This window comes from Gymnoscopelus microlampas, assembly GCF_963454915.1.
Source record: "Gymnoscopelus microlampas genome assembly, chromosome: 20".
NCBI classification, from domain to species: domain Eukaryota; kingdom Metazoa; phylum Chordata; class Actinopteri; order Myctophiformes; family Myctophidae; genus Gymnoscopelus; species Gymnoscopelus microlampas.
In genome coordinates, this window is record NC_139957.1 from 996,579 (window position 1) to 1,068,667 (window position 72,089).

The window sequence follows — 72,089 nt, forward strand, 5'->3', positions numbered from 1 at the left end:
TGAGTTGTACCTGTTCAAAGTTGGCATATTTCAATTGAGTGCTACAGCGCCACCCTTTGGCCAATGTTTGTGAGTTTCGGGTTTTTGCCGTTTGGCATAGCCCTCTACCATATTGCCGAATTTCATAAAAAGTGACCACGCGGTTAGGCCAGAACTGGCAAAACCGGCGGAAGAATAATGAACTCTTACAGATGTAATAAGGCTTCGAGCCTATTGGCCTCGAAACCTTAATAATCAAATTAATTATATTACTGAAATAGTGTGTGACCATGAATCATAATTGTTTCACAATGACTCATGTGATGTCATTGTCACTCTGTTAACACTATAGTTCATATTGTTGTTAGATGTTTGATAATATATAACAGATTTTTTTTTTATATTATAAAAAATGTCTATATATATATATATATATATATATATATATATATATATATATATATATATATATAAATTATTAGTTACGGGTTTAAAAGAGCCTCTTCACTGAATGTAAGTCAATGAGGAGCATATTTTAAATGATCAATTTCTAGTCAATGGAGAAATTATTTTTTATTTCTTGTCCACCTTTGGAGTTACATCATGATGGCAAGGTAACTACACAACCCAAACCTCTACCAAAGTGGTCTTGCAAATGTGGGGTTATTGCGTGTCCCCTGGATTTGGCTTAAGTCCAGGCTTAGTTTATTCACCTTTTGAGGAACAGGCCCCTGGTTCAACACACGCCTGCCCCACGTGAGGAAAAGTGTGTCGATCAGCAATTGGAAAAAAATAAAAATTTCCCCCTGGGAGATATGAAGTCACCATCGACCACGATGAACTGCCATGAGCAAGCAAGCAAGTAAATGTGTGCGCATGTGCGTGCGTGCTTGTGTGGGTGCGTGCGTGGCTGCGTGCGCGTGCGAGTGTGATGTCCATTGTAAAATCACTCTGGTGAAAGGAGCTATATACTGTAAATGAACCATTTACCATATTATTTTTCTTAATTTATTTGTTTTCCTTCTATGATACAGCAAATTTGCATTGATTCTGAGATCATTTACAAATAAAATGTGCAAGTTATTTCATTTAGTTAAAAATACCTGAGTCTTGCAGTAAATATACACGTTTATAGCAAAATGATAGAATATGGTACAGGTAAGGGAAAAAGAAAATGATAAATGCTTCTAATATCATTATTTAATAATCATTTTAAGAAAAGATTGTTAAAAAAAAAAATGTTTATGTACCTTTAAGGACAGTGCGAGTGAATGGAGTATAAATTAAGCTACATCCAAGACAAATAGGAAAGCAAGACCCACTATCTCCGGTTTGCATCCTGTATCAGCGTGACATACTGTAGGTGGCCGCCTCTTTAGGAGACTGGAAGTAGGTTGGAGTCTATTCATTCCAATGGGAGAGTGAACATGAACAATTCTCTAAACATTAGACCCAATTTTCCAACATTCTGACACTAAAATGGCCTTTTTCAGAGAGACAAATCAGGAGAAAATCTACTTTGTTATCAACCTTGTTCTGTACCAGCAACATACTCTCGCGAGATCTAGCAAAAGTAAACATAGAACGTTTGCGTCAGATGGCGGCCACTTACGAGACCATTTGTATCAGTATGTCATTTGTGTATCATTTTGCCTCTATAGTGGCAAAAATTGGGATGGTGGATCTCCTAAATACCCACCATCTTTGGCTTAACCACTTGAACCCTAGCCTCCACTTTGTGGGCTTGTCGTAGATGAATATTTGGTCTATGATGGGAAAATATCAGAATTCTATTTCTCCCCTGAGCAGGTAGATGGTGCTGTATTTTCAGCCGTAACTATTTCAGCACTAGGCTCAATTCACAGCAGCCATATTATGAAGACATTCACAGGTGTTACCAATGATACTAATGAAGGCTCTGTTCCATTTAGTCTAGCACAGTGGTCCCATGACCCCCATAACTCTGAGAGTGTACAAATTACGGGTCCATTTGGTTCCATTTGTACACTCTCAGAGTTACACACCTGTAAGGGGCCATTTGGAAGCCCATGAGGGTCCCTGGACCCCAACTGTAGACCCACTGGTGTTTCCAGTGGGCCAACATGCACAATATTAGCACCCTGACTCTGTTTGACCAGAATGGAACAGAGCCTTCATTAGTATCATTGGTAACACCTGTGAATGTCTTCATAATAATGGCTGCTGTGAATAGAGCCTATTGCATGAGGGACCCGAGTTTCAAGGACATGGAAGTTACAGAGAGCACCTTGAAGTTGGTAATCACTTAAACCATACATACGTTAACTAACTACTTAGTTGCATAGATGCAGCCATGACCAGCCATGATGTAAGGCTTGGAAACAGTGGCACGGACGAAAAAGGCATGAGGCAGAGCTGGAGGTGGCAGAATTAAGGATGCTATACGATTGACAAGGATTGACAGGATCAGAAATGACTATGGTACTTTAGAGCAGGGGTTCTCAAACAATGGGTCGGGACCCTCAGGGGGGTCCCCAAACGGATTTTGGAGGGTCCCCAGATGATTTGCTTAATTGGCAGCGTTGTTTTCTCACTCAACAGTAAACAAACCAACATACCGTGTAAGTGTATACAGGGGTATCTGCACATTGCTAAAGTGACAATGTAAGGACTTTTTAAGACCTTTTCAATAACTCAAAAAAGAAAAAAAAGAAAAGTAAGACCATTACTGCGTCAAAAGTAATCAACAAACTGTACAATAAAAAAATCAAACATTGTCAAACATTGTCAAATTGTCAAATATTACCCAGGAAAAAGAAGTTGAAAATGAAAATAGACGCTCTACATGCTCCCAACGCGAGGCGTGTAATTCATAGGCTAGTTGCATCCAACGCATCATGATGCGACGTGTTGTGACAGAAGAAAAAAAAACTTTTCTGGTGGGGGTCCGCGGGCAAATACATATTAATTTGTGGGCTTGACACGTTTGAGAACCAACGGCCTACATGTCCAGAATAGTTCATATGGTTACAGCTGATGTTCTCAGGGCCAGGCCACGTTGTTGTCCAACCAAATTTTGATCTCCTCCTCGTTCCTGGTGACCCATTGGATGTTGTTCCTCACTGTCTCCAGAGCCTGCTGTCTGGGCATCTCTCCTGCTCCGGCGTCGGGGGTTAACTTGAAGAAATGCTCCATCTGAAGAACACAAGCACACACTAGTACACAGATACTGTATATTGTATGTCAAGCTCTATCTAAAAACAAGCACCCACCAAAGCAACCAATGCATGTCAAACTCTTTGTGTTTACACCATATACAGGAAAACTATCTACTTGAGAAAGGACAGACGTTCAATAGGCTCTATGCACAGCAGCCATATTGGAAAGAAATTGGGCCTCTTCTTACTTCCTTCACAGGTGTTACCAATGATACTAATGAAGGCTCTGTTCCATTCTGGTCAGGGTGCTGATATCGTGCATTTTAGTCCATTTTGGTTCCCAAATGACCCATTATGGTGGCTTTGTAACTCTGAGAGTGTACAAATGGAACCAAATGGACCCATAAGGGTCTCAGAGTTATGGGGGTCCGTGAAAATAAGACAACCACTATGCCACACTAAATGGAATAGAGCCTTAATTACACCTGTGTTACACCTGTGAAGGAAGTAAGAAGAGGCCCAATTTCTTCCCAATATGGCTGCTGTGCATAGAGCCTATTAAATGGTGAATACCTCTGCACAATTGTTTACAAGTTGTAATGAGTCGTGCCCGACCCATTCATTTAAAAAATGGCCCCAGCCCTGCCTGAATTAACAGGCCTAGCTCAGCCGTGTCCTTCCGTGCTTGCAGGGTTCTACGATCTACTTAAACCCTCTATACTTGGTTAACTTGAATGGGGTCGCCTCTATAGTTGGCAGTGTTGGGCGAGTTAGTTACTTAGTTACTTAGTTACTTTAATAGTTACTACATGTGTGGAGGGATATCTTGTAGGGTAAGTAGGCAGACTTATGACCTTTTCATTTCTGTCGGGTTGTGCTCCCACATTATTGAGGGTGCGTTCGGAAATATAGCACTGAGCGCACTGGCAAACTAATAGGCGAGTGCGCTCCTGGTGTGCAGTTCCGAACGCATCCTTTCTGACAAGGACCACTGAAATGAATTGAATGACTGACAACAGGAAGTGATGCCCATAATTCACAGACTCTTGTTTCCCCAGTAAGCTCTCTGGGAAACTTGTGGATACAATTATAGCCACATCCCAATACTCAATCTTCCATCCTTGCGTCCTCCACTCGTGTTGTTTCCTTGCGCCTTAAGGCCCCTAGATGTTCCAGTTTTAGCCATCCACCCCACTGTGTGAAATACTACAAAATGACGTCACTGAGATAAGCGTCTCACCGGTCACCTCAGCACACCTAGATGTGTTTTACTCTCCGAACTAGCTCTTGCCAACTCTCCCACGTTGTTGGTCGCTTAAGACAGTGTGATTCATTCATTCAGACCAGAACGATTGGGAGCAGACTTGGGCAGAGGACATTATACAAATAATTTGTCCCCCTCTAGTGACCATGCATAAACACAAACTGTCAAATAATAGTAACACATCCTACCTATGTGACAAAATATCAAAATGTCCGATATCCAGGTATTAAAATGTCCATGTTAGATGTAAACATACCTGCTCTGCTCTGGACAGCGCAAGCTACACAGCTGTGATTAATCTGATCAGATTACTGAGTGGGGGAGGGGAATCTGTGGAGAGTATAAACTGAATTCCAATCCACCACTCTTCACATCTCCTCGCGGAAGACTTCCGTATCACGTGTACACGATTTTTAGTTTTTTTTTCCATCTCCCGTGTCTATTCTTATATGTTGTACTATTCTATACAGTACCTGCATATTATTCTATATGCATGTATATTTTCATCCACGGCTCTATAGTTCCAGACAGTGATCCAGCTGTATGAGACGTCATAACTGATCTCGGAATTTGCAGTCGCTTTAAAATGACGCTAGAGTGCATTCCGGTCCTGTGAGGCCAACGGGTCGACCAGTCCGCCCTCGCATTTAATCCTCTCCTCCTCGCAGGGGCGGGGCTTAGGCGCGAGTGGAGGACACGAGGAGAGTGACTGAGTGTGAATGTTTGGGGTTTTGGAATTCAGCTATAGGGATGTATCTAATGTCAGCATTGTTGAAGTGGAGCTGACCTTCCACAGCTGCAGCTCCGTGTTGTAGGAGGTGCTGATGCGACCCAGTAGACGACCCAGGTTTCTGTCAGTGATGGTGTACCTGCAACGTAACACACAACACATGTTTTATTCGGTTATGTGTACCTGCAACGTAACACACAAAATATGTTTTATTCAGTTATGTGTACATTAGTGATGCGCGGGTCGGGTTTTTTCATGACCCGCCCCGCCCCGCGACGGAACCCAACCCGCCTCAACCCGCCCCGCGAACCCATATATAAATCTATGGCTCAACCCACCCCGCGACACGCGATTTTTTTTTTTTCTGTAAAATCATGGTTAGAAAATAATCCCCAAGTGTATTCAAACTGTTTTATTGTTATTATTCTTATTCATATTAGGAATAAAGAAGAAAAAAAGAGCATGTGATTTATTTATTTTTTTGCATGTGAGAGCGGCTGACCCGCTCACCCGCAGCCCGCATAATTTCCTCTGAAATTCTGACTCGACCCACCCGCGCCGCGGGTTGACCCGCGGGTTACGGGTCAACCCGCGCATCACTAGTGTACATGCAACGTAACACACAAAACATGTTTTATTCAGTCACGTGTGTACATGCAACGTAACACACAACACATGTTTTACTTTGAGCATTTTCCTTTTTCTGATTTCACACATGTCCGATCAAAAGTCAATCCCAATAGGCTCTATTCACAGCAGCCATATTATGAAGACATTCACAGGTGTTAGTACCAATGATACTAATGAAGGCTCTGTTCCATTCTGGTCAAACAGAGTCAGGGTGCTGATATTGTGCACGCTGGCTCACTGGAAACACTCTGTTACACCAGTGGGTCTACAGTTGGGGTCAGTGGCGCGGGAAGGAGGGGGGCTACGGGGGCTGCAGCCCCCCTGGTGATGGGAAGGGTTTTTTTTTTATGAGAACGAGAATTAAATAACGTAACCCTAACCTAACCCTAACCCTAAACCTAAAACCGAAATAAAGTAAAGGAAAAAAAGTGCCAAAACGCACCCAAACCCGCACATTTTTCGACCCGAAACCGTCAAGCGGATTCCCCCCGACGCTCAGCCCCCCTGGCTATTAAGTACCTCCCGCGCGCCTGGTTGGGGTCCAGGGACCCTCATGGGCTTCCAAATGGCCCCTTACAGTTACGGGTCCATTTGGTTCCATTTGTACACTCTCAGAGTTATGGGGGTCGTGGAAACCACTGTGCTACACTAAATGGAACAGAGCCTTCATTAGTATCATTGGTAACATCTGTGAAAGAAGTGATAATATGGCTGCTGTGCATAGAGCCAATACCGTACAGGGCCGGTGCGAGCCAATGTTGCGCACCGGGCAAAATAATCACAACCCCCCCAAGCAAGTGTCTAGCAGATATATCCTTGTTTCATAACCATACATATAAACCCACGTGACCCATCAACATGTGACCCAGGACAAACAAACCTGTCCACCAGGTAGTTCCAGTTGAGTGTGGTCCAGTCCCAGGCCATCTCCTTCCCCAGGGGGTTCTGGGAAACGTAGTTCACCACGGTAAACAGGTCCTGACTCCTCACTATGCTATCATTTTTAGATGCCTCCAGTAACCTGCAGGACAATCAAACCTTTAAAGCCATGTGTGTAATCTCCATTTGTATTAGTCTTTTTGGCAATACTTCTGGTAGCTCCATTAGTACTGCGTTTCCCAGAATTCAACTTGAACTAAAACCACGGAAGTACTGTAAGAAAAAAAATGAAATGCTGCAGGGTCTTAGTGCCGAGGATATTTTGGAAAGCAGCAACTACATTTTCAGAAACGGCATGTATGTACATTTCTGGTACATTTCCGGTGCCTGTGTCATTTCAACACTCGCAAATAACGTTTAATAGAGAAGCTGTCGAAAAAACATGCATGTGGTTATTGTGAAAAATATACCAGTGAAATATTATAATATCCCTATTCTGGACATGTCATAACAGGAGAAACATTTGGCAAAAAATAGCTGGTCAACAAGCTCACAAGGTGTCACATTGTGAAACATTCTGAGCTTTTAGATATGGAATGCATGGAATGCATATATAAATATATTTAAAAATATTGTTTTAATATTAACCTTAGAATGTATTAATTTATTTTTATTAGCACATGCATTCCATAATTAGGGCTAGACCACACATGGACAAATTACATCATCAACTTGCAACGGGCGTTGTCCCCCTTCAGTACAAGATTTATAAATATAAATATGTATCTATTTATAAAATAAATAAAATGTTTATGGTGTTTATAATTTTGAGTTTTAGTTATAGAGGGCAATTATAATGTATATAAGGCATATAAGGCTTATTAGCCAGGGATCCTTTTAAGATAAAAAACAAATCTATATCAGATAAATAAATGGTTTGGGGTTTCATATCTTATCATGCCCCTTTAAGATACTTAAAAAAATCTATATCAGATAAATAAATGGTTTTGGGTTTCATATCTTATCATGCCCCTTTAAGTACAAATGTTGTACTTCTTTCTCCACTGGTGAAAGCCTTAAACAAGTAAACAAACAAACAAACAAGCAAACAAACAAACAAACAAACAAACAAACAAACAAACAAACAAACAAACAACATAGTGAACATGTAATAGTGTATTGTGTTTACTTGTAGAGCAGGTGGACGTTCTCCACAGAAGCCAGTCCAGACAGCAGTTTGTCCTTCTCCTGGGCCAGTGTAGCAGCTTTGTATTTGTCAAACAGAACGTTCCATTTCTCCTCACTACCCGAGTTCTTCATGCCGTAACGATAAACCAGCAGCCTCAGGTTGACCGCCACATTGCTGCAAGAGACAAAAGACCCCAGTAACATTTATACGGTAGGTGCGATAAACAACGTTCAACTTAGCCTGGTTCCAGACCATAGACCCCGCCCACTCTCTGAGTGGACTGCCTCTCTTGGTCTAGTGTTGTAATGTGAAACTAGGATTTATACGGTACAAAAATGTATTGTCCAATGAGAGTCGGAGGTGGGGGTGGGTCTAACGACAAGCCAATCAGCGCCACGGGCCGTCCTCAAGCTGTGCGATGACGTCAGATGTAGGCGGATCCGTAGCTCTCCAGTGATTGGTTTAGGGAAGTTCTAATCCCCTCCCCCTTGTAATCGCCAACACTGGAGCCAATCAGACTGAAGCTCCACGCAGCTTCTATTTGATAACCAGGCCACTTTCAACTGCTAAATGTCACACTAACAACATCTGTTGCATGAGGTCAATTGTTTCCATGATTTACGTCTATGAGGCAGCAATCATGTAGTTTCAATTTAATTCAAAATTCCCAGTTTCTCCAAGAATTTTCCAAATGTTTCAAAAATAGCCGCTCTACAAGCCCACAAGGCGGCTTGTTGTGACGCCTTGTGAGCTTGTAAATCGGCAATTATTTCATCATAAAACAGGGTTAAAGTGGTTGAACAGATTCTTTATGCCATATTAACTAATTTAGCTGGGGACCCCCTGGAACCCCCCTGGGGTTCCCTGGACCCCACTTTGAAGGACCACAGTTGTATAGCAGCAATACCTCAGTTTTCCTTCGATCCACTGGTCAAAGATGAAAGAAGCATTATTCAGGACGTCTGTGTCTCCCATTCCACAGGCGATCCCCAGAACTGTCTCCCTGAGTAGCCTGACACAGAAATACACATCCATCACTCACACCCAATGTTAATGTTAATGCACATTGATGTAGTGTTTGTTCAGTAACAGTGTTAAATAGCTCTATATTGTGATAGTAATCATTGCTATAGAGTGTTTGTTCAGTAACAGTGTTAAATATTGTGATAAATCATTACTATAGAGTGTTTGTTCAGTAACAGTGTTAAATAGCTCTATATTGTGATATTAATCATTGCTATAGAGTGTTTGTTCAGTAACAGTGTTAAATAGCTCTATATTGTGATAGTAATCATTACTATAGAGTGTTTGTTCAGTAACAGTGTTAAATAGCTCTGAATTGGGACAGAAGTCATTGCTATTGAGTGTTTGTTCAGTAACAGTGTTAAATAGCTCTATAGTGTGATAGTAATCATTGTTTATTCAGTAACAGGGGTCGCCCCGTCTCTCTAGCTCTTCAGAAAACAGAAAATGAATTTTCAGGCCGGGATAACAATTGTATCCAATCAGGATAGGATACAGGATAAACAAGTGAAATTGGAGGTGATGAAACAAAGAAATGAGCAGACAACATTGAAACTGGAACATTATCAAATTGAAGCTGATAAATGGGTAGGCCTACTGTCTCCTCCTGATCTGTTGAAATTTGCAAACCCACCTGACAGTGTAAGAAAAAAAAAGCAGGTGCGTTTCCTCTGGATGCCTTTTTGTTTAGGCAGTGGGTGCTCAGCTATAAATATAACTTGGTTCAAATACCACCAAAGTGGAAAAAGCGGCACTCCAAAATAAGGGATGCAAGACTGGCTCAGATGTGCATTCTTATTTATTGAGAACACTGTCTAAACATACACATACTGTAGTCTGTGATTTCTTCATGATCTGTGATTTTGTGCACTGATATTGTTGGACTGCTGTATTGATTGTGATTGTGATATGGTGTAACTGATCAACTGATTGCCAAGCAAGGACCTCCCCCCTACACAGGTGGGGATGATGATGATGTGTATGCTTAAAGACGCACTGAAGTGACATTTTCGGTCATTTTATTTTGAAGGTTCAGCCCGAAACGTCGGCTCCACGACTCTAAACCAATCAGAAGGTCCCATCCCTTCAGGCTATGGGACGTTGGATCTCAATCACTTCAGCCGTGCTGGCACACGGCTAGTGTTTGTTTACAAGTGAGAGAGAGACGGCCAGTGAAGCACGTTTGCTACTACCTGGCTTATTTCTAACCTATAATGTTTTCAGATACATATTTTAGTGTGCAGATGAAGTTTAAAATGAGTAATACACTCATCTTCAATGAGATTCAAAACGGAGTATCTCTGTAATTAAAATCAGCTGTGTTTGAAGAACGTGCAGCTATGGGAATCAAACAGGTGCATGTAATCAAGATTAATTTATATTCATGAAGGCTGTATTATGTCATCACGCAGCACGTTTTCGTTTACAGGAAGTAATTAAGATTGGCTTTATAGGGACTTTAGATGTAATAATACACAAAAATGGGTTTTTTTCATTTTTTTTGGCATCTATTGTTAGGTATAACCATATGATGACCACGGATATGCTCTAAAAGTGTGAAAAACATATTTTTCATTTCACTACACCTTTAAAAGAGGGGCCTACACCCCCATTATCACTTTTCAAATCTGCTCTGATTACTCAGAGCAGATTTAAAAAGTGATAATGGGGCTGAGGCCAAAACTTGTCAAGCGTCCTCAATAAATAAGAATGTATTATCTGAGGCAATCTTGCTTCCTTTATTTTGGACCTTTATTTTTCCACTTCTGTGGCATTTGAAGCGCCTGACAACGTATTTTCTGTTTCTTAAAGAGAGACATGCAGGGAGACCGCTGTTACACTGTCATGCTAGGCCCCCTCCTGTTTTTATCATATTCATTTATTTTAAATGTTCTGCTCTACACTAAATATCTTCGCCGGAAATAGCAGAACGCGTCGCGTTGTGAGCTTGTAGATCTGCTATTTTCGCCGAATGTTTGCCCCAGAATGGGGAGGCTATAGGGTTGATCATTGTCAGTGTTATCGTGGGTGTGTTCTCACCTGTCCGTCTGGGATCCTACATCCTCCCATCCCAGTCTCTTGGAGATGTCACTCACATACCTACGAAACAGCGTCTGCACACCAGCAAACGGATGACACGAGAACATGTTTTACATGCAAAACAATAGCAGTGGCTACCACACGCACACACTTCAATCTCAGATAGGCTCTATGCACAGCACAGCAGCCACATTCATATTGCGAAGACTCACAGGTGTTACCAATGATGCTAATGAAGGCTCTGTTCCATTCTGGTCAAACAGAGTCAGGGCGCTGATAGTGTGCATGTTGGCTCACTGGAAACACCCTGCTACACCAAGTGGCTCCAAAATGTGGGTCCAGGGACCCTCATGGTTCCTTAAGGGGTTTCCAAATGGCCCCTTGAGAGTGTGTAATTCTGAGAGTGTACAAATGGAACGGGTCCATTTGGTTCCATTTGTACACTCTCAGAGTTATGGGGGTCGTAGAAATTGAAAAATCTGAGAACCACTGTGCTACACTAAATGGAACAGAGCCTTCATTAGTATCATTCCTGTGAATATCTTCACAATATGGCTGCTGTGCATAGAGCCTATTGATGGTTTTCCAAGCTGATAAAAACTACAGCCTTTCTCCTCCTGGAAAGTTAGCATGCTGAAATATTATGCCACCAATGTTATGAATTATGACCTTTTTCTCTCATCTGCGAAAGCATAATTGATACCCTTGATACCATGACCATCAACTACTTTATCAGATAGACTGATGTCTGTGCTGTGCACAATGATACGACATACAGGTTCTACTCCTATTCATTCTGTTCTTGTCCTTGTCTCATATCTTCTGATGTCCAATACTGAATATATATTCTCTATGTGTGTAATAAACTTCAGAACTTGTCGTGTGATACTGCGACTTAACTGAAACGTCACTCACCACCCTTAGTTAAAGGACGACTTCACCACTTTTCAACCTATCTTCATATAATTGGTCCTCACAAATGCTCATGATAAAATGGTACCATTTTCTTCTACTCGGTCTGTGTCTCAGAGGAGGGCTGTGGACAGTTCAGAAACCGTCTACCAGTGACATCATCGATGAGGAATCCAAGCTAATAGAAACTGCAGGCGTTCTATTCCTGGAAAGTTGCAATGCAATAATAGAAGCCATTGTTCTCGCCTTAATAAAAATCTAAAAATAAACTTGAAAAAAAAAAATCCTGCCTAATGATGATGTCACTGGTAGACGGTTTCTGGACTGTCCACAGCCCTCCTACGAGACACAGACCAAGTAGAAAAAAATGGTACCATTTTATCATGAGTATTAGTGAGGACCAATTATATGAAGATAGGTTGAAAAGTGGTGAAGTCGTCCTTTAACACATTTAGACCTGGAACACCTACGTTGTTATCAACACAGGGAACACCTTTGTGTAACATTAGCTGTTGCTAATGTTACACGCTTTTAGAATCGGCCTCAGGTCTAAATGGGTTAGAAGGAGACTCTTTTAGGGACTACATGCGGTCGGTCAACCAAAATCAACCAACTAGAAAAAGTGCTCCTCGGAGCACAGGTCTCCGACAGGTCAGGTACGTTATTGTGGCCTCCTGATGGCGCTATAATAGGCCAATGTGAAAATGGTGCCATTTCTTCTTAGGCATTTCACGGCGATCGGACACTGCATTCATGATTTGAGGCATGTTGTTCCAAAAATGTGTTTTGCTAAATTAGACCTGCTGGTGGCGCTTTAACAAGCCAATGTGAAAAGGGTGGCATTTCTTCCTTGGCCTAGTGGGAATGCGCGTGTGAGATTTCACGGAAATCGGAAAGCGTTCATGATTTGAGGCATTTGGTTCAAAACGGACCAATCCTGCAAACTTTAAGCCAACCTTAGCCAATGAGGATGGAATCTGGAAAATCGGACAGATCCGGGTTGATCACATGGCTATAGAGATACTGTGTACCGATTTCATTGACGTTTGGATAAAATCTGTAGGAGTATTGTAAAAAAAAAAAAAGGGTTTCGCACACATCAGCCTCCTGGTAGCGCTATAACAGGCCCATGTGAAACATTTGGGGCAGAGGTTCTGAATTGGCATCGAGGGAGTGTGTGTGCACAGTTTCGCAGCGACTGGGCCAACGGTGCCGGAGATTAGCTGCTAACGGACGGACAGGACACACGGACAAACGGACACACGGACGGACAGGGTGCAAAACATACTCTCTCGCCATGCCTTTACGCCTGGCGGAGACAAAAATAAAGAAAGTTTGTATTCTTAAATTACCAAACCTTTCTACTGACAATATGTCACTGGCAGGCAATGCCCATGTGTGAGTGTCTCAAAGCAGTGGTTCTCAGAGTGGGGTCCGGGGATCCCCAGTGCCCTTAACAGGGTTCATATAGCATCACAGTCAGTTCAAGGGGTCCCCTGGCACAAAATATGTTCAGATTGGGGTCTGCGGCCAACTACATATTAATATGGGGGTCCTTGACATGAAAACGTTTGAGAAGCAATGTCTCAAAGAATAGAAGTAGATTCATTCAGATCTGACCTGAAACCTGGGGTAGACCAGGGTGTCAGACAACATGTTTTTAACATATATCTGACCTGAAACCAGGGGCGCTGGCATTGAAAATCACATAGGGGGACATTAATGTGTCGTGGCCAGAAGGTGACGTCAGGAAGTCCGCTGTCAGATTAGAGAGCTCCAGAATAGACTAGTGTACAAAATAATGTAACCAAATAGACGCATTTGTGTTATGTGTAATGTGTTGTTAGAAGACAATTGTAAACAGCTCTCTGGATAAAGACCACATTGTAAATATAGGAAAGTCATTTTGTGTCTTTCTATTTAAGGGAAATTTCTATTACAGATATCTAATCTTCAATGCACAATATTGATCAATTTATATTCACATTTAGATATTCTGTTCAATTGATTGATTGATTTGTTTTTTTACTGACATTTGATCAAAAAAAGCATACACGTGACCATATATTTTTACATATCTGATGTGATGACAGAATGATCTGTCATCTCGCAGTGCCACCTCGCGGTGTCAGAGAGCATGTCCTTAACGTATATCTGACCTGAAACTTGGGGTAGAGTGGGGTGTCAGAGAGCATGTCCTTAACGTATATCTGACCTGAAACTTGGGGTAGAGTGGGGTGTCAGACAACATGTCCTTAACGTAGGCGATGGAGGAGCTGAGTCGACTCCATGCGATGTACTCTGTCTCACTGGCCAGGTACCGAGTCAGGTTGAAGGCTGTTCCATAATCTACTACATCTGCCCTGCATGATGGACACAACATTAAAGGTATAGGGTAAGGCGATATTTTTTGGTCAAAACATTTTTATTTTTTTTAAAGGTTAAAGCACAAGTGACTAGTATATTCTGTTAGTAATCATTGCTATAGAGTGTTTGATCAGTAACAGCCCCCCCCCCATCCCTCCAGCTCTTTAATAAACAGAAAATACTTTTCCAGGCCGGTTGCAAATGTTCAACCAATCAGGAGAGAGTACCCATTTATGATCTTCAAAGTTATATTGTTACAGTCTGTCTCATTTCTTTGTGTCATCATGCACTTCCAATTCCACTTGTTCATCCTGTATAATGTATGAGTTCTCTCTCCTGATTGGATACAATTGGTATCCCGACCTGAAAATGCATTGTCTGTTTAATAGAGAGCTGGAGAGACGGAGAGACCACTGTGACTGAACAAACGCTCTATCGATTGACTATCAGAATATACAGTAGTTATTTGACATTTATTTTAACAAATGGATATCACTTACCCTACTTTAACATAATCAACATTAACATCATTAACATCAAACATTTAACATAATCTGCAACAGTATGTGTCCTGATGGACACATGTCGAACATCAAACACAACTTTACAGTCACTGACATGCAGAGGTGGGCAGTGCAGCCAAAACCTGTACTCAATTAAAAGTATCGGGCCTCATTCACAAAGCTGTAGTAGATTTCTACTATATTTTGGTGTAGTTTTGTGACTATAAGTAAAGACCCATATGCGATTCATGAAAGGCCTTAATTTGTGCACATCACAGGTGTATCAGATGAATAGGCTCTATGCACAGCAGCCATATTGGAAAGAAATTGGGCCTCTTCCTTTACTTCCTTCACAGTCTTACCAATGCTACTAATGAAGGCTCTGTTCCATTAGCACAGTGGTTCTCTAACCTTTTAATTTCAAGGACCATAACTCTCAGAGTGTACAAATGGAACCAAACTCGGAACTCTCAGAGTCACACACCAATAAGGGGCCATTTGGAACCCACTCAAGGAAGACCCCACTTTGCGACCCACTGGTGTAGAGTGTTTCCAGTGAGCCAACATGCACAATATCAGTTAGTAGCATTGGTAACACCTGTGAAGGTAGTAAGGCTGCTGTGCATAGAGCCCATTCCACTTGTCTATAAATCAAATTATATTACCGTATATACGTTACATTACATTAAAGGACGACTTCACCCATTTTCAATCAATTTTTTCAAACTTTGTTCTACTCGGTCTGTGTCTCAGAGGAGGGCTGTGGACATTTCAGAAAACCGCCTACCAGTGACATCATCATTAGGCAGGTTTTTTTTTTAAACACAATTTAATATTTTTTATTTGATTTCTTATTAATCTGAGAACAATGGCTTCCATTATAGAATGCTAACTTTCCAGTAATAGAAAGCCTGCGGTTTCTATTAGCTTGGATTCCTCATCGATGATGTCACTGGTAGGCAGGTTTCTGGACTGCCCACAGCCCTCCTCTGAGACACAGGCCGAGTAGGAAAAAAATGGTGCCATATCATCATGAGCATTAGTGAGGACTAATTATATGAAGATAGGTTGAAAATGGGTGAAGTCGTCCTTAAATGTGCAATTAATGTAATTAATGGAGTTGCGTGTGGAGTTATTTCATATGATCTGATTTAATATTTAAAATGAATTATTATTTCATAATCTGAACATACTTGAAATTCCTAAAAATAAAAGCAAATAAATAAAAGTGACAATGTAAGCCAAATCATTTGAGCAATGTTACTTTTACTTTATATTTGACACAAAGGTAAAAGAGTGAAAGATGAAAAATGTATTCACAAATAATACTTAAATACAAGTCTACAATTTTAGTAAGTAATTACAATTTATTTTAAAAAAGTTACGTAAGTGAAAGTAACTGAATAAACGTCATTACTACCCACCTCTGCTGACGTGTCATCTTTAACATATATATTGGGGTTATGATGATCTTACCTGGCTTGAGCTGTTACGCGACTTCAGGGGTCTTCAACAGGGGGTCTGGGACCCCTAGGGGGTCCTCAGAGTTACTACAGGGGGGCCGCCAAATCTTTGTGTGATATGATTTTTTCTTTTTTTTTACCTTAACCACTTGAACCCTAGCATCCCTTTTTCTGAGGAGAACTTTAGCCAAAAAATAGCAGATCTACAAGCTCTCAACGCCTCGTGCTGCGAGGCGTTGAGAGCTTGTAGATCTGCTAGATCTGCTATTTTTGGCAAAGAAGTTATAGGTGTAGAGGGAATAAAGAACAGACTAAGTAAAAAAAACATTAATCTGAAACACAATTTTATACAATATAGAGTAGGGGGTGCCTGCTTCATCTTTCTCTCAGCTAGGGGGTCCTTGGCCTGAAAACGTTGAAGACCCCTGCACTACATATACATATAGATACACATGTACAGTATACCAGGGTCATGACCTTACCTGGCTAGGGCGAACACATCGTCAATGAAACTGGTTCGATCAGCTGCATCAAATTCCTGGTGAGATCAAATGAGGGATGAGCATCACTACAGTACATTTTAGTTATGTAGTCACAAGCTCTTGTTATTACTTTGCATTGGTTAATATGCTTTAGTAGAGGACAAAATGGACACGCACGCACGCACGCACGCACGCACGCACGCACGCACGCACGCACGCACGCACACACACACACACACACACACACACACACACACACACACACACACACACACACACACACACACACACACACACACACACACACACACTTATCGGTTTGTAACACTGAGAGTGTACGAATAGAACATTTGTACCATTTGTAATAATCCAATGTTCTTTCTTTTTTCATTATAACTTTTTACTCCTCCCACTTTCTCAATTAAACTCCTCCGGCCCAACACTCCCTGTTTTTCAGCAGGGAGTGTTGGACGGGAGGAGTATTATATTAGTCTGGATTAGTATAGATATTAGTCTGGTCCCTCTCAACGATAGATTTTTTTCCAAGGGGCGTTTACAAAAAGATCCAAACGGACTCTATAGACCACCGAAGTCTGACGTAATTTACACATCCTAGGTTTGTCTACCTGGTTCGCGGTTTTCCACCCCCATTCTGAATCCCATAGACGTCTTTAATATCGCGTCAAATAAGAACTGTGTTCCAAAAATAAAGAAATGACCCCGGCGGTTTGACTCTTATGGATATGAAGCATCAACTGACGGTGAGAAAACGATAATGTTACTTCCGCCGAATTAGTTACATTTTCGCTAGAAACAGACTGTGTCAAATATAAGTGACTGACTATCATAAACGATACAGAACCTCCTCCCTGACAATTATGCCGAGACAGTTTGTTTATTTTTGGACCACAATTCTTATATGAGACGATTCTATGATGACCCAATGTTATTCTCCATAGCGGAATGACTTTACGAACCTGGGGATGAACGAGTGACGTCAGGACTTCGGTGGTCTATTGGTTAGACCTAAAACCAATTAGAGCAGTGCTTCCTGCTACGTCACACACAAGCGCCGGTGCTGAAATAGTAAACAACGAAAGCTAGCTCCACTCGTATTTAGTCTGGTAACCAGATGAAACTATTCTTGACACATCTTTCTTTCCAACAAAAGCTTTAAGGGCAATTGTTTGTTCGTCTGTTAGAAAAGAAATATTTTCTAACGCGTTTACTACCGATGCAATGGCGGCGTCCATCTTTGTTGTGAAAAACTGAAAATGAGTCTCACGTCATTGCTCCAAATAAGGTAATAAGCCCGCCCACATTTGGATACTGGGCCCTGATTGGTCCCTCACGACTTCGGAGGGAGAGAAATGAAATCTCTATTGGGGGGGTTGGGGGGAGGGCAGACCTAATCTGCCGAGGGCTAAAGTGCGATGCAATTTTGCAAAGGCAGATTTGTCTGGAACCAGGCTACACTGGTGGGTGAGTCAGTGGGATACAACATCAGTGACAACCCACAATATGTGTGTGGGGAGAAATGAATTGGCATAACGACTAAATTGGGGAGATAAAGGGGTAAAAAGCCAAACATAATTGTAATGTTTATTGCTCATTGTATATTGAATTTCATATATATATTTTTCCAATATGCTCCAATGATTTGATAGTATTCCATTTCATCCACGAGGGGGCGCTTTGTATTTCATCATGCTAGAAACACCACAGAATGATGTTACTACAGTATATGTCAGGGGTCTTCAACGTTTTCAGGCCAAGGACCCCCTAGCTGAGAGAGAGATGAAGCAGGGACCCCCTACTCTATATTGTATAAAATTGTGTTTCAGATTCAACTTTTTTTTGTTTACGTGGTCTGCTCTTTTTTTTTTTGCCTCTTAGGCCTACGCCTCTTAGTTCTCCTCAGAAAAGGGATGCTATAGGGTTCAAAGTGGTTAAGGTAAAAAAAAAAATCATATCACACAAAGATTTGGCGGACCCCCTGTAGTAACTCTGAGGACCCCCTAGGGGTCCCGGACCCCCTGTTGAAGACCCCTGGTACAGTATATGTGATGTCATTTTGTCAGTGAAAGACGTTTACTCATGACTTTGATGTGACAGTTACACAAACTGTCTCTGGAGTTAAAGAACTGCTGTGGGATTCATTCAAGAACTTAAAAATAAGAAGAAGAAATTGTATCATTACCGTGTGGTTGTCGATCAGCTGTTGGCTGATGGCGCTCCACGTGGGCTCATCGGTGGTGACTCTGTAGAATCCAATGTGATCATTGTTGATCTTCAGCAGGCCATCGCTGCGAGGATCGTAGTTTGGAACCACAAGCTCTGAAAATGCAAGTCGTATCGGTCAGATTGGCAGGTCTGGACAACAACCAATCCAACGGCAGGCATGGCACTCCCATCGATCGGTTCGTCAGGAGCGGCGTGCATGCCGGGATACGTGAAATACAGACGGACGTGCAGACATACAAAGATTGTGCGCATTTATTGCTTACACACTCGGAACAATGGAAATATGCTTTTAGAATGTTTGTGTCATCCTTTTGACTTTCCTGCGTGTATTGTTCTGTACACATTGACAATCAATCAATCAATCAATCAATCAATCAATCAATCAATCAATCAATCAATCAATCAATCAGTCAGTCAGTCAGTCAGTCAGTCAGTCAGTCAGTCCATCCGTGATCATAAAGAATAGCATCGTTGCTGTCCGGCAGAAACCAACTCCATTTTTTCCCCCACGCTTTTGCGTTTTTTTTCTCCATAAACCAGAGATATCTTTAAAAAGTATCCTGACAGACAAAGACCAGACGCAGAATTATTGGAATTACTAGAATTAAATTTGACCAAAAACGATTTTTCATTTGATGGGAAAACCTTCCTTCAAATCAGTGGAACAGCCATGGGAAAGAAATTCGCGCCATCATACGCAAATATCTATTTGGCTTTATGGGAAGAAACAACACTTAAAAAGTGCAGATTCAAACCCACACATTATTTTAGGTTTCTAGATGATATTTTTGGAGTATTTGAGCACTCCGCAGAGGAATTTGAGCAATTCATACAAGTCTTAAACACACATCATGCCTCAATAACAGTGAAATATGTCACAAACAAAGAACACATTGACTTCTTGGATGTCACAGTCTTCAAAGGGAAAGATTTCAACACCACCGGCAAACTGGACTTAAAGGTGTTCTTTAAGGAGACTGATACACATGCACTGCTCCACAAGACATCCTTCCATCCAACCCATTGTTTCGCAGGAATAGTCAAGTCACAACTCCTACGTTTCAAGAGAATCTGCACACAAAAAGCAGATTTTGAAAATACCTGCAAAACTCTATTCACAGCATTAAGGAAACGTGGATATACAAGAACATTCCTCAGGAAATCACACAACACATTCCAGGAAGTGAAAGTAAGGAATGAGAAACCGACACTAGCCTTAGTAACCACATTTTCTAGCCAAAGTGTATTGGCAAACAGAGCCATCAAGAGCAATTTTGAAAACAGGGGAGGAAACCTCCTACAGAACTTTAAGATAATTTCGGCCTATAGGAAAAACAAAAATCTGAAAGACTACTTGATCCACAGCAAATTGAAGCCATGGAACCAAGTAGCACGGGCAAGGCCTAACTACTTTAGCCCGAAACAAACGGTTAAAAACAGGACAAACAAAAACATTATTAGCCTAAGACAGAACATCACATACAACACCAGAAATTGTGTTTATCTGATTACTTGCCAAGTGTGTGGATTACAGTATGTAGGAGAGACAAGCAACTCCATAGCAATTAGAATAAGCCAACACAGGTACACCATTAATAATGAAAAAGATACCCATTTATTAATTGTTCAACACTTTATGACACATGGGATTGATGCTATAAAAGTATGCGGCCTGGAATACAATGACCGCTGGACAATTGGGCAGAGAAGATTCCATGAAAAAGAATGGATTACAAGACTTAGCACAAAATATCCAGGAGGCCTAAACTTCTAAACTGCCCAAAATAACTGAAACTATCCACATATTCTTACTAAACTAAACAATAGAGTTGATCACCTACATCAACCACAGAGTTGAGGGGGAGATCTCATTGTTGAGCTAATGAGAATATCAATGAAGGCACATTGATACCAAGAGCCATCAACATTTGGACCATCAACAGGGAGCTAATTGTCTTCCAAATTGGAGGTGTGAACATCAGAACTGTGGATATGCTAACTTGTTTCCAAAACTGTATCCCTTCAGTATCTACCCCATAGTCCTAAAATATAGTGTAAACACATCCTTAAATGGAATTAGGAAATAGTTTTAATCCGAGGGTATGTGGTTACCCTGACTCAGAGATTAGACGCCTCTGCCCTGCACAGTCTAATAGAAAGCACAAAGTTTAAAAAAATAAGTCTGCCTCATCCAGGCAGTTGGCCAGGAGCCACTTTGAGTGGTAGTTGGGACAAACGCAGTCAGTGGAGCAAACGCAGTCCGCACCAAAAATATTTACGATTCTGTCCCTATCGGTACATAACTCGGACGGCGCTGATTCGACTAGCAGACCATCGGCTGGTCGACGCGGGCACTCGCGCCTGGAGGCGCTCGGGCGCGTCTCCTCAGCCTCAAGGTCTGCTGAGTCGGCGCGCCTCCGTCATGGCCCAAAACTCATAATTATAAATTATAGTGAAAACACATCCTTAAATGGAATTAAGAAATGGTTTTACCTTTAATCTAGGTAAACTTAATTAATTGCAAAACATGACACCCCTTATTCAAAACAGATGGCGAATGCATTCTTCTCTTTATAGGGCCTACACGGGTAATAAAATTGCCTGTGAGACCTTTATGAATTGAACTTCACAGTCAGCAGTCAGTCAGTCCGTCCGTGATCATAAAGAATAGCATCGTTGCTGTCCGGCAGAAACCAACTCTAACACTTTCCCCCACGCTTTTGCGTTTTTTTTCTCCATAAATCAGGGCCATAAATCAGCACACATTGTCTGTGTGTTGGTAAAAAAATATTGAACCAATAAAAAGCATTAAAAAGCGCTTCTGACAAAACCAGCTAACTCCATTGGATCCTCAAACGTTCTGCTAAAGTTGGAGGATCCGGTGGAGCTGGTTTTGCTGACCCCGGCCCAGACTCCACCCCCTTTTTGACCTCCAACCTCATTGTGAACATTTTGGAGTTAGCTGTTTCTGACAGCAGAGATATAGTAGTACCTTCAATGCTCTTGTCGAACATAACAGACATGTTTTTGTCACTGGTTACCGAGTGCCACTTCACTGGGATGGTCCACTTGTAGCTGCAACACGCACGCACGCACGCACACACACACACACACACACACACACACACACACACACACACACACACACACACACACACACACACACACACACACACACACACACACACACACACACACACACACACACACACAATCAATGTTTGTCAACTATTTGCATACCAATCCAATCCCAAGAATTGTATTGAATAATTCAGTGGCACATCATGTACAAGCATAATGTGTGTACATAATGCAAACATGTAAATAATGTATATCATTGTTGTCAGGCAGTAACCTTCTATCTCTATATCTACACTCTTTTTTTTTAAATATATATTTTGGGGGCTTTTTGGCCTTTATTTATAGTTTTCAGTAGAGACAGACAGACAGACAGACAGACAGACAGACAGACAGACAGGAAAGAGGGCGAGAGAGAGAGATGGGGAGAGACACCTACGCCAGCCGCCCAGGGCAGGCCTATATACACTTTTAATGTTTTCTGTTTGTTACCGCTTCTGGGTCCTATTTCGTTGAATGACAGTTCTGTGCAAAAGTGCTTAACCCATTAAGACCGGGACGCATCTGTCCTTTTAGATTTAACCATTATCTTATACTTTGGCTATTAAAAAATAGCAGATATTTAGAGCTTGTAGATCTGCTATTTTTTGAAAAATTCTGAAAATGTGTGCAAATCTTTGAATATGTATATTTTTTAAAGCGAACATTTGTAACTCAAATCTTTGCCTCTGGGGATTCTACAAATGTACAACAAAAACCCAATAATTTTCATGATTTTTCAAAAATATCAGATCTACAAGCCCATAGCCGCGCCATGAGCTTGTATATCTGCTATTTTTAAATAGCCAAAGGATAAGATAATGGTGGTGGTGGTTACACAGATGCGTTCCTGGTTTTAATGGGTTAAGTGTGTGTGTGTGTGTGTGTGTGTGTGTGTGTGTGTGTGTGTGTGTGTGTGTGTGTGTGTGTGCGTGTGTGTGTGTGTGTGTGTGTGTGTGCGCGCGCGCGCGCGCGTGCGTGCGTGCGTGCGTGCGTGCGTGCGTGCGTGCGTGCGTGCGTGCGTGCGTGTGCGTGTGTGCGTGTGTGTCTAATAAATAAAAGTATTGACAAGAGCTTACTAATAAGAGCACTTACATAACGTACTGTAGCACTGAATAAAAATGGACAATCTGTATTCTGCTAAGAATGGTTCATTTGGTTCCATTTGTACACGATCAGAGTTAACCCATTAAGACCTGAGGCGATTCTTAAAAAAAATCTAAATCCTAACAGTTTTTGGAAAAAAATCTTAAAGGAGGAGTTCACCCAAAAAATGACTTATTATCTATCAATTGCACACCCTATGAAGCCTTGAATCCATGGATTCTTTTTTGTTTTTGTCGCATTCCTAAACTAATAATTTGATTCCCGTCTCCTACCGGCTAATGTATCCGGTAGGAGACACAAAGTAGATTATTTGTGTCTCCTACCGGAAATACACATCAAATTATTGTCTTAGGAAAACAAAAATAAATGAAATCAAGGCTTCATGGGGTGTGTAATTGATAGAAAATAAGTAACTTTTTGGGTGAACTCCTCCCTTAAAAATTATTTTTCAAGATCAGATCTACAAGCTCATAGCGCGGCACTCGGTGCCGCGCTATGAGCTTGTATATCTGCTATTTTTGAATAGCCAAAGAAATCTAAAGTGACACAGATAAATTCCAGGTCTTAATGGGTTAAATAAACCCTGAGGATTTTAGATTGGGGTCCCACAAAAAAGGTATCAAATGGGGGTCTGTGGTCTAATGCGTATCAAACTGGGGGTCCTTGAAATGAAAAAGGTTTCGAATTATGTCCCTGACCTGACCTGAATCAAGGTTATAGTTTAGCATTTTTCATGAGTTTTTGTTGTTCACTTCGTTTTGACTTTTTGTTTTAAATTTTCGACTTTGGCTAAAATGGCTTTGCTAGTTAAGTTGGCTTAGTTTAGCTTATACAGTCCCTGAAGAAGACCTTTTGTCAGCTCAAAATGTTGGTTTCTTGATGAATAGGCTCTATGCACAGCAACCAAATTGGCCGGAAATTGGGCCTCTTCCTTACTTCCTTCACAGGTGTTACCAATGATACTAATGAAGGCACTGTTCCATTTCGTGTAGCACAGTGGTTCTCACACCTTTTAGTTTCTAGGACCCCCATAACTCTGAGAGTGTACAAATGGAACCAAATGGACCCGTGTCCATTTGGTTCCATTTGTACACTGTCAGAGTTACACACCCGCAAGGGGCCATTTGGAACCCCCTCAAGTGTTTCCAGTGAGCCAACATGCACAATGTCAGCACAGACTCTATTTGACCAGAATGGAACAGAACCTTCATTAGTATCATTGGTAACACCTGTGAAGGAAATAAGAGGAGGCCCAACTTCTTTCCAATATGGCTGCTGTGCATATAGCCTATTACTATTTTGCATCGTGGCTACGAGCCATGCGGCCTCTTCTTTTATGTTTTCATTATTTTGTTATTTCATTATTTTGTTATTTTGTTATTTTGTTATTTTGTTAGTTTTAGTTAATAGTTGGCACCATAATGACATGATACTACAGTCCTGACCTGAAGGGTGAAGAGGGCTGGCTGGCATCAGCGTTGGGGTCCAGGAGAAACCGCTTCTGGGTCAGCGTGGCAGCGGATCCCGAAACAGACACGTCCAGTACAGGATACCCCATCTGTTTTGTCCATGTGTTCATCACCTCTGGTACTGGTAGACCACTCACCTGGATACGCATGCACGCACGCACGCACGCACGCACGCACGCACGCACGTAGGCACGCACACACACACACACACACACACACACACACACACACACACACACACACGTAAGTGATTGTAAGTGATTTTCTATTGTTACATGGAGTGTTAATTAGCTTTATATTGTGATAGTACTCATTGCTATAGAGTGTTTGATCAATAACAGGGATCTCCCTGTCTCTCCAGCTCTTCAATAAGCAGCAAATGCATTTTATGGTCAGGATACCAATTCTACAGTATCTAATCAGGAAAGAGGACTCATAGGATACAGCTGTATGACCCTAGTCTACACTGTACAATCCTCAGTGTTTATTTAAATCTGAGAGTTACAGAGCTGGAACTGGAACGATTGAAGCTCATAATTGGCAACCCACCTGAAAATGTATTTTCTGTTTATTACAGAGCTGGAGAGACAGGGAGACCCCTGTTACTGAACAAATTTACTCTATAGCAATGATTACTATCACAATATAGAGCTTTTATATTTTAGCATAAAATGCTTTGTTTCAACCAAGAATATCACTAAAACAAAAATATTTTGTAAAAAAGTGTTTGTTCAGTAACAGGGGTCTCCCGTCTCTCCAGCGCTTTAATAAAAAGAAAATACATTTTCAGATGGGTTGCCAAATTTCAGCCAATCAGGAAAAGAGTACCAATTTTTGTCTGCTCACTTCTTTGTGTCATCACTTCCAATTTCTCTTGTTTAATCTGTATCCTTTGCGAGTTCTCCCTCCTGATTGGATAGGTATCCTGACCTGAAAACGCATGTTCTGTTTACCAAAGAGCTGGAGAAACGGCCAAACGGGGAAACTCCGTTTTAATGAACACTCTATAGCAATGATTACTATCAGAACATAAGGAAATGTTGCTCTTATTTTAACAAAAAAATGATCACCTTTAAAGTGTGAACTACTCCTACCTTTAAAGGAGCAGTTCCCCCATTCTCAACCTACAGTATGTTCATATAATTGGTTCCTCCTGACGATTGACAATGTCACTGTTATGCAAGATGGTGCATCTTACAATGAGCATTAGTGAGGACCAATTATATGAAGATACGGTTGAAAGTGGATGCAGTACTCCTTTAAGTGCAGCATTTGAGTGATCGTGTGTAGTTACTTCCCACCACAGGGGATTCGTAGACAGCGGCTTAGCATAATAAGTGGTTCTTCACAATAATAAGATGTGGTTGAACCTACATTGGCCAGACTGGCCCAGAAGTTGTCTGTTTTGGCGTTCTTGAAGTGAAAGTCCTTCAGGTATTTCTGTTGAGAGAAGGCTGTACAGTAAATACGTATCTGGACATTTACACATTTATTTCATCAGTACTGTATTGTGTGATGTTTAAACTAACTATGTTACAACTAGAACTGTCACAGTACAGACTTATAACCTACTTCAGCGGTTCTCAAACTTTTTAATTTCAAGAATCCCCAGTTATATGCATTAGACCACGGACCCCCATTACTCTGAAAGTGTACACATGGAACAGAGTTACAGACCCGTAAGGGTCCATTTGGTTCCATGTGTACACTCTCAGAGTTACAGACCTGTAAGGGTCCATTTGGTTCCATTTGTACACTCTCAAGAGTCCTAACTATCAATCATTTTGCTGGAACCCCCCCCCCCAAGGGTCCTGTTCATTTGTCCTCTACTAGGCATATTAACCAATGAAAAACATTAACAAGTTCTTGTGACTAAATAATAACTTCATTATTAGATCCATTGAAACACAGGTTATTTTTTTCCATACGTAAGGTTTCCACCCTACAGTGACCGCAATGTACATGTGAATAGTATAAACAATACACTCAGGCCTTCATCAGTGTTGATGAAGGCCTGAGTAGCCGAAACGTGTCCTTTTGTGTGAGACTGCTGCAGAAACAATTACCTTGTGAGTGCAGACTGTTTCTTAAGACTGGCCTACATTGTTCTCACAGCGTCACCTTGCTAAACTAATGGCCTAAGTCATTTTTTGAGGAAAACAATTTTTTTGCCTAAGTCAGCTCCTCATGACACTGGCCACCTCTGGTAAAATCGCCCATCTCCTAATTGAAAAGGATCATGCTGTTCACTCCCCTTTTAGTATAATGGCCTATAGACCCCTTAACAGACGACGTCACACTGATAAGAACCAGTATGCGTGTAGTCTCGCGTAGCCAGACCCCACAGAAAATGAAAAACAGCGACCTCTGCTTTTCTGATATTCTGTGGAGTCTGGCAGGAGTATAATGTTAGACTAGAGCGCAGGGAAACACCGGTTTCATGTCTGCCTATAGCGCATCACTTCCGGTTGGTGCGACCATGTTTTCATTCCCACTAACAATATTTCTACACGGAACACTAACACCACTTCTCCCAGAGAACATGGATGGTTTTGGTTATAAGCCCACTTGTTTCTATGATGAAAGAGTAATTTAAAATGTGAATATCTTTCCGTGGTTTTGTCCGCTCCGAGGACGCTATTGTTAAATTAGTTTCGGCTAGTTTCGAGGGGGGGAGGGTGGATCATGGTGGATGGACACGTGAATCCCGCCCACTACATTTGATTGGGTAAAGCGCGGCCCACTTCCTGATCTGAAGGCACGCCCACTTGTATCCAATGCGCACTGGTTAGGACGAACCGCTCCGACAGATTCCACCGCAGGTCGGAATCTGTTCTTGAGAGATTAGTATGCGTGCAACCAGTATGCGCTAAATGAAACCCATTCTATCAGGTCTCGCCAGGACGTGCCACACTAGCCAACACACAAGAGGGGGTTGGGGTGTGCTGAAACTAGCGCACCCCGAAACAACAGGTTGGAAATTGATTGGGTGAAACAATCACCTGCGCATCCAGTCTCAATGTTAGTAAACAATTAATTGGTCTGTACTCCCTAGTGTGACTTAGGCCAAAATAGACAATTTTTTTGGCCTAAGTCACATGGTTTTGTGACTTAGGCCAAATTATTTACTGATTTAGGCCATTTTTGTTTTGCCTAAGTCAGATTTAATCCTATTTAAACCTATTCTACCTAACCCCTAAATCTCTTATGTTACATAACTGACAGACAGTGTTATTTCTATTTCAATTGTCAAAATGTCTTAAAAACATTTTGGTTGAAATGATTAAGAAATATCATTGTGTTGATTAAGAAATATCATTGTGTTGTCATTGTTTTGTTTTGGATCAGTTTTTTATTTTTCCTGAAAAACTTTTTAAAAAATGACATAGGCCATTAGTTTAGCAAGGCGACGCTATACTTTATACACTGTGGACATATAGATATACCTGCTTTATACACTGTGGACATGTAGATATACCTGCTTTATACACTGTGGACATGTACATAATACCTGCTTTATACACTGTGGACTGTTATAAAGACCAATACACACTTACACCCCCAATACTCTAGGTAAAAGGGTACCAGAGTTAAGGAGTGTAGTGTATTAGTGAGGATGAACTTACTCGACATCCGTCTCTGAAGGTTTCTCTCCCCAACCAGTCCTCTACCATCCTGAGAATGGACGCTCCCTGTGGACATGGACATATACCTGTTATTAATACTGTGGACATGGACATATACCTGTTATTAACACTGTGGACATGGACATATACCTGTTATTAACACTGTGGACATGGACATATACCTGTTATTAACACTGTGGACATGTACATATACCTGCATATTCTTCTAAACGTATGTTCTACATTGCAGTTGAAGAAATAGCAGATTGAGGCCTTTGCTTTTATGAAATATCCGAGACCATTAGGTTCTTTTTTTGGAAGATGCTTCCAAATTCAAACACTCGTTAAAGGTAGGGTAAGTGATATTTTTTGTTTTTGTTTTTTGTTAAAAGGTTAAAGCACTATTGTAGTAATCATTGCTATAAAGTGTTTGTTGAGTAACAGGGGTCTCCCGTCTCTCCAGCGTTTGATAAAAAGAAAATACATGTTCAGGTAGCTGACAAAATGTCAGCCAATCAAGAAAGAGTACCCATTTATCAGCTTTATTTGTATAGTGTTCCGGTTCTGTGATTAGATAAAATTGGTATCCCGACCTGAAAAAGCATTTTCTGCTTAATAAAGAGCTGGAGAGACATGGAGAGTCCTGTTAATGAGCAAACACTCTATAGCAATGAGTACCAGATCAGAATTATAGTATCAGAATATAGAGCTATTTTTTATTTTAACCAAAGAAGATCACTTACCCTACCTTTGATCTAACCTATACTATTGCTAGTTTGAACACTTCAATTACTCTTTCACCTTAAAATAACTAATAACCGAAAATAGCCAATCTACAAGCTCACAACGCGTCGCTTTCCGGTGATTCCTTGGAAGACTTCTGTGGAATTCAAATGACTGAAATCAGTGGCGGCGAATGAGTACTTGAATCCATGTGAGATGGTGTGTTTTTTGGGGTGAAAGGGTACCTTGCTGTATGAGATGGCGTCGAACACAGAGGTGATCTCGGCGGGCGTTGACACGTTCACGATGATTGGATGAGAGGACAGGAGAGCATCGTTGGTCATCACAGGAAGAACATCACTGATGATCATGATGTCACGCTGTTATGATGACACAACACACACACACACACACACACACACACACACACACACACACACACACACACACACACACACACACACACACACACACACACACACACACACACAATTTCACACTGATAAGACGTCATTAAATGGCTTTTTTGCTCATTTCAATTTGAAGCGTGTTGTGCCTCAACCAATCAAAGTCTCAGCCCGTCGCCTCGGGCTATGGGATCGCTAGCATCTCACTGCTGCCAGAGAAGGCTAGTGTTTGTTGCCTGTTGCCCAAAGCATGTTTTTAAAATGGTGCGAAATGTTACCAAATGGCTTATTTCTCATCTAAAATCTTTTCAGATACATATTTTATTGTACTGTTTGTTTGTTTGTTTGTTTATTTATTTCGAACATAAAAAAAAAAAAAATACAAGAAAGAAAAAAAAAGTAAATACAGAAAACGATAGCTCAAAAGTACAATAAAACATAAAAAAATGTGGTGATGCATAGTCATTTTCAACTTTATAATAAAATCTTAATTGTTCGAAAAGGAGTAGAAAGAAGCCTAAGGTTACTGTATCTGGCTCTACCCCTATTGTAACTATATATGTTTACATATACAGTACATACATATACATAGTATCAAATATATATATATATATATATATGTGTGTGTGTTTGAGTGTAATACGAGTAATTCACCTTCTGGACGTCATCTTGAATGAGATTTAAAACAGAGTAACCCTGTATAATTAAATCAGGTGTGTTTGGAGGAACATGAGCTATGGGAATCACACAGGTGAATGAAATCATGACTCACAGAGCCGGTCCACCCTATACGCACACTACGCAGGTTGCGTAGGGCCCCGCCTACCCGCGTCTTTCTTTTTTTTTTCTTTCGTCTTTTTTTACCCGCGTCTTTTTTCGCCGCCGCGGCAGGGCCCCCTTTCCTGTATCCTGCTTAGGGCCCCTGTGGAGTCTAAACTGGCACTGCTGGAACACATACGTTATTCTTAACGTTAATGCTTGAACCCTAGCGTCCCTATTCTGGAGGCGAACATTAAGTGGAAATCGTAGATCTACAAGCTCACAACGTGTCACGTCGTGAGGCATTATGACACATTGTGAGCTTGTAGATCTGCTATTTTCGATGAACGTTTGCCCCCAGAATAGGGCCGCTAGGGTTCAAGTGGTTAAGAATGCACCTAGGTGCATATAACCCTAATTTTCACTGTATGTTCAAAACTAATCCCGTAAACTAATTAGACAATTGAAGAGCAGTGTTAGTGCTAGTGCTTATAGAGCAGGGTTGGGCAACCTTGATGATGTAGAGGGCCACTATATTTCCACACTCACTCCAGAGGGCCACATTGCATCATTTTGTCGGGCAGACACCTCTTATCTCCATATTTTACCTTTTTCCGTAAATTAATGCTGTACTTCGCCATTCTGTCACACCAAAGTAGCAAAGCTTGTAGATCTGCTATTTTTGCTATTTTTTAATTGGAATCCTGAAAAGTAACATTTTTATTTCATTTCAAATGCATTTAGTTATACTTATGTTAACTTTTTGAACTTAAATACAAATACATTGGACATAGAAAAGACAATATAATTTTAATACTAGTCATTGAGCTACTAAGCTACTGACTAAAGTAATTACAGTGGGTCATGTTTGCATGTTTGGAATTGGAACAGCTGAAATCAATAATATATCAGTATTCCCATATTAACCTGCGGGACGCATTAAGTGAAGGTGGGGGCCGCATTTGGCCCCCGGGCCGCCAGTTGCCCATGCATGTTATAGAGAGTGACTCTCCATTCCCCAGTCAGTGCTTATAGAGAGTGTCTCTCCATTCCCCAGTCAGTGCTTATAGAGTGCATAGCAAAAAATCCTGAAGGGCACGTCAACAAGTGTCATTTGGTAGCGGCGGACATCTTGGTGCGTCATAAACAGCTTGACTCAACATTGACTCCCACCCATGTGTGCATCTACAATGCCACGCCCCCCGTGGTGACGACACGTTGCCAAGCACTATAGAGAGTGACTCACCATTCCCCAGTCAGGCTCAGCTTTTTCCACACCGATGTACTCAAAGAAACTGGCGAAGCCCTCGTTTAGCCACAGGTCATCCCACCAGTCCATGGTCACGATGTTCCCAAACCACTGCAACACACACATTATGCAATGAACAATGGTGTCAAGTAACTAAGTACATCTACTCAAGTACTGTGCGTAAGTACAATTTTAAGGTATTTCTTATTTTCTTCAGTATTTACAATTTTCAATACTTCTACCCCTACATCTCAGAGGAAAATACTTCACTACTATTATATGAAAACTTTAGTTACTAGTTACTTTGTAGATTTGGATTATTATTACAAAACATTAACCACTTCAGCCCAATTTAAAATTTAAGCTTGTAGATCTGCTATTTGAAATATAGATTTTAGTACATTTTATACATACAATACCTTGTGAAACGAGACATTCTGTATAATGAGTACTTTTAAACAGAGTGTTTCTACATTGCAGTATTGATACTTTAACTTACAGTTTTTCACAATTGTTAACACACAAAAAGCGAAAATTCGGCACAATTTTCACAACCTTAACTTCATGTACTAATCGCTGGACCCAATTTGGCACTACTTCACACTCCCTTATCTGCATTAGACTCTGACTTTCCTTCTTTACACTCTGATGTCAATTACATTATCACCTTGTTGTCCAAACACTACACACAATGTTCAGTTGTTGCACACACTTCTCACATAAAATCTCAAAGCATCAATCTACAACACACCTTGTTGTCCAAACACTACACACATGTTCAGTTGTTGCACACACTTCTCACGTAAAATCTCAAAGCATCAATCTGCAACACACAGATAGTCAAATCTCTAAACATTCAGGTCTGGTGAGCAATTTGCACCACCGGGCTGCTCCAGTGCGTGAGTGGTTCCAGGACCACCCACATTTTTCCATTCTGTACCTTCGACCTTATTCTCCTTTCCTGAATCCCATTGAGGAGTTATTTTGAGCTTGGAGGTGGAAGGTAAATGAACGGAACCCACAGAGCCGGGTCCCACTTCTCCAGGCCATATGGAGGAGGCTTGTGGCAACGTCACTGTTAGGGTGTGAATCTTCTGCTATCTCACGATTCGATTCGATTCCGATTGTTGGGGTCACGATTCCGATTCTTTTCCGATTTTTTCAAAACAAACGATTCTCGATTAGTAAAATATGTTTTTTTCCAATTCAAAATCGAAAAATGTCATTATACAAAAATCGTGAAAATCTATTGCGGCCCTAGTCACTGTTGAGGTCTGTCGGGGCTTCATGCGCCACTCGAGGCGTTTCTTCCAACGCTGCTTGGACAGGGAGAACATTGCCTATGATGTGGATGGCCCTCTGGCCAGACATGAACCGGAGGCATGATGCCTAAATCATGTAGAGAAATAAAACTTTTTTGGCTGCATATTTGTGTTTTGTTTTATGTTTGACTATGAAAAAAGTAGGCCTACACTGAGTCATTTTACAAAAGGAGAAATGGTTCATTCTCCATAGTCATTGTCATTTATGGTGTGTTCCATTTATATGATTGTGTTTTCAATTTTGCCCTGCAGTGTGTTGTAAATGCTTGGTAGAGTGCAGCACATGCTTAGTTGTGTGTACTCAATGAATGGTATGTGTGTGTCATTTGAAAATATGGCTGTGTGTACCAAATGAAAACACAAGTTCCATTTTGTGAACAGTTAAAAGATTTGATGGCAAAGAGTCATCTTGCAAAGGGAGAGTAGGGTTTAGCATTTTCTGTGTGAGGTTTGCAGTTTTGTGTGTGCAGTTTTGAGAAAGCCGTTAGTTTTTTGAGAAACGTGTGTTAACAATTGTGAAAAACTGTAAAGAGGTGGTGCCATGGTTTTGCACTTTTTCTTTTTTTCGTGTGTATATGAGGTTGATAGAACTTCATTAAGCCCCCTGGTGGTGTTTTTATGGTGTTTTATGTCTTCTCTGACTATTTTGAGTTTCTTCCTGGAGGCGGAAACCTTGAGGGTCAAACGTGCCAAAAACAGCACTTTAATGACACAGTAAAATTATAGGAGGGACTAGGACAGGTGGGTGGTGCTAAGGTGGTGGAGGAGGTGCTAAGGTGAGAACCAGGTATAATTATAACATAAAAACATAATATTCCACATAAAAACATAATTTTAACACTTTCTGTACACTGTTTAAAAAAAACAAAAAAAAACAAACATAATACCTGATGATTATGTTTTAGGGGGGGGAAATCACTAAAAATCACGGCACCCCGTCTTTAAAGGGATACTAGGGAGTTCAGAGGTAAATACACACCAGCAGTACTTTTCCCCGACCACCAGGGGGTGACGTAGGAGGGACCTCCATAGAGAGGTTCTTTTGAAGGCATGGTGCCCGAAAACAGGTTGCTTTATTGGGATACAATATGCGGAAATTCCCGCCCTGCTGGTTCTCTGAATTTTTTTTTAAAAATAGGCTCTTTCATGATAAATTGACCACATATATGAAGTTAAACAACTAAATTCTATCCACACGCTATCTTAAAATTAAATTCTGTGCCTCAAAAACGAAGTTTGAGAGCGTTTTAAAACCGAAAGTAAACGTTCATACGGACACGGACGCGCACGGACGCGCACATGCGTGCGTTAATTTACGTACCGGACATAAACATAGAACACATAAACATTAGGGAAAATACGGATTTCAGAAGGAGGACTGTGTTTCAATGCATATAAACACCCCAGCATCATTATATAGTGGCTGATAGAGGGGAAAAAATGCAAAATATATATATTTTAAATTTAGGCTTAATGTTCCCTACAATGCCTTTAAGTTAAAAAAAACGAGTACTTTTTCCACCACTGGCGAGGGGTGTAATGCATACATTTTTATTTCAATGATCCAATTATATCGATATGTAAACAGCAACATACAGTATGTATCGTGTGTATACTTGTATCGATCCTGAGAACTTGTGCCTTGTATTTAGTAATGTTAAAACAAGAGGTTTAATTACTTCAAGCTACATTCCATATAACTACACATCATCTCTATATATAATTAAATATATGGAATTTCTGCATGCCTGTCAAGATGGGAGTTTGTCCATTTGGTCAAATAAAATGTCTATGTATTTGCCAGTGAATTATTGTGTTTACTTATTTATACCCATAATAATTCATGTTTGTCTCTGCCAGGCCGAAAGGCATGGCGAGAGAGTATGTTTTGCACCCAGTCCGTCCGTCCGTCCGTCCGTCCGTGTGTGTGTGTGTGTGTGTGTGTGTGTGTGTGTGTGTGTGTGTGTGTGTGTGCGTGCGTGCGTGCGTGCGTGCGTGCGTGCGTGCGTGCGTGCGTGCGTGCGTGCGTCCATCTGTGAACAGCTAATCTCCGACACCATTGGCTTGATCGCAACGAAACTGTGCACACACACTCCCTGGATGCCAATTCAGAACCTTTGCCCCAAATCTTTCACATGGGCCTGTTATAGCGCCACCAGGAGGCCGCTTTTTCCAAAAAATAAATTTGACAGTACTCCTACAGATTTTGTCCAAACATCACGCAAATCGGTACACAGTATCTCTATAGTCATTAAACGAAACAGGTATTACAGATTTTTCATATTCCACCCTGATTGGCTAAAATGGCTTCCAAAGTTTGCAGGAGTGCTCTGTTCAAAACAAATTGCCTCAAATCATGATCACAGCATGCAATTTCCTTGAAATTCTGCACGCACATTCACACGGGAGGCATACGATAATCCGACATCCCTTTTCTCCGACTATGTGGCATCCGCGTGCGGTTAGGGTTAGGGTGCGGGTTTGGTATAGGGTTAGTATTGGAAACGTCGGAGGCATGCGCTGTCGGAGGAATGCGCTGTCGGACCATTCACACTATGCCGAGGAAGAATGTCACTTCCATTTTTTTTAAATCAGCCTCATGGTGGCGCTATAACAGGCCGATTCGTGTTTTTACCTATAACTGCACCAATCTGTTGGCTACAACACTTAGTATGAGCACTCCCTAGAGGCCAAGGAAAAACCTTTGCCCTCCATTTTTCACATCTGCCTTTTATAGCGCCACCAAGAGGCCGACATATGTAAAACACATTTTTTATATTACTCCTTCCCAGTGAGTGAGTGAGTGAGTGCGTGCGTGCGTGCGTGCGTGCGTGCGTGCGTGCGTGCGTGCGTACGTGCGTACGTGCGTACGTGCGTGCGTGCGTAAGTAAGTAAGTAAGTAAGTAAGCAAGTAAGTAGTCTTGGAAAGCACCAGTTCCCTGAGCCATGTGGCCCATAGGGCAGGAGCTTCTTTTTTCTTTTTTTTCTCCCTTTTAAGATGTCCTGCAGTTTGAGGAATGCAGAGATGTGTTCAGCTGACCATACCGCTCTCTCCACAGGACCTTGTGATCCTGTAAAGCACTGTTTGTCATCATAGGGTCCGGGGACCACCGGGGGTCCAAATGGACCCTTGCGGGTCTGTAGCTCTGAGAACGTACAAATGGAACCAAATGGACCCAGAGCAAATAATACAAAAATAAATAAAACAAATCAAAATAATACAATGGGGGTCTGTGGTCTAATGCGTATCAAACTGGGGGTCCTTGACATTAAACCCCTGGTACCCCGTACCTGAGGTTGAGAACCAGTGCTCGGCAGCAGGCTCTGCATGGTCCTGTGTAGGCCTGTCATAATTACTATATCACAACCTGACCGCAATTATTTCTGCCTAATCACCCAGACTGTTTTAATCACTTTCAACCTGAGATCTATGTTTGGGACATTTAATCACTTTAAACCTGAGATCTATGTTTGGGACATTAAAGGAAAGAAATACAAGAGAAGAAAGGAATTTTTCAAAGATTGAATCTGCAAACCAGATGGGCTATGTATTTATTTATTTTTATTTGTTTTTATAAAAAAATATAATTATTATTATTATTATTATTATCATTATTATTATTATTATTATTTGTATGGGAGTAGGGAGTATTATCACACGGGAGTCTGTCCCCGTTAATGCGCTAGACCCCTGGGAGATGGATTATCATTAATGACTGTCAATTGTTTGTGAATTATTGGTCAGCTCCTCTATGGTGCAGGTGTAGAAGGCTAGAGTTAATAATAGAGAGGGCACCGGATATCCCCTCCCATCCACTTGCTCATGAATTGCTCACACAGCGCATGGGCCGAAATCACCCCTTTTTCCGGGTTGTGAAATGTGGTGGGCGAGGCCTATTTGGGGCTTCTGCACGTCACTTCTGTGATGCGTTTTGCGTCACAGAAGCTTGCGCAGCCCCGTGCGCATGCTCGTGCGCACGCTCGTGAGTCGAGCCCATTGGTCGAAACCGTTTTTACTTGTTCGTGACAGAAGCCCCAGGCCGTTTTAAGCTGCAGTACCTAAAATGGCCAGCATGTCCATTCTGCTTCAATGAAACCACTGGGTTCTGGGGGCTTGGTAGAAGGTGGTTGGGTCGTACATGTGCCCAACGCCCTGGAGCTCCCCAAGACCAAGAAACGCTTTCTCTGTTGCTGCCCCCCTCCCTCTGGAATGCACTCCCCAACCATATTAGAGATGAGATTATTTTATTATTATTCATGTATCTTTTCTTAATGAAGTTAATTCCTCACTTTTATTTCATGTTAAGCAACTTTGGGTACCTAGAAAAGCGCTCTATAAATCTGAGCTATTCTAATTATTATGAATGTCCAGTGCTGTCTTGGACAGTACAGCTATTATTAGCTTACGGTTCAGTGTAATTGGGGTTAATGTTAGGGTTGAGATTGAACCATTAACTGCTCACGTCTGTCTGTCTGTCTGTCTGTCTGTCTGTGTGCGTGAGTGTGTGCGTGCGTATAAAAACAAATATATTTCATGAGTCCATCCAATGTAAGAATGTTTTGGAACTAGTGTGTGTGTGTGTGTGTGTGTGTGTGTGTGGGGGGGGGGGCATCTTGACATGAAATATTGGCTTTTATACTGTTATTTGCTTGATACACTTTGTTGCATGTGGTGCGGAACGTGCAAGTACACATCTGAAAAGATCATGAAAAGTATGTACAGTTCTGCATTTTTATATTGTAAATATAGTGATTTTTTGTTTTTTTTGGAGGTAAGGTAGTCCTTGAGGATTGTTGGATGTCTGATGACTTGAGGACAAGCGTGTGTTCTTTATGACTTTATGGTGTGGTGACAATGACATGTTCCTGTAATCGGTCCATAAATCTTTACAGACTGCCTCTCTAGCACCTATCTGTGAGGGATCAGATTCAGCCCTGCCATAAAACCTCATAAAAGCGTCAGGATCACATGCTCGGTGCGTACATTATTCCTGTTGTAAATGCACCCTTGTACTTCTGCAACTAATACTGTATAGGCTCTATGCACAGCAGCCATATTGGAAATAAATAGGCTCTATGCACAGCAGCCATATTGTCACTTCCTTCACAGGTGTTACCAATGATACTAATGAAGGCTCTGTTCCATTTAGTGTCGCACAGTGGTTTCCACGACCCCCATAACTCTGAGATTGTACAAATGGAACCAAATGGACCGTTCCATTTGTACAATCTCAGAGTTACACAGAGGCCATTTGGAAGCCCATGAGGGTCCCTGGACCCCAACTTTAGACCCACTGGTGTAGCAGAGTGTTTCCAGTGAGCCAACATGCACAATATCAGCACCCTGACTCTGTTTGACCAGAATGGAACAGAGCCTTCATTAGTATCATTGGTAACACCTGTGAATGTCTTCATAATATGGCTGCTGTGAATAGAGCCTATTGGGCCTCTTGCGTGATATGTTTCTGCAGCCTGATTCATAAGGCCCCGCCAAGGGTGCAGCTTCCTGTTCTGAAATTTAGTCCATATAGGAAGTGAGTTCAAGTGACAGTTCATATGAATGGCCTGTAGTTTCGCTGTTTTACCCCTGCTGGTGTCAATGCAAGTGGATGGGTTTTTTGACGAACTTTAGACTTGATTTTCTTACCTTAATAAACATTGTCATACATACTATATGCTTTAAAGTCTTCTTTCAATCATCGTGATATACAATTTGGTCAATTATGGTCCCATTTATTGAAAACAATTACGATAAAGTAGGTTGTGCTATAGAAGGGGTGGGGTGATTTGATTGACAAGCTACACAACCAATAGCATTCATTCCCCGCCACCGCTCTTGATTGACAAGCTACCCAACCAATAGCATTCATTTAGCGATTGATTTCCGGTTGCTTTTCTGTATGTATTAAAGGAGACATCCGGTCATTTTAAGTGTTATGTTTGATGTGCGTCAAATCACTTACCGACGTAGAAATGAAAATCGCGTGACTCCACAAATCCCCCTATCGACCCCCACCGTTGGCATGATAGTAGGATGCTGGATAGCCCAAATTCGCCTATTTTAACAAATGCAAAGTCTGTTTTTTTGCTTCTAGTACTCATTGTTGAGTCCCATGATAATGTAACAGGCGCTAAAACTCCGAGAAGCTAACGGCTAATAACAGAACGAGCTAATGCTGGGGCTGCTTATCTCTCTGCATGGCAGCCCCAGGTTGCCAGGTCGGGAGAGAAACAGGCAACCAGCATTAGCTCGTTCTGTTATTAGCCGTTAGCTTCTCGGAGTTTTAGCGCCTGTTACATTATCATGGGACTCAACAATGAGTACTAGAAGCAAAAAAACAGACTTTGCATTTGTTAAAATAGGCGAATTTGGGCTATCCAGCATCCTACTATCATGCCAACGGTGGGGGTCGATAGGGGGATTTGTGGAGTCACGCGATTTTCATTTCTACGTCGGTAAGTGATTTGACGCACATCAAACATAACACTTAAAATGACCGGATGTCTCCTTTAAAGATGGCGGATTTGAAATCGTTGAAAAATAGGCTTCATTTGCGGTGTGTAGAGTCTGGGGGTGTGACTTTGTCCATTTCTTTTATACAGTCTATGGGCCCCGCCCATACTGGCACTTGGCTGAATGCAAGAACGAGATTGGCTGAATGCAAGAACGAGACTGCCCCCCTTCCTACCAAAAAGGGGGCGGAGTCACGTTCAAATAAATCCTCAAACGTCGATCACAGCGACTACTGCCATACTAAACTTTAAAAAATATATGATATATGTTTATAGGTACAGTTATAGTGCTCGGTGTGAATGGCCCTTTAGACTGACATCAGCTGGTCATGTGACCTGTCCTGGTCAACATATACAGTAATTAGCTTTTTATCAAAACCTTTTTATCTGGACAAACTATCACTGCAAAGTGCAAACTCCTGAGAGTTAATTTAGCTCAGAGAGTACAAATTACATTTGTACCATACCTGTCTGTCCATACTTATTTGAGGCTGAGATGTTGGCCTGTTAGTGTGTCTGCACAGCACCACACATGTGTTCTGCATCTATATTTGATGACAGTATGGAATCTGCCAGTGCTCTCCTGTAAATCCCAGCTGGAGGGGAGAGTTCAAATATGATGCAGCGCTCAAAGGACTTGTAAAGTGACTGGTGGGACCTGGCCTCTCCTCCCAGTTTCCAGTGGTGGAAAGTAACTAAGTACTGTAGTATGGCTACCATCAGACTGTTGAGCAAGGCATAACCTCCGCCTGTCTGAGGTGGTTTTTAACCATGTGAAATATGTGGTTTCCATGCTGCCACAAACTGGTCTTTGAAACAGAACCACACGTCCCTGCTTCTGGTGACTGATATTGTCCTTCTAATGAATGTTAGTAGTTGATAATGTCCCTGTTTGTCCACACACGCACGCACGCACGCACGCACGCACGCACACACGCACGCTGAATTATTATTTCTATATACAGGGTTAGGGTTACGTATAGTACCCCTAACCCTAACGTATAGTATATACTACATACAAAACCTTATGAATGATATTTTATACAAAATATACTTGCATGTGGGTAAGTAAAAAAAAGAAAGAAATGCAATTGTTCTGCTCATGTCTGTCTGTGTGTACCTGGTGCACCAGTTCGTGGGCGATGACGCTGGCCACTCTCTGCTTGTTGTAAGAAGATGACTGCGCCTCATCATACAACAGGTTGGTCTCTCTGTAGGTGATCAGACCCCAGTTCTCCATGGCTCCCGTGCCAAAGTCAGGGATGGCTATCTTATCTGAAATGATAGAAAAATATATGATTTAATATTATTTAAAGTCAGGGATGGCAATCTTTTCTGCATCACAACAACAAAGACAGGGTTGTCATAAGTAATTGAAACTAACCCAATAAGATCTCAGCTAACTAAAGAACAAGAAAAAGAGGGTTTTCAAAAACTGAGTGAAACGGTTTTGACAAAAAAACTAAAATCATAGAAAAACATTTCTTGGTTTTAAATCTTTGTCAATACTCTTCAAAAATAGCAAAAATATCAGATCCATAGATTGATCTGCTACTTTTTGAATAGACAAAGTATGAAATAGGTTGCATCGCGACACGATTTGAGCTTGTAGATTAAATGTATTTAGTTACTTTACACCACTGTTGAATCACTGTTGAAGTCAGGGATGACTATCTTATCTAAAATCACCACAATAAAGACACTTCTTATCACGTCTCATTTCCTTATGGTCTCTTTCCACTCCCAGACACACAATGACCCCAGTTATCAATGTTATCACACCTTGACTTCATAGCCCACCGCCTTGGCAAGAGACACACTCTCACCAATGGATATATGAATGTGATCAGTGGCGTAACGTATTGCCATTTCTTGAGACTTTATACTTCTACTCCACTACTTATTGAGGCGATAGTACTTTTTAACCCATTAAGACCTGAGGCGAGATGTCTTAATGGGTTAACTCAACTACAATTACTTGATTTAAAAAATGTATACATATTATTAATAGAAAACATACATGACACGATGCAGTAAAGGATGATGTATTATTATAGGTTAATTCCAGCAGCACATTAAGTAATTAAAATCAGCCCTACCTTTACCACCTGTAACACATTTTAATTTCTTTATCTAAGTCTGTCTGTCCAAATATTTTTTCTGTTGCTTCTGATGTCCAACATACTCTAAATAGCATGTGTCTCAGTGCATGGATCCAAACAAGTTAATGTACAGAATGTACACAACAACAACGCATATTCACAGTCAACATACTGTGGGTCATAGGTCATACACTTCAGTCTGCCATATTACCAATACCGGGAAAAGAAAATGCGGACAGGAAGCACCTTCTCCTCCAAATAGATTGACTGCCTATAATGCAAGAGATGCAACACTATTTTGCAAGCTGCTTTGCCTTACAACCCCATTATCCACTGTGGACATGACCCAAGCTGACAAATATACACACAATGAGCTGACACTTATAGCCTAGATGTTTAAATGACTTGTACTAATGTTTACTTATTTAGTCAGGAAAGCTTCCTCTAAACTTGAATCAAAAGCGCAGCCGACTTCCAAAAAGAAAACCTCTCGGCTATTATATTTGCAAATACATGGGGGTCATTGCATTGCACACGGACGGATGCACGCACGCACGCAATGATTACTATCACTGCACTGTTTGATATATCTCTGCTGTCCGGCAGGAACCAGCTAACTCCAAAATGTTAATTTTTCAGGAAATGAAAAACACAAAACAAAAGTGGAGTTAGGAGGTTTTGTTCATCATTGATAAGAACAGCTGAATGGACCTCCACGCTCACAATGAGGTTGGAGGTCAAAAGGGGGTGGAGCCTGGAGTCAGCAAAACCAGCTAACTCCACCCCCTTTGCTGGAGTTAGCTGGTTTAGCAGAAAGTTTGAGGATCCAATGGAGTTAGCTGCTTTTGTCAGAAGCACTTTCTAATACTTTTCATTGGATCAATATTTTTTTTTTTACCAACACACAGACGTAAAGGGTGTTCAATGGCCCTGATTTATGGAAAAAACATGCAAAAGCGGAAAAATTGAGTTAGCTGGTTCCTGCCGGACAGCAACGAATATATATATATCAAACCACTCAAACCCTATACAGGCCTACTTATATTATGAATAGCCCGAGGTTAGGGTCCCCCCCCCCTTTTCCCTGTACACCAGATCTCTTTGCCGAAAATAGTAGATCTACAAGCTCACGACTTGACGCAACATGTCGTGCTGTGAGCTTGTAAATCTGCTACGTTTGCAGAATGTTCACCTATTATGACACCCAGAGTAGGGATGCTAGGGTTCATGCTGTTAATATTTAAACTCTTTACTCTTTACTTGAAACCTCGTAGCTCCATATTTCAACGTTTTATGTGTTTGTTTTTTTGGTTTGTTTTTATGCCCATCATACTATAGTGTAGTACAGAATACTATAGTACAGGAGTAACAAAAACAGCAGATCTACAAGCTCACAACGTGTCGTAGCATGACACATTGTGAGCTTGTAGATCTGCTATGTTTGCTTTTTATTTGTTTTAAAGTGATTAACCCATTAAGACCTGGAACTGTGTCATTTTTTGATTTGAGCTAAAAAGCATTATTTTACACTTTGGGCTATTCAAAAATAGCAGATCTACAAGCTCGCCGAGTGCTATTTTGAAAATTCGTGAAAATGTGTGCAAATCTTTGAATATATATATTTTTAAAGCGAACATTTTTAACTCAAATCTTTGCTTCTTGACATGAAAAAGTTTGAGAACCACTGATATAGTAACACAAGTTTTTTCAAAAGACAGTTAGGATTTTAAGACATTTTGTAGAATCGGCCTCAGGTCTTAATGGGTTAAGGCAGCACTACGTAACTAATTTTTTTATGAATAAAACGTAATGTTGTCCAATCTGTATGGTAGAGTATGTTAATACAATATAACTTATACAATCTGTGTGTGTCAAAGGTCATGTCTAACCTAGACACAGGATTTGACACCAATTTTAACCTGGTCAATATTAAATGTCTCCCCATAGCAAGCAGGCAGGCTCTATTAGCTCAATGGAAAACATTTCAGCACTTGCGCAGGAAACCGGGTTCAAATCCAGGGTAGAAGAGGAAAGTTGCAGCTTTAATTGTGTTATCAAGAGTTTTGACTAAATAATATAACTACACTGGACACACATTCTTGTTTTCCATTTCTTGAAAAGTATGGCTTTTGGATGTGTTAGGTTTCCGCCTGACAGCAAATGTTAGTAAATGTACTGTTACCTAGTTTAGTGATGGAGTAGTCCATGTTGAAGTATTCCTCAAAGTAGTCAAAGATAATCTTGGTGGTGTTTGCTGCGTACTCTGCTGTACTGATCTGGCTGGGCTGTGCGTATATCCGCAGCTGCGAGCAAACAAGGAGACAACACAAGAAGTTAGCATAGTTAACTAAAACTAAGCAAATAACAAGAAGTCACAAAACATTTGAGTTTACAAAAAACAAGAAAACAATAAAAAAAACGAGGCTTTACACAAAAACGATAACTAACTGAAACAATGAGAGAAAACAAGAGGTGTGTGTGTGTGTGTGTGTGTGTGTGTGTGTGTGTGTGTGTGTGTGTGTGTGTGGGGGGGGGGGGTGTGCGTGTGTGCGTGTGTGCGTGTGTGTGTGTGTGTGTGTGTGTGTGTGTGTGTGTGTGTGTGTGTGTGTGTGTGTGTGTGTGCGCGTGGGGGGGGTGTGTGCGTGTGTGCGTGTGTGTGTGTGTGTGTGTGTGTGCGTGCGTGCGTGCGTGCGTGCGTGCGTGCGTGCGTGCGTGCGTGCGTGCGTGCGTGCGTGCGTGCGTGCGTGCGTGCGTGTCACTCACAGGAATTCCTCTGGAGGAGTTTCTCTCCACATATGCAAAGCCATGCACGGCGAAACACACCAGGTATGTGCTCATTGGGACAGACCTTAGGAAGGAGGTTTTCACCTTGTTGCCGGGCAGATTTGTTTCTATTCCCTGGAGGACGTGGAGGGAAAAACACATGATGCGTCAATTAATGGTCGATATACCAAGGAACCCCAAATTAAAGCCTCGCTATGTAACTTTTTTAGTGAATAAAATGTAATTTTGTCCAATCTGTATGGTAGAGTATGTTAAATACAATGTAACTTATACAATCTGTATGGTAGGGTATGTTAATACAATATAACTTATACAATCTGTATAAGTATAAATGAATACAATATAATACAATTGGGGTGGTTGGATTTTGTCTCCCTGCTCCTTTACTGAGACATTCAGATGGTGTCAAGGATCATGTCTCACCTAGACATAGGATCTGACACGAATTTGGACCTGATGGTCAAGATTCAATTTATCCCCTGACCAAAGAGGCAGGCTCTATTATTTATTTGGCCGCAGAACAACATCTGAAAATGGAGCAGCGGGCAGGGAACCCCCAAACAAGATATGTGTTTCCAAAATGAAGTACCTTCACAGGTGTTACCAATGATACTAATGAAGGCTCTGTTCCATTCTGGTCAGGGTGCTGGTATTGTGCATGTTGGCTCACTAGAAACACTCCATTTTCGTTCCCAAATGGCCCCTTATGGTGGGTGTGTAACTCTGAGAGTGTACAAATGGAACCAAATGGACCTAAGGGTCCATTTGGTTCCATTTGTACACTCTCAGAGTTATGGGGGTCCTTGAAAATAACCACCACTGTGCTAAACTAAATGGAACAGAGCCTAGAGATTAGTATTATTGGTAACACCTGTGAAGGAAGTAAGGAAGGGGCCCAATTCATTGTGTGTACTCAGTACCTCCACAGGCATGTTGGACAGAGCTTCATATGTCTTGTCATGTGTGATGGAGATCTTCCACGTAGCTTTCTTGTTGGGCTCATCGAAGCAGGGGAAGGACTTGCGAGCGTCTGTGGGCTCGTGGTCCGTAGCAGCGATTTTTCTGAAAAAAAAAAAACACAGACGATCGTAATAGATTTCCCTGCAGCCCTGTAGCTGTCTAAACTCAACACTTTACAACAGTAAGACAGGGGTCTTCAACGTTTTCCAGGCCATGGGACCCCTTAGCTGAGGGAAAGATGAAACAAACATAAATGTGTGTTTTCAGACATTTAACCACTTAAACTATCAATGCTTTGTAAACTTGAGCGTTGGCTCTGCACTTGATCTGCTCTTTCTACACCAAACCTCAAGGACCCCTTGAGGGTCCCTGGACCCCACTTTGAGACCCTGTGGCCTAAACTGCCTGCACTACATGATAGTTACAAACATTACATATTGTATTACAACAACATGTATGCAATCAACGAAGGTTTACAACTCCTGATGTTTGTGTCACACCTTTTGTACTACTAACACACACAGAGAGAGAGAGAGAGAGAGAGGAAGAGGGAGAGGGAGAGAGAGAGAGAGAGAGAGAGAGAGAGAGAGAGAGAGAGAGAGAGAGAGAGAGAGAGAGAGAGAGAGAGAGAGAGAGAGAGAGAGAGAGAGAGAGAGAGAGAGGCAGAGAGACAGATGTAGTGTATTTCTTGGCATCCAGCACTGCTGTATCTTCTCATTTCTTCACCATTCATTCCTCTCAAACGGTGTGTGACTCATCCATCTCATCTCTGCCAGTGTCCTCATCTCTTCCAGCAGTTGCATAACACTAGCTATCATTTACACTATCATAAATACGTCTTACACATAAGCCAAACAAATCACATTTGTTATTCTGTGTCATCATGAGAATGTATTTTCCCAGGCCCCAGTGTTTAGTAGAAAGTCACAAACACCTAAAGTGATTGTTCATCGCTTCAATAAAAAAGACTGAGTTGAAAAATGAGTTTGACCATTTACACATTTGTAGTTATAGCATTATTAGAAATGTTATTATTCAATTTCAAATGCTTTTAAAGAAGCTATTTTTGCTTCTTAAACAAAAATAGCATGTTTCTTTCACCTCTCATAACAAATATCTTATACCAAATGTCTTGTAGCCCACAACTGTAATACCAATTATGAAAGTCAGTAATTAAAGTAGCTAATCTTCTTAAGAATACACAATTTGTAGGCTACGGTAGTTATAGCAGAGCCCACAGGCTGAAAAATAAAGCCAAGTTACAGCTGTGTAAGTGAACACGCGCGTCTGCAACTGGTCCAACCGCCTGCAGCTGGTCGCCCTCATCAAGTCACCCCAAAATCACCTTGACACCCCTGATATAAACATTTGTAAATACGTCCTATGCATCATATGTCTATAATGCATTATAAATATATTTACACAGACATTGTTTGTCTTTTTTTCTTTTGCAAGGAGTATACAATTATCACAGTTGTAATAAGATAATAGAAATAATGTGTGTATTATACGCAATGTTATAATGCATTATAGTGATTATAAGTCACTATAGGGTGCTTGAAGTACATTTCTGAAGGTGTAAGCACACTTGCTAAACATGAGAATTATAATACACTATGAGTGACCAGCAATTATGATACTATGGCCTTATTATTAAAGGATGTGTGTTGTGATTCCATTATGAGTATTGATGCATGCTTATATAGTAACTGTAATTATACAATGTAAGTAGATTATAATGCATTATAGACATGTGTTTCACAAATGACTCGTTATTAATTAATTGCAAACTGTTTTTTTGTGTTGCTGTTTTGTTTCATACATAAAAATAAATACATACAAATAATTGCAAATATCTTTCATGAATAAATCATAATTTAGAGATTGTCATGAATAGAATGACAAATTTAAGAATTTCCTTGAAAAATACAAATAGATAAATAAATTAAACAAAAATAAAAACCTTTGCTCACAATGCTTCACGTGAGCTTGTAGGTCTGCTATTTTCAAATGGTCTAAGTAGGGATAAAGTGGTTAATGTTTGTGTTAACTAAAGTTTTCAAATAATTGTAATAAAAGTATAATATTTGCCTCTGAGATGTAGTGGAGTAGAGTATTGAAAAATTTAAATACTCCAGTAAAGTAAAAAATACCTCAACATACATGTACTTAAGTATAGTACTTAAATGTACTTAGTTACTTTACACCACTGACAATGACTAGTTATTTTAGCCTGTGGTGCAGCTCGTACATGGGGCCCAGATTGTGCTGTGTCATGTGTTTTTTTTATGTGGGTCATGGTTTTGTAATGGCATGTTAGCCAGTGGTGGAAAAAGTACTCAAATTCTTTACTTAAGTAAAAGTACCAATACTGCCATACATAACATACTCTGTTACAAGTAAAAGTCCAGAATTCAAATTTTACTTGAGTAAAAGAACAAAAGTATTGGCATCAAAAGTAAAAGTACTAAAGTATTTGAAAATAGCAGATCTACAAGTTCACAACGCGTCGCGATGCGACGCGCTGTGAGCTTGTAGATCTGCTATTTTCAAATAGCCTATGTATAAAATAGGGCTGAAGTGGTTAATGTATGTTTCATAATATCATAATTTATATCTGAAAAGTAACTAGTAACTAAAGTTTTCAAATAATTGTAGTGGAGTAAAAGTACAATATTTGCCTCTGAGATGTAGTGGAGTAGAAGTAAAAGTACTGAAAACTGGAAATACTCAAGTAAAGTAAAAAATATGTCAAAACTTTCCTTAAGTACAGTACTTCAATAAATGTACATAGTTACTTTACACCACTGATGTTAGCCAAGGTGACATCACAAACAACACTAATGTACAGCTTACTATGACAGTCCCAACTCTCTGAACCAGTAATTAACACTGTCACTGTGCTCACTGCTGACTCAAGCATGTTACGCCTGAGTTATACTGTACTTAGTGACACGCTGTTGTTGCACACCGTAAATAGCAGATCTACAAGCTCACAACGCTACATATCTACTGTAGGCTACTTACTTGGCCCCCTCCTTTTTCCCCCTCTATACCAAATGTATTTGCCGAAATTAGTCAATGCACAAGCTCACAACGAGCGTCACAACGTGGCACAGAATAGGCTCTATTCACAGCAGCCATATTATTAACACATTCACAGGTGTTACCAATGATACTAATGAAGGCCCTGTTCCATTCTGGTCAAACAGAGTCAGGGTTGCTGATATTGTGCATGTTGGCTCACTGGAAACACTCTGTTACACCAGTGGGTCTACAGTTGGGGTCCAGGGACCCTCATGGGCTTCCAAATGGCCCCTTACAGGTGTGTAACTCTGAGAGTGTACAAATGGAACCAAATGGACCCGTAAGGTACACTCTCAGAGTTATGGGGGTCGTGGAAACCACTGTGCTACACTAAATGGAACAGAGCCTTCATTAGTGTCATTGGTAACACCTGTGAAGGAAGTGATAATATGGCTGCTGTGCATAGAGCCTATTGAGAGAGAACACACACACACACGCACACACACACACACACACACACACACACACACACACACACACACACACACACACACACACACACACACACACACACACACACTCACACACACACAAACACACACGCACGACCGTGTTTCCACATAGGTCTTACTTGGGCTGTCCGTCCTCGGTGTAGGTGACCCTGTAAAAGCCCACCAGTGAGCCGTTGAGCCAGCCCTGGAAGGTGAGCGTGAGGACGTAGAGCTGCCCCTCGGCGGTGGGGGTCAGGGGGTCCGCGGCCTCCACCACCACGTACTGCTGCGGTTGGTACTCGAAGCATCCCTTCACCGCCACCTCGGCGCTCTGCTCCGTGTCACCGACGCTCTGAAGTCGCAGCCCAGGTACCGACGACACGAAGGTCTCCCTGGACACACAACGCACAAACGTTTGCCGTCGGAAACCATGTAATCTTACAAAAAAGCAGCCTACACGCATTTCTTACTTAAGTAAAAGTATCAATACTGCATTGTAGAAATACTCTGTTACAAGTAAAAGTCCGGAATTCAAAATGTACTTGAGTAAAAGTTAAAAAACAGTATTGGTATATCAACATGTACTTAAAGTACCAAAAGTAAAAGTACTAAAATGTTTGAAAATAGCAGATCTACAAGCTCACAACGCGTCGCGATGCGACGCGTTGTGAGCTTGTAGAGCTGCTATTTTCAAATAGCCTATGTATAAAATAGGGCTAAAGTGGTTAATGTATGTTTTATAATGTAATCATTTATATCTACACAGTAACTAGTAACTAAAGTTTTCAAAGAATTGTCGTGGAGTAAAAGTACAATATTTGCCTAAGTACAGAAAATTGTAAATACTCAAGTAAAATAAAAAAATACCTAAAAATTTGACTTAAGTACAGTATTTGAGTAAATGTACTTAGTTACTTTACACCACTGCAAGCACAAACGTTGCTGTCGGAAACCTTGTAATCAACTTTTTATGTTTTTTCGTAAATTAGCGCCCTACTTCTTCATATTACAGCGCGACACAAAAATAAATAAAAAAATCTGATCTACAAGCACACAACGCATCGCGATCGGCCATTTTAATCTGAAATAGGGCTTAAATGGTTAATTCATAGTGTACTTTTTTCCTCCAAAAATGTAGGGTAGGCAAAAGTACAATATTATTTGTCTTTGAAATGTGGAGTGAAAGTCAAAAGTATCCACAAAACATATGCAAGTAAAGTACAGACACTAAAAAAATATACAGACAATGTACTTTGTTACTGTCCACCATTGACAACAAGCACAAGCCCAAGGTTTGCATATTCACAAGAATGAATCCATAATCTTGTTTGGATTTAAAGAGCAGCGTGGACGTTTCTTAATCTTTTAAGACATTAATCTTCTCCGCCATGCACAGTTACAGTGGCAGAAGAAGTACTCAGTTTGAGTTTTCACTTGAGTAAAAGTAGCATACCACAATGTAGAAATACTCAGGTTATAAGTAAAAGTCCTGTATTAAAAAATGTAAGGATACAATCATTTGTGTAAAAATGAAGGCTTAAAGCGGCACTATGTAACTTTTTTTGAATGAATAAAATGTAATTGTGTCCAATCTGTATGGTAGAGTATGTTTATACAATATAAGTTATACAATCTGTATGGTAGAGTATGTTCATACAATATAACTTATACAATTTGTATGGTAGAGTATGTTAATCCAATATAACTTATAGTTGTGGTGGTTGTATTTTGTCTCCCTGCTCTTCTATTGAGACATTTAGATCAAAGGTCATGTCTCACCTAGACACAGGATCGGACACAAATTTCGACCTGATGGTCAAGATTCAATTTATCCCCTGAGCAAGCAGGCAGGCTCTATTAGCTCAATAGTAAAGATTTTAAAAAGTTATTTAAACTTATTTTTAAAATTATATTGCAAAAATAACAAAGCGTTGCGATGTGATTCTGATTAAGTGATTCGTCAGACAATCAATTATTCTCACCTTAGAAAAATGAATCAATATAATGTCTGAGGAGATAACCCATTAAGACCTGGAACGCATCTGTGTCACTTTAGATTTCTTTGGCTATTTAAAAATGCATGAGCAGATATACAATCTCATGGCGCGGCACCCAGTGGCGCGCCATGAGCTTGTAGATCTGCTATTTTTTTATTTAGATAGGATTTAGAAAACATTTTTAAGAATTGCCTCAGGTCTTTTAATGGGCAGTTGCATCCCTACAACTAAACTAAAGCCAACAAGAATTGTGTTTACGGTGCAAGGTGACAATGATGTGGTTTCTCCTCAGGTCTGGGGTGTGTGTGTGTGTGTGTGTGTGTGTGTGTGTGTGTGTGTGTGTGTGTGTGTGTGTGTGTGTGTGGGGTCCCGGTTACCTGATGTGCAGCCACAGGTGTGTGGTGGGCTTGTGGAGCTCCAGGTGGATGTGCACGGTGCCCGTGTACGTGTCAGCGTCCAGGTCCGGCTCCAGGTGCAGATCGTAGTGCACCGGCTTCACGTAGTCCGGCAGCCGGAAATTGCTCCAATCCCCGCCGGAGTCGGCGGAGGGCTTGCAGGGTCCTCGGTCGGCCGGCGGCGGCGGGTCGGCGGTGGGTTTCGGGGGCTCCTCTGTCGGCGGGGGCGGCGGGGGTTGGGGGGCCTCGGGCCGGGTGAGGCCCACCCCCAGCCCCACGGCCAGCGAGCAAAGCACCACGGCGCCGCAGATCAGCGCCGCGTGCTTGCCCCGGATGAGGTAGCGCTTCTTCTCCGGGCCTTCGTGCTCCATCCCACCCACCATGTTGAGAGAGAGACCCCCAGACCCTTTAACTGAACCTCTGTAGACCTCCCTCTGAAGTTCACTGAATAACCACTACAGTAGCGGAGACCCCCTTTAACTGAACCAACTACAGCTGCTGTGAGGGTTTCCAAAAGGTAGCTCTGTTGGGGTGCCGATGGCCGAGTGGTTGAGGCGTATACCACAGCAAGTCCCGGGTTCGATTCCCAAGCCTGGTGGACGTGTGCTGTGTGTCACTCCCCGACCCTGTCCCTGTTTCTCTGTCAAACTATTCAAATAAAGGCAGAAAAGCCCCCAAAAGATCTCATAAACCAAAGAAAAAGAGCTAGCTGTGTTGAGGAGCCTGTCCCTGTCGTGCCTTCAGCTCTGTGTGACGTGCTTTCAGCGCTGCGTGAACTGATCCTAGCTCTGCCTGCTGCTGTGGAGAGGTGGAGACACACACACGCGCGCACGCACGCACGCGCGCACACAGAGGACGCAGGGTTTATGGGGAAAGCCGAGGTAAAAGGCAGTAAATGAAAGGCATCCAGTATTATTCTCATGGTCACCTCTTGTTAAACATCCATCATTTGCTGGTAAATCAACAACCCAGCCTACAGACTGAAGACTGTTTTTTTTGGTGTGAGAACTGTCTGTTAACAAGCATGGACTGGACTGACCCTGTGTGTGCGTGCGTGTGTGTGTGTGTGTGTGTGTGTGTGTGTGTGTGTGTGTGTGTGTGTGTGTGTGTGTGTGTGTGTGTGTGTGTGTGTGTGTGAAATAGCCGATCTACAAGCACACAGCGCGTCGCAGCGCGTGCTTGTAGATCTGCTAGTTTTCGGCTTTAGGCTTACTGTTAAAAATGGCAAAAAAGTACAACAATGGCATTCATAAAATCGACGTCCTAAAATGTTTATGTCCTCACAAGTATAGTAATTACAAACCTGTGTGTGGGGGGGGGCATTCATGCTTCCATAGCTTTATCCCTGCATTAGTACTTTTACACTTACTCAAGTCCATTTTTGAAGGCAGCACATTTGCTTGCAACAGAGTATTTCTACATTGTAGTATTCCTACTTCTCCTCAGTGGTGGAAAGTAACTAAGTACATGTACTCATTTTGAGGTACTTTAACTTTACTGGACTATTTCCAATTTGCAATCCTTTTACTTCTACTCCACTACATCTCAGAGGCAAATGTTGTACTTTTACTCCACTACAATTATTTGAAAACTTTAGTTACTAGTTACTTTGTAGATTTTGATTATTATTATAAAACCACTTCAGCCCTATTTAAACTTTGGCCATTTGAAAATAGCCGATAGCTCACAACGCGTCACAAAGCGACGCATTGTGAGAAGTGGGACCTTCTGCATAAAGAGTACTTTTTTTGATATCAATACTTATGTACTTTTTACTGAAGTATATTTTGAATTCCGGACTTTTACTTGTATTTCTACATTGCAGTATTGGTACTTACTGTATAGTGTTACGTTTGATAACAGCCATGGCCGTAGGATTTAACACAGCATGCAGGAACAGTTCAGAGTTGCTTTTTAGTTGCTTGGAGAGTGGAGACAGTGTGTGTGGAATGTGGCAGCTCTGCTTGGCCCACAACACATTAAGATACTTATGCCTCAGCCTCTCTGCGTTTTTTTGGGGTTTTTTTTCAGTAGACTGAACCTATTAAAGGTGCAGTAAGACTGACGACACACACACACACACACACACACACACACACACACACACACACACACACACACACACACACACACACACACACACACACACACACACACACACACACACACACACACACACACACACATCTTTATGGTTGGTGCAGATTGCACACAGATAATCCTCTTGATAAGACTTACACTTTACACACACACACGCACACGCGCAAACACACACACACACACACACACACACACACACACACACACACACACACACACACACACACACACACACACACACACACACACACACACACACACACACACACACACACACACACACACAGAGAGAGAGAGATACTTGTGCTGATAAACGCTATCTCTCTCTCTCTCTCTCTCTCGCTCTCTCTCACCTTCGATCTCCACTAACAGATAAGCATGAGGAAGAAACCCAAAGGTTAAAGCTTCCATGTGCATCCATGACACTTACAACTGTTACACATTTCACACAATCATTTAGTTTTTTCAATATTCAATACTTCATATGAGTATGTCAAGGACCCCCAGGTTAATATGTTCTGTGCCAGGGAGTTTTGCATTTGTATGTGTTGATGCCATGTATTAATGTTCTATCCTCTTTTGATAATTGAATACAAAGAACCACAATGGAAACAAGTCCCCAGGACTTTTTTGTATTATCTTTTTAGCCTTAATGTCTGACTGTGCCCCCTTTTTTTTGTCAATAGAAATAAAATAAAAGCTTGTTCACTTCCTGTTTATTTATCAATCTGGAAATGGCTATATCTCTGCTAGATCTCCGTTCCTCTTGCTTTACGGCAGGGACAAGCCTCATTAAAAAAAAAAAAAATACTACCAGACCCCCTGTGCGTGTAATGAGCCAATCTCTGTGAGGATGGAGGTCACGGAGAATATTCCATGATTTTTCTAAGGTAGAGTAAAATCTGAGTTTTCGCTGGCAGCAGTGGCGCACTATTACTATATCTACTCTGTGAGTTAAAGAGTTAATCAGCCCCAGAGTTCAGGGTGACCAAGTCCTGAAAGTTTTGTAAACCATCCGAGATTAAACCTACTATCTAATATTGTTATTGCATTCCGAGAGATGACTTAGGAATCAACAAAGTGAGAAACAGAATGAAGCAAGCAGGTAGTGGCCTTGCATGTGTTCCTTTTGGAGTTCAAAACACATGCAGGGCAGGCATGGTTTCTGTGTGAAAAGGTGACAGCTTGACAGCAGTTTCAGTTACAATCATATGGACATGACCAAGATCAGACCAAGTGCCAAGATGGCACTAAGATAGAAGGGTTAGACAGATATCAATCTCAGACACAAAATACATAGTTGCTCAGACCTATCACCCATATATGGGCATAAAAGGGACAAGGACTGACAGAGATCCAGTTGTCCAGAGCCACAGATTTGACCGCTATGCCCATATACTGTATGGTCATGTGCATATATGGGACCGACCGACTTCAAACTCGGTGCGCGCAGCGGTAAGGACTCGAGGGAGTGCGGTGCCCGCCGTCGAGTAGTTCCGATATCCAGTTGTCCGCCAATCCAATCAATATACCCATATATGGGCCTTCTAGGCATATACTGGTGACATCAGGGATCTCCATAAATAAAAGGAACAAGGACTGGCAGATACAGATATCTCCATACAGTAGGTTGCCAGTGACTTTGGCCAGTTTCACTTTCAAAACCTTTGCATCATGCATGTCACACAAACAGAATGCGATGTGTTTTGTTGATAAAACAAGTTTGTTCCTATAATGTCCTATCCACAAATCCACCATTTTACTTCCACAATCCACATTTTCAAAACCATTGGTGTTGTGTGCTGGATTCAGACCTACATCATCTCGGGTCACACACTCCATGCAGGAGGTGTGGAAGGACAATGGACAAAGTCACTGGCCACCTATACTGTATACAGTATGGTCATACAAGGGACACAGGTACACAGACAGAAACAGGCATCTCCATTTATGGGCACAAAAGGGACACAGACAGATGGGTACAATGGGTACTCTGACAAAGCCCCCAACACTATGACTCAGATATATTGGTCGGATCGGCAGTGCAGTGGGTACAATGGGTACTCTGACAACTCTGCAGCTAGTTCTATAAGTTTCAGCAATGCAATAAAACATTTACATTTACAATTTGACATTCTTCAGAAGAAAAGCACAACAATTTTAGCAGCATTATGTCCACAAACACTACTGCAATAACCCTGTGACCCTTTTACAATGAATTCCCCAGAAAGACATTCCTTATTTAAAAAAAGAAGAAGCAAGCAATAGATAATTTAACAGATATCTTCCATCTGTTCTTTTAAATGTTTTGACCAACATTTTGTACGAGGTTTGGCACGATTGTAATACTTTTTTTTTTGTGAATAATTAGTTTCAATGAGGCTTGTTTTGCCGTAAAGCAGGAGGAACGGAGATCTAGCAGAGAGATGGCCATTTCACTGCAGGAAATAAACAGGAAGTAAACAATCTTTTATTTTTTTAAACCACGTAATTCCCGGTTCTGTCATCATAGTGAAAGCATCATCCATAGGATAGGTAACAGCGCCATCTAGTGGAAAACCACTGAAAACAAAAACGTGTTGGCAAGGAAAGCCTTGGCAGAATTCGACACGTTAACGCGCCCATGGCAGTCAAATAGTTAATTTCAGTTGTGGCCAATGCAGTTGAGCCAAAATGGGTGTAAGATGTGTGTGTTTCTTTTTCCAGTTAAAGGTGTAGCAGTGCCTGCCCACCACCGGGGATGTTGTGGGTTCAAATCCACCGTGGTGCATCCCGCTTTGTTGAGCATTTATACGAACAGAATTGGCCCGTGTTCGCGGGAGGGAAGCCGGGCGGGGAGGGTGATAATAGGCTCTATGCATAGCAGCCATATTGGAAAGAAATTGGGCCTCTTCTTCTTACTTCCTTCACAGGTGTTACCAATGATACTAATGAAGGCTCTGTTCCATTCTGGTCAGGGTGCTGATATTGTGCATGTTGGCTCACTAGAAATACTCCATTTTGGTTCCAAATGGCCCCTTATGGTGGGTGTGGAACTCTGAGAGTGTACAAATGGAACCAAATGGACCCGTAAGGGTCCATTTGGTTCCATTTGTACACTCTCAGAGTTATGGGGGTCCTTGAAAATAAGAAAACCACTATACCACACTAAATGGAACAGAGCCTTGATTAGTATTATTGGTAACACCTGTAAAGGAAGTAAGGCAGGTGCCCAATTAATTCCCAATATGGCTGCTGTGCATAGAGCCTATTGTCATTGCATGCATGTAATCCTACGGGCTGGGGCACCGTCAGCAGGGAGTGTTGGGCGCAGGGGCGGACTTAGGGATCTGGAGGCCTTAGGCGAACCGTAGTATGAGGCCCCTGGCTCAGTGTCACTAACCCCGCCCTCAAACCGGTTGTCTGGGGTCCCCCCCCCCAGATTTTTTTTAAAGAGAGTATCACTTAGATCAGCCCTGTCAAACTGTATGGAGAAGTATATATCAGTTGCGTCTCCCATCTGGAGTAGAGAGTAGAGAGTGGCTGAATTTCTCCTTCCGCCCCCTCACCTCACACAGCTTCTCATCTTGAAAACTAGAATCCACTTGTCAGAGGGTGTAACGTTAGTGGGATAACCAGCGATAGTTAAGAGCCGTACAAAATAATTAACACCAGCTGTGAACGCTTGACTTTGATTGCAGTACTTGAGTAAATATAATTAGTTACTTTACACCACTGTTGTTCTATAAATCGAATTATTTTGCTGGAAAAAGTCTGGCACTGTAGTGAAAAAGTGGCTTAAAACATGGTAATCATTACCCACCCACACATATTACCAGGTATTGTTTAACTTCAAATAGAATTATTCTACTTAAAATGGTTTATTGGGGCTCCTTACAAATTGCATTGTTTGTTTTTAATGTCAATAATTAAAGTAGCCATTCTTCTTAATACATAACAAATAAAAGTGATCTACGTAGTTAGTGGCAGTGTCTGAGACAACAGATGCTGACTGAATGCGTGTGGGTGCGCATGCGCGTCCGCAACTGGTTTCGGCCCACATCAAGTCACCATTTGACCAATTTGGCCCCGACCCCAAAATGAGTTTGACACCCCTGACTTAGATCAACAAGATTATGAACCAGGGACCACCACCCTGACTGAGAATCAACCTGGGGACCACTTGTGTTGTGTTGGGAGTGGGGGTATGGGCGTGGTGTGGGGGAAAAAGCTTGACATTAAATAATGACTGCTAAGGGCTTAATTCAATTTGTTAATTTGAGGTGAATTATTACTATTACTTTTATTATTTACTGAGATATGCTAGTGGTCCAGAGCTAAAAAAAAAGATTGAGAACCACTGATCTATTCCTTTCCCATGGTTGCCCTTATTCTGTTCTCTTAACCTTCCTTATTAAACTCATGTTAACCTATTTATTGCAACTGTATGAGCAAGCAGAGACATGCGATTGATTATGGGCACATTTCCTAATAATGCTGACTCAACCATGCAATCTGGTACAGTTTCCCTTGAGATTCTAACTCCGATTTCTGTGGAAGTTCTTGACATCCCACTCACTTCCCAGTATATGATAGCATTAATGCGTGAACTGAACTGATAACATTGATGCGTCATCATACATCATACTGTTTCTCAACTAGTGGACGATAAAATAAAATAAAATACAAATCTTCCCTTTCCTACATTACTAAATGCATGGTCAGGGTCCACATGCAATACCTTCACGGGCCAACAGTGGTCCACGGACCACCAGTTGAAAACCCATGACTTTAGATACATGGAATGTATGTGTACACTGTTTGTGGGACTGGAGTTTATCCAGACATAATATACATAAAGCGACAGTAAAAGTGTAAAACATTCCCACTCTCTCATTGATGAGAGAGTGAGAGCGATCTTCATATAATTGGTCCTCACTAATGCTGATGATATATGGTACCTTTTTTTCCGGTCTGTGTCTCAGAGGAGGGCTGTGGACAGTTCAGAAACCTGCCTACCAGTGAGCTAATAGAAACGGCAGGCTTTCTATTCCTGGAAGGTTAGCATGCTATAATAGAATAGAAGCCATTGTTCTCGTGTAAAAATAAAAATAAAAATTTAAATCTTGTTTGGAAAAAAAAAAACCTGCCTAACGATGATGTCATTGGTAGGTGGGTGCCTGAAGTGTCCACAGCCCTCCTATGAGACAGACCCAGTAGATTTTTTTAAAGGCATTTTATCATGATTATTAGTGAGGACCAATTATATGAAAATAGGTTGAAAATGGGTCCAATAAATATATCTCTATCTCTCACTTTCTCTGTGTCTTTCTTTCTTCGTAACATTATCTCTCGTCTCCATCCTTCAACTACACACACCCACCATTAGTGCGCTTATTTCCTAGAATGTGCCGTGACGTTCTGGGCAGCTCGGCTTGCAATTGGCCGGTGGCCTATAGAATAGACCACTGCAGTCTGAACTGAGGAGGGCCACAAGTGAAGCTTATAAAATAAGCGGTCTGGTTGTGGCATTTTTACACAGGATTTTTGAGGGTTTATTTATATTTGAAAAATAATAATTTGGGAAAATCTCACGAGGCCCCCTGACTGTTTAGGCCCCAGGCATAACCTTGCCTAGTGCAAAGACCGCCCCTGGTTGGGCGGAAGGAGTAGGACGCAGGCTCTACGTCCTCCCGGTGGGGGCTCCTCACTAGCAGGTGAGCCAGTAGGACACAACAGCAGAGTGACAACACAGAAATGTGTGTGGGGAGGTATCATTTGGCACAACAACTAAATTGGTGAGGAAAATGGGTAAAAAAGCTATATGAATAAATTAATTCACCTAATAAATGAATAAATCAATTAATCAACTGGTGTCTGCCAGGTCAGGTAGGTTAGCAGAGGTGGAGGAAGTACTCGACCCCAGTACTTGAGTAAGAGTCAAAATGTTACTCAAGTAAGAGTAAAAAAGTACTTGCTTTTAAATATACTTAAGTATTCAAGAGTACATGCTTTTAAAATACTTAAAGTACAAGTAAAAGTAAAAGTACATGCTTTTAATTTATAGGACCTTGTAACTCTTGTTTCAGAGAAGTAACTCTCTGAAACCACCTGCACTGCAAGCACTGATATGCTTGCTTGTAGAACCACTACATTAAACAAAGCCTGCAGAAACACATATAAAAACATAGAAATAGAAATAGAAAAAAAACAGCCAACCTAAAAGTACTCAGTACTTTACATGCTTCCTAGAAATGTACTTGAGTAAAAGTAAAATATTTGTCTTGGAAAAGTACAGATCCTCAGAATCTGTATTGCACTACTGTACAGCACTCAAGTACAGTTACTCCGTTACTGTCCCCCACTGTAGGTTAGTGTGGGCCAGCAATGTTCGGAATTCACCAATAAATTGACATGGGGCGCCGATTTATGTCTGCACTACTAGGTGCGCAACGCGGCCAGCGAAAATTTGTTCATTTGTTCATTTGGTTAATTTGGTACAAAAAATGTACTCCATGAAGTGTAGATGTCGGAGGTTTTTTCTTTTTCTTTTTTTGTGATGAGTTTGTGATGGGTGCAATTGCAATCGGACGCTGCGTTCATGATTTGCAGCATTTTGTTCAAAACGGGCCACTAACTTATTTAGATGTCAATCTTAGCCAATCAGGATGGAATATAAAAAATCTAACAGATCGTCTTGATCAGAAGACTATAGAAATGATGTCTACCAATCTGCGTGCAATTTGGATTAAAAATGTGTTTTATATAAGTTGGCCTCCTGGTGGCTCTATAAAAGGCAGATGTGAAAAATGCAGGGCAAAGGTTTGTATCTGCCAGGCCTCTGGGGAGTGCACATAGTTTTACACAGATCGGTGCAGTTATAGGTAAAAACTCAAATCGGCCTGTTATCGCGCCACCATGAGGTTGATTTGAAAATGTTCAAGTGGCCTTTCTTCCTCAGCCTAGTGGGAATGTACGTGCAAAATGTCACGGATATTGCAAACGTTGGAAGCCATTCTTAGGCAATCAGGATGGAATACGAAAAATCTGAAAGACTAGTTTTGTTTAATGACTACAGATACTGTGTACCGATTTGCGTGACGTTTGGACACAATCTGTAGGAGAACTGTCAAAAAATGTGTTTTGCAAAAAGTGGCATCCTGGTGGCGCTGTAATAGGTCCATGGGAAAAAATTCAATGAAGCAACAAAGCAACAACAACACATCATCCCTCTAGAACAGTGTTTCCCAACCTTTTTTCTGCCAAGGCACACCTTTCATAGCTAAAAGATCCCAGGGCACACCTAGATATACGGTGTATATATATTCACATTTAATAAAGATACCTGAACCTTGAAATTTAAATTTACAAATGAAAAAAAAAGCTTCATTATGAATATCAACATCAACCTCAACCTCAAAAAATACAAATTAAAATGTTTTGAAATTACAAGCACTTGATATAACATACAGAACAAAAACTAATCGTGTATGTACCACAGATATGTTAAATCTTAACTTCAATATCAATATCAAATTCAACAAATTAGTTTTGTTTGAAATTAAATTATACATAACTATAACTCATAACTAAATGAACTATATACAGTATCCTAATAATGTGTCAGCATGTAGAACAATATAACTATACCGGCATTTCTTATGAGAGCCAATATCAATGAAATAAGGAACACATATTATCTTTAAACTCATTGAGTGTCTGTGTCATGCTGTCTGTCAAGTTTCACTCTGACAACTTGAGAGAGCACTTGTAGTCATGTGCTTCAAAATAAAACCGTCTTGGCAGGATGTATGCCACTGTAGTTGCTATATTTAGACACGAGATGGCAGTATTTATCCACCATTGTGTTGAGTTTGAATCATAGGGTTTGTTTTTTTGTTATTAAAAAATGAAAGTCTTAATCCTTTATTTTATTACATATTATCAATAGATGATTATTTGCCAATTGATCATTTATTCACTTTTGCCAAAAAGAACATATCGCAAAGAACGGTACAAATTGATTGTGAGTACACACCGAATGCTACACATTATAATGAAGGCAACATCCCTCCATGAAAATGTGTGTGTGTGTGTGTGTGTGTGTGTGTGTGTGTGTGTGTGTGTGTGTGTGTGTGTGTGTGTGTGTGTGTGAGAGCGCGTGTGCGTGCGTGTGTGCGTGATGCGTGATTGTGTGATTATGATATTTAATATTTTGCTCGTTCTGAAAATGTTCCGGTGATCAATCTATACTTGAATCCTAGTATCCCTATTCTGGGATAACATTCGCAGGAAATAGCCGATCTACAAGCTCACAACGTTTCGCAACATGGTGCGTGTGAGCTTGTGGATTGTCTATATTCGGTGAGGAGAAAATAGCCAATCCAGGAGGAGTTGGGGTATCCAAAAGTTTCGGAAAAGAATGAAAATACCATAATAACGTCATTTCCTGGTGTTGGAGCGTAAGTAAGTCACAAGTTCACAACAGCCCGCTGATCGAAACAGGCTTCAACTGGGAGACGTGGAAGGTTGGATGGATCCTCAAGTGAGGGGGTCACTTGAGCTTAAGTGGTTCAGAAAACTTGTGACTTAGTGACAAGAATGATACAAGAGGCGATCGTGTCTCGCGAGAGTGGCCTTGGTAGAACACTGAGGTCGGTTGTTTGATGAATTCAAAGGTTAATTCCAGGAGAGTGATCATTAGAATGAATCAGCAGCTAGCTTTGTTCTGGTCCCGTGTGATTTAGCACCTTGTGGAAGGAACAAGGCAGAGCGTCACCGCTGGTGACAAATGAGTCATTGACGATCATTCATTTGGGTGCCGCACAGCTTCTAACATGTGGGCCATTACACACTCCATTATGTTGCTTTCAAAGTGTCTCTTCCACTTCTGTCCACTAAGCTCACTTCTCACATCAGTGCTCACATCATCTCAAGAAAGGACCCCCAGTCTGATGTGCATCAGGCCATGGACCCCCATGTGATACCAAACTCAAAACTACACTAAACGAATGGCAGACCTCAAAATACTAGTGGGCATAGTTTAACTCCTTGAAGACCTTGTATTGGTAGTAAGCGCTCGGGTGGCGCAGTGGTAAAGTGCCTGCCCCAAGTTCCCCAACACAGCGGAGGTTGTGTGTTTGAATCTAGGTTGTGCATCCGGCTTTGTCGAGCATCTATACGAAAATACGAACGACCGCATCCGCCCCCGTGTTCGGGGGAGGGAAGCCGGGCGGGGAGGGTGATATTAGTCACATAATCCTACAGGCTGGGGGCGGCACCTGTCAGCAGGGAGTGTTGGGCGGGAGGAGTAGGACGAAGGCTCTACGCCCTCCCGGTGGGGGCTCCTTTTTTTACCTATGTGTATTGTATTGTATGTATTATATGTTACTGATTAATTGAGTACAAGCCCCCAGGGGCTTTTTTTTAGCATAACCTTTGACATTAGTGTATTGTTAACATATGTGTATTCAATCAATCAATCAATCAAGCAAGCAAGCAAGCAAGCAAGCAATCAATCAATCAATCAATCAATCAATCAATTCTTATCTCTAGGACCCGATCTACACTGTACGTCTTGCACAATGCGTGTGTAGATCTCTTGTAGATCAGAGTGTATTGGAAGTGATGAACAGTGGTTAAAACATGTCTGTCGGTGGTTGTAATGGCAGTGGTTAAAACAGATGTTTATCAGTGGTTAAAACGGATGTTTATCAGTGGTTAAAACGGATGTTTATCAGTGGTTAAAACAGATGTTTATCAGTGGTTAAAACAGATGTTTATCAGTGGTTAAGACAGATGTTTATCAGTGGTTAAAACAGATGTTTATCAGTGGTTAAAACAGATGTTTATCAGTGATTAAAACAGATGTTTATCAGTGATTAAAACAGATGTTCATCAGTGGTTAAAACAGATGTTTATCAGTGGTTAAAACAGATGTTTATCAGTGGTTCATCAGATGTTTATCAGTGGTTAAAACAGATGTTTATCAGTGGTTAAAACAGATGTTTATCAGTGGTTAAAACAGATGTTCATCAGTGGTTAAAACAGATGTTTATCAGTGGTTAAAACAGATGTTTAGAAAAAGAAGGAGGAGGTCCGCACACTGTTTCAAGCTCCGAGAAACTCGCTTTTTATTACTGCAACGTTTCGACCGTTAGGTCTTCATCAGGCAAATATTATAATGACAGACAAAAGCATCATATATATACACAAACATTGACTAATGATGATGTACAACACCTGGGAGTCAGGAGGAGCAAAACACAGATGTTTATCAGTGGTTAAAACATATGTTTATCAGTGGTTAAAACATATGTTTATCAGTGGTTAAAACAGATGTTTATCAGTGGTTAAAACCGATGTTCATCAGTGGTTAAAACATATGTTTATCAGTGGTTAAAACAGATGTTTATCAGTGGTTAAAACAGATGTTTATCAGTGGTTGAAACAGATGTTCATCAGTGGTTAAAACAGATGTTCATCAGTCGTTAAAACAGATGTTCATCAGTCGTTATCTCTGCCTGTAATGGCCGTGTCTAACAGAGATGTTATGGCGGGTGTTTCGGTACAGAGAACAGAGCAGTGGAGCTACGGTGTCATTGTGAAGAGGAGATCAAAGGCCCACCAGGGGGGCTTGTATTACGCTGCTTGCAGTTTTCTCTTCCCTGAGAAAAGGAGAAGGGTGTAAACACTGGAGAGGAAACATGGCGTGGCTCATATCTCTCCTCCGGCCATAATTCTTTCAGATGAGGAGGATTTGTTAATCAGTGTTTTAATGAAGGGAACTTGTGGGCATGCCCAGCGGTTTGAAATGACCAGGCCGTAAAACAGACCGTGTGTTTGTCACGTTGATGTTGTTCCCTTCATTTTATGGACGTAATTAAACACACTTTGAGTTTCTTCCTGGAGGCTGAAACCTTGAGGGTCAAACGTGCCAATAGAAAAACAGCACTTTAGTGACATAGTAAAATTATACTCTCCCCCTCATTATCATAACACAACAGGTGTGGGCATGAGGAGGAGGAGGGACTAGGACAGGTGGGTGGTGCTAAGGTGGTGGAGGAGGTGCTAAGGTGAGAACCAGGTATACTTAATGAACTGGAGGCGTGTCCACATAAGAATTTCTGTACACTTTTTTGAAAAACATCTTCCTCCTAGTATAACCATAATACCTGATGATTATGTTTTTGGGGGGGGGGGGGGGGGGGATCACTGAAGATCACGGCACCCCGTCTTTAAGTATATAGGGATCCTCCTCTATTTTGTTGAAATATACAGTTAGGCTGCTATCATTTCCTTAAATGTATGTATAGCACTATCAGATAGACATCTACCGAGTACATCGTTGTCTAATGGCGAGTAGTCCAGTAATGTAAATTCAAAAGTTATTAAATAATCATCAGAAAGAAGAGGATTATGTGGGAAGACAATTAAATGATCAATGTCAATGCCGTACACCGGAACGAGGTCATGAGTGTGGTTAAAAATGTATGTAAAATCTATAAAAATGTATTTACACTAGAAGACCCCTAGAAGTAGACCCCTAGAAGTACAGAGCATTGGGAGCATAGAAATACCAAAGAAAAGTAAAAGTACCTCAAAATTGTACTGGAGTACAGTACTTGAGTAAATGTACAGTACTTAGTTACTTTCCACCACTGCCATGTAGCTCGCGGAACATTTTTCTGTGTAGACTCTAATTATCCTGGACTGGGTGGGTGAGGAGCCCCCAGAGCATTGCATGTGTTATGTACAGGGCCAGCAGTGAGCTTTGCCCCGAGGCGAGGCGTGTGCTGTGATTTGTGATGCGGCTGCACAGCAGAACAATCACATCACAGATATCCGCTGCAGGGTCCTCTGGGTACGGCTAAATAACCCGTCCTGAAGCCACGTGAACACAACGCTCTTATTGGCCGCTTCAACTTAAACATTTGTATTTACATGAAGAGAAGCAACGGAGCGCTGTCATGCTTCCTGAGGGCTGATTCAAGGGGTCGTATCCACAGAAAACCGTTTAATGAGCGGAGGAGCGCGTTGGATATATGTACAGCTCGCAACCTCGCTCGCATCCAGTGTTGATTTTGGCGACTAAATCTATGACGTAAAATGTTTGTCGACGAAAACTAAATTAAAACTAAGCTATGATGACTAAAACTAAGACATTGACAATTTTGTCGACAAATAAAAACTAGACTAAAATGTTAGGGAGGGACTAGTGGAGAGGAGTGTGTTGCAAGAGGGTGTTGCACTCTGAAAATAGCATATCTACAAGCTCACAATGCGTTGCGCTGCGCATCCAACCTATGAACCGTTGCTGTCCTCGAACGTCCCGTCATCTGCGTTATTAGCCTAGCTGAAATAATGTGTCATTTATGAGTGGCGCTTCTCTCCAAAATTAAAATGTTTTCTGCTTGAGTTGTCCAGGGTGCTCCGCCAAAGACAAAACAAAAAAGCTGTAGGCGCTGAAACGCGATGTTCTGCGCTGGGAAGAGGAGAGCTCCAGTGTATCTTTACCATATGGCAAAAAGTCTTTACCATAGAAATCCTGGGCAAAAAGATGCTACCAGCTCAAAAAATAATTTCTGTGGACACGCATCACACATAACGTAACTATGCAAAGCATAATGGCCCTCACCACTTATGCCTGATTGATACTTTGTGGTGTGACGATTTGCGCGTGAAAAAAATATCAGATTCATAAGCTCACAAGACGACACACCATGACCTGTTAGATAGGCTAATTTCGCTATTCATCTTACAAAGAAGTATGTAAGTATGGGCTTACGTGGTTAAAACCCATTAAGACATGGAACGCATCTGTGTCACTTAAGATTTCTTTGGCTATTCAAAAATAGCAGATCTACAAGCTCATATGAGCTTGTAGATCTGCTATTTTTGAAAAATCGTGAAAATACATTTTTTATATTTTTTTCCGAAAAATTGTTAGGATTTAGATTTTTTTTAGACACGGCCTCAGGTCTTAATGGGTTCAGATTAATTATCCTGCATTGTATGCATGTTGCTCGGCGACCAGAGCTGATTCACAAATTGTAATGTGTGTGTTGTTATTGGTTCCAGTGTTAATTTTGTCAACTAAAACTCTGACGAAACATTATTGTCGACTACCTTTTTTCACTGACAAGAACAAAATAAAAACTAAGCTATGATTACTAAGGGCGGATTCACACTATGGTCCCGGGTGCGCACCCTGGACCACTTGGCTGATGTTGTGATAGTGTGAACGTTGCGTATCGTTCCCCGAAACGGATCACCGTACCGTACCCAAGACCGCCCCCGGAGGTAGTCTCGGATCCGGATCATGCGTACTCGGGTACGGAACGATGCAATGTGAATCCATCCGCACCAACAGGAGTAAGTGGACTGCTAATCATATATCATTTAGATATTTTTATAATGACACATTATTTTAGCTGGGTTATACCTTCTCATAGTTCTACTTGAATGTTGACAAGAAATAATAATCCCGCTAGTGTTTGAGTAGCGCGAGCCGTGAAAAAAACATAAACAAAAAACACATGTGTCGCGAACGCTGCCACTAGGATAAATATGCCAAGGATTAGTCAGTGACGTCACTGCTAAAATACCAAGGATGCATCAGTGACGTCGCTATTATATTGATAACTAGCGCGACGCGTCGTCCACTTGGCAGTGCCCCATGACAGGCACCTCACAGTGTGAGAGAGATTTTTGTGCTCCCCTAAATCCACGGCAGGCTTTGAAAATACCCACTTCACAAAGAGGTGACGTGCATGCAAATGAGTACCTTTGTCGGGTGAAGTTGTCGTCATTGTGGTGGAGAGAGTTCCTTCGTGGGGTGAAGTGGTGGTCATTTTGGCGGCGTGGGTTGTGTTGAGGATGGAAGCCGTCGAACTGGTGCGATCTGACGGCATCCTAGAATTTATAGGTAGGATGATGTGATGTCATGCTGTCGTGAGATTACGTCACACTGGCGTTGTGTCCATATTCGGGACGACCGTCTCATCGTCATCGTCGTCTTGGTAACAGGTTGGTTTGTTGTGATGATGTAGTGTAAAGTTTCAGACAGACAGTAAGAGTGATGCAACGTACATACAACCGACATGGCGCAGGATTCAAATTGTAAGGTAGACTAGAAGTTCGGGCCGCTATGCGGCCCGAACGTCTAGCGTGACGCGTCGTTCACTTTGCAGTGCCACCTTACAGGCACCTCACAGTGTGAGAGAGAGTTTTGTGCTCTCCTAAATCCACGGCAGGCTTTGAAAGTACCCACTTCAGAAAGAGGTGACGTGCATCACCTCTCCAATGACCAAAACCCACTATGGAAGCCGTCGAACTGGTGCGATCTGACGGCATCCTAGAATTTATAGGTAGGATGTGATGTCATGCGTGATGTCATGCTGTCGTGAGATTACGTCACACTGGCGTTGTGTCCATATTCGGAGTGATGCAACGTACATACAACATACTGACAAACATACTGACAACCGACATGGCGCAGGATTCAAATTGTATATATAGATAACAGAGACGCGAGAGACGACTTTACATTTTGAGACGTTACTCAAGACAACGTCAGGAACACAGTCAAACTTTATTATTCACTCTACACTCTGACAAGTGACACTTCTTCTGTGAATGACATTCTCTATCTCCCAAAGCCCCAAAGTCAACAGTGCCCCCATGAGGTACATATTTACCATTACTGTTAAATGATTTATACACATTGGTCGCGTGCTCGTGCTGCTTGAGCAGTGCTGTCCAGCGTCCACTTTGTTGTGACAGGATCTCTTGTCGTTGAGATCTCTCTCACTACACCTGCGGCAGCAGAACCAACAGAACAGCTAGTTTGCTGCTCATGTTAAGAGCTTCAGCACACCCCACAACACCTGCGTGTTGATTTATGCCACGGATGTCGCGGAATTTCTCTCTTTAAAGAGTAGTATTTAGAGCACTTTCTCCACACAGCCATTTTGATGAAGGCCAGATTTTAAAACGCACATTTGAAAATTGAAGCCTGCCAATCAACAATGCGGCCAAATAACAATTTGGGGGGTCCTTGGCACAAAAAAGTTTGAGAACTACTGATTTAGAAGGTATTTCTAGAATCGGCCTCAGGTCTTAACCCTGCAAGACACCGATATATTTCTACTTGCAAAAAAAAAGTTTGAAAGAAACCTTTCAAATGGTGTCGTAGGAGTACTTTGGAGAGGAAAAGATAATGTTTTTTAAAAAAAACTAGTTTTCGTAAGGTTTTATTGAAATGTTGTAATATTACAACGTTGGGTCTATCAGGTAGCAGAATTTCCTATAGGCCATTTTTACTCTCTGTCAGAATAACATGGCAAATGTCTACATACTTCACTAAAACAACTTAAGGGTTCATTTATATGGTTATGCTTTATTATTTGGCCTCAAAACAGTATACATTATAAATAATATTTGGCCTCATAACAGTATACATCATGAAGACATATTTTTAAGAATTGTGATTTAAACCTAATTACAATATACACTGGTCACACAATACTGTCTGGCCAACTCCGATTTGCATTGCTAAAGGTAGCACATCTGATGGCCGATGTTGACGTGGTGCCTTGTGTGGATTACGGTCTGGACTCTCTTCCAGTTGTCTCTGCTGAGCTGAAGATGGCCGTCCCCTCTTTATATATACACACACACACACACACACACACACACACACACACACACACACACACACACACACACACACACACACACACACACACACACACACACACACACACACACACACAACTGTATAAATGTATTGAAAACTATAAGACTCCACTTAGCAGAACAGGTGCCATTGCTATTTGCTACCACACTGTCCCACTGTACAACAAGTATAAAGCATGCTCTAATTTACATTTGGGGGATATCTTTCACAATAATAACATATGTACATGTTCTAGACATTCTAATGATCACCCCAAAAATATTACAGGCATTTTACTTCTTTGTGAGGAATCCTGTCCAGTGAAAAAGAGATTGTTCTTCCTTCAAGGATGTTGAAGTTGTGACGTTTCCTGCCTCTGTGGGGGGTATTTATATGCAAATGTCCAGGCCAATGGCATTGCAAGACTAAACAATAGGATCCAATGATGATGTTTAGGTGAAAAAAGAACAGGAAAACAAATGATTTATACCCTTTAAAAAAACAAAAACAAAAATACAAATGTTGTAATTTTACAACTGTGGGTCTTGCATGGTGTTAATGGTTTAAATAAAACAATTGGAGTACTCTTTTTCCCACCACTGGCCATTTAGAATAAAAGATAACATCTCTCTTAGCCATTGCCATTACAGTGTGGAGTGCAGTCTGGACATAACGCTTTGTATTTGTGAGTTGGCTGGAGAATTAGTGCTTTTCTGTGTAGTGCAGAAGGCCGTGGAGTGGCCATGTTGGGAACACTTTGGAATGAAATATTTAACCCAGCAGAGAATACTCCCAGCACTACTTGACTGCATCCTGACTGAAACGTTTTGTCCTCATTTGGTACAATATGTTATTTTTCTAGTTATCTCCTGGTATAGACGAATCCACAGACGCGCTGCCTGTAGGCAGCAACAATGCAGCCATAGCTGCGGTGTCAACGCTCCGCACCGCGACGCCGCAGCAATGGCCGCCTACAGGCAGCTACAGGCAGCGCGTCTGTGGATTCGTCTATAACCAAACGAATGGATAGATATAATAGCTGGTTGATTTGACACTTTAATAAAATTGAATTGAAAATAATATCTAACTATTCCAAAGTGTTAAAGGCGAAGTGTTAAAGTGATTTAATCGTGTTGATGCAAAAGTGTCTCTACATTGTGATAGTAATCTTTGCTGTGTACTGTAGGCTAGAGTGTTCAATAACAGCGGGTCTCCCTGTCATTCCAGCTCTCTAGAAAACACAGAATACATTTTCAGGACAGGATACCAATATTATCCAATCCAAGGATAGAGACTCATACAGGAAACAGGATTAAAAGTGATAAAGAACAACAATTTCATCCATGGTGACATCACACTCTTAGCTCTGTTTAATGAACTAAGCACTTTAATGTGTTGTTAGTTGACAGTTATACGTTGCTATAAGTTGATGAAGACCAAGAATGCCTAGATTGTAAATGTATTTTTCTGACTACTGTCTATTTAAGGGAAAATCAAGTTGACTGCATGGTTAGAAGAACTCCATGAAACATTGCAGTGCAACATTGATTATTAAACAGAGCTTGAGAGAGACGCTACTTTCAGGAGTGCAGAGTTAAAAAGAGGATGGAGACTTTGCAACTGTAGGAGTGTGGAGTTATAAAGATACACACTGAGAGAGAAACTTGATTATATTGTTTTAAACCCCAAATCAAACATTTCAGTAACCTTTTCACTTTCAGAGAGATGGTAACCTACTTAATAGGGTGTCAAATCCTAGGACTTTTCTTTAAATCCCCAGACACACCACCATGAAACTAATAAGTTTGCTTCGGAAAACTCACTTGCTTTGGCTTATTAATTTTCGGCTATATATATGCCTCTCTGTTTATGAGTAGCAAGTGGTCGCTACTGTATGGAACGCAAGTAGTTGTTTCTGCCAGGCCGAAGGCGTGACCTGTCTGTCCGTGCGTCCTTGTTTTTGTGCGCGCGCGTGTGTGTGTGTGTGTGTGTGTGTGTGTGTGTGTGTGTGTGTGTGTGTGTGTGTGTGTGTTCGTCTGGCCATCTGTGGACAGCTAATCTCCAGCACCATTGGACCGATCGGTGTGAAACTGTGCACACACACTCCCTGAAGGCCAGCCAGGAGGCCGATTTTTTGAATATTGCTCCTACAGATTTTGTCCAAATATCACCCAAATCGGTACACATTATCTCTATAGTCATGTCATCAAGACGGACCAGTCAGAATTTTCATATTTCATCCTAATTGGCTAAGATTGACTTCTACTACCTGGCCTGGCTCCGAGGTGCACATTTTTCTAGATTTTCTTCATTTCTATAGCCTACACACCAATCTGTTGGCGACCTAGCTGGCGCAGCAGTTGATTGGTTTCACAGAGTAGTGGTGGTGTTTTTCCTCGTGAAAGGACCATTCGCATGGTCAGGCACAGAGCAGAAAGTAGATCGACGAGGCCAATAAACAAATTGTGTAGGTACACTAGGGACAGGCAGACTGAATCGTAGGGGACAATACATCACCAGAAACCCTCCTTTTTTGGGGCGGTGTAACCGCCCCCTATAAGTGAGGTTTGGACACTGACCAATCCTGCACCGTGATTGGCCAATAGTCTACAACGCAGTCTACAACGCTAACCCTTCCACAGTCAATGCAAATCTATACTTTTGCAAAGTCAGCCAATCACATTACAGCTAGTGTCATCACCACTAGCTGTAATGTGATTGGCTGACTTTGCATATTCAGGACTGTGATTGGCTAGCGAAACACATGACACATGTGCAGCCCTATGAATAGCAGTATGGACTTAAAAAAACACATTTATGTTTTTTAAGTGAGTCATATTGTGATGACCACACACCGTCCACTTCACACTGGGTGTGATTTTTTACTTCTAAATTTTCATCCCATGATTTTGTAACCCATTTTTTCACCCAGTGCCAATTGCCTAAACTATAATCCTCTCCCTCTACCAGCCTGGGGAGAGCCCCGAACTGAGCTCATGCTTCCTTCAATTCATGAGGAGTGAGCAGGCCGCTTCTTATCACCTGACAGAGGGGAGTTTCCCCGGTAGGACGTACAGTAGCGCATGGAAGGAACACGTTATTCCAACCAGTTCCCTTCCCCTCCATCAGGCGCCCCGGCTGACCAGGGGGAGGCAGTATAGAGACCAGGATTACTGCATGTTTTTTTGTGAGGGTACCTACCCTAGGAGACACGGGGAGAACATGCAAACTCCACACAGAAAGACCCTTTCACCAACGCCACCTAGGGTATTCGGTTCTTAAGTCTGACGTCATTTTGTAGTCCGACGTCACGTCCGGGTCCAAAAGGAACCAGCACCGTCCACTCTTCATTGTAAACAAACATGTTGGAACCCGTAAATCTTTTTACAATAACCTCATTTTTCAGAAATTAACCATTGAGGGTTAATAAGGGTCTTAATG

The 72,089-nt window shown here is 41.4% G+C and overlaps 1 protein-coding gene across 1 annotated transcript; it reads right to left on the bottom strand.

Moving 5' to 3' along the window:
- Positions 1 to 2,168: 2,168 nt before the first annotated feature.
- Positions 2,169 to 51,623, bottom strand: enpep (glutamyl aminopeptidase). Its single transcript, XM_084044179.1, has 21 exons — positions 50,873 to 51,623; positions 48,639 to 48,890; positions 44,941 to 45,082; positions 44,000 to 44,134; positions 43,419 to 43,539; positions 40,255 to 40,409; positions 31,297 to 31,410; positions 29,130 to 29,264; positions 28,162 to 28,227; positions 25,910 to 25,975; positions 24,512 to 24,672; positions 21,835 to 21,917; positions 18,799 to 18,935; positions 16,599 to 16,654; positions 13,999 to 14,146; positions 10,872 to 10,945; positions 8,716 to 8,820; positions 7,809 to 7,982; positions 6,621 to 6,761; positions 5,168 to 5,249; positions 2,169 to 3,153 (listed from the first exon to the last, which is right to left on the bottom strand). Exons 1-21 carry the CDS (start codon positions 51,271 to 51,273, stop codon positions 3,001 to 3,003), a joined length of 2,901 nt encoding a protein of 966 aa, XP_083900305.1. The 5' UTR covers positions 51,274 to 51,623; the 3' UTR covers positions 2,169 to 3,000.
- Between the last annotated feature and the right edge of the window lie 20,466 nt (positions 51,624 to 72,089).

What these genes read in the sequence shown, in the direction of transcription:
- enpep (XM_084044179.1), bottom strand. Translation starts at nt 51,273, where the DNA reads ATGGTGGGTGGGATGGAGCACGAAGGCCCGGAGAAGAAGCGCTACCTC. An exon ending in TGTCCAACATGCCTGTGGAG is followed by an intron (nt 44,135 to 44,940) that starts GTACTGAGTACA and finishes CACGTCCTCCAG; the next exon opens with GGAATAGAAACAAATCTGCC. An exon ending in CGGAGCTGCAGCTGTGGAAG is followed by an intron (nt 3,154 to 5,167) that starts GTCAGCTCCACT and finishes TGTGTTCTTCAG; the next exon opens with ATGGAGCATTTCTTCAAGTT.